The sequence below is a fragment of the Spinacia oleracea genome, chromosome 4 (assembly GCF_020520425.1).
Source record: "Spinacia oleracea cultivar Varoflay chromosome 4, BTI_SOV_V1, whole genome shotgun sequence".
Taxonomy (NCBI): domain Eukaryota; kingdom Viridiplantae; phylum Streptophyta; class Magnoliopsida; order Caryophyllales; family Amaranthaceae; genus Spinacia; species Spinacia oleracea.
Window position 1 is genome coordinate 162,270,443 of NC_079490.1, and position 60,948 is coordinate 162,331,390.

The 60,948-nt window shown below is 37.6% G+C and overlaps 4 protein-coding genes across 7 annotated transcripts; 1 reads left to right on the plus strand and 3 right to left on the minus strand.

The window, feature by feature from the left end:
• Positions 1 to 30,222: 30,222 nt before the first annotated feature.
• On the minus strand, positions 30,223 to 33,597 carry LOC110788715 (uncharacterized). 4 transcript variants are annotated; one of them, XR_008932075.1, is made up of 3 exons: positions 32,663 to 33,597; positions 30,975 to 31,114; positions 30,223 to 30,825 (listed from the first exon to the last, which is right to left on the minus strand). XR_008932075.1 is itself a non-coding variant. In XM_056841665.1 (3 exons), the coding sequence occupies exon 1, from the start codon at positions 32,141 to 32,143 to the stop codon at positions 31,352 to 31,354; it is 792 nt and encodes a 263-aa protein (XP_056697643.1). In that variant the 5' UTR covers positions 32,144 to 33,595; the 3' UTR covers positions 30,223 to 30,534; positions 30,687 to 30,825; positions 30,975 to 31,351. The 4 variants fall into 4 exon arrangements, 3 of the variants coding, with proteins under 3 accessions (XP_056697643.1, XP_056697642.1, XP_021849055.2); XM_056841665.1 differs by having other exon boundaries at positions 30,223 to 30,534; positions 30,687 to 30,825; positions 30,975 to 33,595; XM_056841664.1 differs by having other exon boundaries at positions 30,223 to 30,534; positions 30,673 to 30,825; positions 30,975 to 33,595.
• A 2,974-nt stretch (positions 33,598 to 36,571) lies between these two features.
• Positions 36,572 to 42,227, plus strand: LOC110788718 (adenylyltransferase and sulfurtransferase MOCS3). Its single transcript, XM_021993366.2, has 11 exons — positions 36,572 to 36,907; positions 37,401 to 37,493; positions 37,664 to 37,719; positions 37,844 to 37,908; positions 38,067 to 38,141; positions 38,237 to 38,315; positions 38,751 to 38,789; positions 38,916 to 39,024; positions 39,466 to 39,584; positions 40,154 to 40,270; positions 41,632 to 42,227. Exons 1-11 carry the CDS (start codon positions 36,652 to 36,654, stop codon positions 42,013 to 42,015), a joined length of 1,392 nt encoding a protein of 463 aa, XP_021849058.2. The 5' UTR covers positions 36,572 to 36,651; the 3' UTR covers positions 42,016 to 42,227.
• A 2,007-nt stretch (positions 42,228 to 44,234) lies between these two features.
• Positions 44,235 to 48,081, minus strand: LOC110788719 (aspartate carbamoyltransferase 1, chloroplastic). Its single transcript, XM_021993367.2, has 6 exons — positions 47,930 to 48,081; positions 46,938 to 47,538; positions 46,699 to 46,838; positions 45,422 to 45,595; positions 45,089 to 45,325; positions 44,235 to 44,553 (listed from the first exon to the last, which is right to left on the minus strand). Exons 2-6 carry the CDS (start codon positions 47,494 to 47,496, stop codon positions 44,446 to 44,448), a joined length of 1,218 nt encoding a protein of 405 aa, XP_021849059.2. The 5' UTR covers positions 47,497 to 47,538; positions 47,930 to 48,081; the 3' UTR covers positions 44,235 to 44,445.
• An 11,854-nt stretch (positions 48,082 to 59,935) lies between these two features.
• Positions 59,936 to 60,526, minus strand: LOC130472107 (stigma-specific STIG1-like protein 4). The gene has a single exon (XM_056842548.1). It carries the CDS (start codon positions 60,524 to 60,526, stop codon positions 59,936 to 59,938), a length of 591 nt encoding a protein of 196 aa, XP_056698526.1.
• Between the last annotated feature and the right edge of the window lie 422 nt (positions 60,527 to 60,948).

Consider the following 60,948-nt stretch of genomic DNA (forward strand, 5'->3'; position numbering starts at 1 on the left):
ACCCACATGACTTCAAGATTTGTATACTTCATTCATATAAAACTAGATTCTTTCTAAGCGTCTCCAAAATAACTCTCAAGTGTTTACCATGCTCTTTCTCATTCCTTGCTATACGGTGTTTCAGATATAGGTGTCGTTTCGGGATTTAACTCTATAGTGAACTCAAATGCTCTAGTTGGTGACATACTCGCAATTCCACTCGGAAACACATCAATGAATTCATTCACACTGGGAACATCCTCGATCTTCACTCCAACTTATTTACTCCCAACTAGCACACTACAGAGAAATAGCTCACACTCTCTTTTCATCCATTTCCTCACTCGCATTACAGAAATAACTAAAGGTTCTTGGACTTCTCAAAAGATCTACATGAGGTCAATTTCCCAACAAGGTTCCTTAAAATTACTCTCTAATTTTCACAGTCCATCTTAGCCTTGTAAAAACTTAGTCAATCCGTCTCTGGAATTACATCTAGGTCCCTAAAATTAAACTTTTTTCAAATCTGAAGGGAAAACGCAATCTTTTGTCTTCAAAGGCAAGTTCTTAAATAATCTTATACACCTTATGGTTACACCGGTGGGCATAATAACAGGTAAATGAAACATTCAAAATCTACTAATTTCAGACTTTTAATAACAAATGACAAAATGAAAGAATAAGTTGCTACCGAATCAAATAATGTTTAACTAGCACAAAATTAATTAAAAAAAAGTACCATGAACTACGTCTGCAGAACGTTCAGCTTCATTTCTACTCATCACGAATAGTTTTCCCGGAGCCTTATCCTGGTTGTTGTTATCATTTGCAGGCTTATTATAGTTCTCTTGAATGTTTTGTGCCCCTCCAGGCTTTGAATTTTGATCTCCAGACTGGTTAAACCTCTCTTGGTTCCCACCTCCATTACTATTTTGTTCCTTTCTGTGCTTAGTGAAGCACTCAAACTCTCTATGCCCCATTTTCTGACAATAGTGGCAATTCACCAATTTTCCTTTACAGTCCTTCCCAGGGTGGTTATTGTTGCACCTCTTGCAGTGATACACTCTCTCGGATTTACTCCTATTGTTGTGCCCCTGACTGTTTCCTCCTCAAAAATTTCCATTTCCATTTTCATTCCTATTCTCATTCATATTCCTCTTGAAATTCCCTTGGTTTTCCTGGACATTAAACTCTTTTCTTTTCTCCCCAACAACATTTTTCGCGTCCCTTATGGACTGCAAACCGTAAATATGAGCGGTTCTCTCATACACATTATCTAAAGAGGTAAAGGTTTCTCCACCTAATCCCAACTGAAACTCATCGGTCAACCCTTGCTCAAACCTCTGAGCCTTTATCTCTTCTGTGGCTACAACTTCAGGTGCGATCCTCGACATCGCTATAAATTTGCTATAATATTCAGCGATGGTCATACTCCCCATCCCAAGGTTTATGAATTCCTGCGCTTTTCGTTTTGTTATAAAAGGAGGATAAAACTTTTCCCTCAATGCAACAACAAATGAGTCCCAATTAAATCCTTCAACAACACTTAACTTAGTTCTATTTTCTTTCCACCATAGATCGGCCTCATCTTTTAGGTAAAGGACAACTTGGCCTACTTTCATATTTTCAGGACAATTTACCGCCCAAAATAGTTTTTCAAACTCCCTAATCCAGTTTTCTAGGAAGGTCGGGTCTGCTTGCCCCTTGAAGTATGGTGGCTTAACTTTCGCAAACCTTTCAAACATGTCCCCTGCAGAATCGGGGCGCTCAGTTCTTTCCTGGGCTAGTTTTTCCGCCAAGAGGCGAATAGCAGCAGCTAGGTCATTATTGTTGGCCATCCTAAAGCGCGACCTGTAAGTAATATATTCTATTTTACGTTCGAAACTTCACTTAACATTATCCTAGCAATGTAATATCACACCAGCATCCAGAATTCACATACATAAACAATCATTTATGAATGATATTCGCATACATGACATTCAACTAAGAAACAAGGAACAAATTCAATCATCACGAATAATAAGGCAGAATAAAAGAAGAAAACATTCTCTTTGCGTGCCCAAAATAAACTCTTGATCCTTTGGATAATCAATGATCTAACTCTATTCCTCAAAAGAATGTTAATAACAATCCTATATATCCACAACACACCTGTCCTCAAAATAAAATTAAAAGTTCTATGACATAAACATAAACTATTGTTGGCGAATTATGGAATTCTCACATTGCAAACGAATGCTTTAACTTTTATTGCTAATTCTATAAAGGTTTAATACATCCTTGAAAAGAATAAAGAATAACTCAAACTCTTATTGCTTTAACTTTAAACTGTTGTAGCTTTGCTACTTATTCTCCAAAACATTTAAGAACAAACTAACTATTACAACTTCAAATGTTTAAGGCATCTTGTCTATCTGTTCTTTCCTTGGAAATTTGTGAAGTGAAATCTAGATCCTCAGTATTCGTCGATCTTCTCAAAGGATCCTATGTTGGTGTACTTGGAAAGAAGCGTTTTATTCATGAAACAAACAACTTAAGATCTTACTAACGATTTCCCAACTTAAAAATAAATAAAAAATTGACTTTGTTAGCATTTGATTTATATAATAATAATAATAATAATAATAATAATAATAATAATAATAATAATAATAATAATAATAATAATAATAATAATAATAATAAATACTTCATAGTAAATACTAGGGGACACTAGTTAATATCTTTGAGTTAAACCATATAACATCAATCGATTTTGTTTTGTCTTAGTGGTAATTTGAATGGATGTCGGAGATAAGAGGGGACAATAGTAAAGTTTTATTGTTAATAAAAAAATGTGTACCCAACTTATATTATAACTAGATTAATAATTAAAAACCCAATTTCAAGAACTTATACAATACTTTTTTCATATTAGGAATCCTTAATTAGTCGCACTCTGCGGAGATGTTAGAGAAGAACAAATCAATATAATAATCAATATAATTTATCTCACGAGTCAAAATAGCACAAAATTTCATTAAATCACGGAGGATGGAGGCCAATACAATTTATCAATTAAAGACTTTACTTCAAGGTTTCTTGAATACATGGGGACATAGCCCAATACAATTTATCAATTAGAAAATTCACTTCAAGGTTTCTTGGTTATGAGCAGATTGATCTAATCCTTAGGCTTGGAAAGGAATATACACCCACAGTGTACTTGCATTTGTATGCAATGCAATTGCCGAACATATCCTTTTATACAAAAACTTCAAACGAGCCAAGTTGAATCGAGATGAACGCCATTGCAGTTATCCAACATTTGCTCATAAGATAATTTGTTATTATAAAAGCCGTCGTAAAACTGACTTACGTCCGGCTTTATCTTGAAGTTAGGGAAGCTTGTTGTTTGAGTTTATTTCCCTTCCTTTAGTGTTGAGTGGATCTGCTCATTTAAACGAAAAAAAACATGAAAGTAACTAGTCATCAGAGCTCAAACACATATAGGTATAAATTTTCCTCTTGACAAAACTAAACCAAAGTACGCAAAATGTTGTAATCTATAATTTTTGCGATCTTCACAAATGAAAATTCAGCGGAATTTTTAATTATTTTAAAGAATTGGATTATCCATTTAATATTTTTGAGAAAAATAAAGACAATACTTACATTTAGGTAATTTACTGATTTGATGTTGTCACTCCATGTAGCTTCATTTTTAGTTTTGGTTTTCTTCCCAAAAGTCGGCCTATGCTTGTATCGTTGTGCGAAGAAATGAACATTGTATTTTTACTCAGAGTTTATATGATAAAATCAACAACAAGATCAAAAAATGGATTTTTTTAATATCTGATAGGATCTAATGAAATTGAATTCAATATATCAAAAAAATGCTGACGAAAAGAAATAAAAACATATATGCAATTGGAAAAAAAAAGTAAACTATTGGCCAGGAGAGAGGGGAGGGGGGTGAGTGGTTTATTTTGTATTGATAGAGATATAAATTATGTCAATATTGTGTAGTATTTATAACGTTGTAATATGTTTTTCTAGATTGTTCAAAACCCTAGTTTTCAAAAGCAGTAATGCAATGCGCCGACATGTGATGACTCGATGCTGACCACAAAAACATATCTTATAGACAATTGTATAACGTATCCTCATTTTCTAAAAGACAATATCAAACACTTTAAGTTATAAATCAGACATTTTTTGGACACTCACAAATATTTATTTGTTACCTTTTCTGTAATTGTTCTTTAATTTTAGGTTATTCACTACTGATTTATATTTTTAGGGTGATACCAAGGGTTGTTAATGTAATTTTGGAGTCATTTTTCTTATAGAAAGTAATTATAAGTAAAGCATTTCTAAATTTATTTACTTTAGATTAAAATTTAAAATTAGTTGCATTTTTATTTTTATGGATAGATAGAGCGGGCACATTATTACGTTAAATCAATTTCCACCAAGAAAGTGATGTTTTGGGAAAATGAACCAATAAAAACGCACTCAAAGTTGTCACTAGCTAGAATCCTACCTTGCAACTAGGTGAGCTACTGTAAGCCCGTTTCACATGAAATATATTGAAAATTAAAATAAAAGATATTTATTCGAATATTAGATGGATAGGACTAAGCTCGCTATTACTACGCTTGGTAGCCTTGACCATATTTATTGCATCGCTCTCTACATACATATGATTGTAACGTAGCCTCCTTGCAAGTTGTAGACCAAATCGCACTGCCAAAGCGTCCTTAAGTAAGGGTATAACCGCCTTTAATTGCCAAAGCGTCCTTAAGTAAGGGTATAACCGCCTTTAAATGGCTAAGGGATAACATTCTGCCTACTGTCTATATTATATTCTTGCTCTATGAAGTGGCCTGTGCAATTTCTAGAGTTGTAGACTTGTTGTAGCGTTCATATTTTGCTCAGAGTTGCGGCCAAGAATTGTCCTCAACATTATTTCGTGTCACCACTCCAAGACTCGTCTTACAATTAATGCTCTATCACATGTGCATCTATATTTATCTTCACACAACCTTGCGAGGGCATGACCATGAGGCACTAGATGGAAGCCTCGTCCTACTAGAAGCCATATTAAGCAGTAGGAAGACTCTCTTGAAGTAGGAGTTGTACTCCTCGACCAAACGCTTATAACCTGCAATGACCACAACGAAAATGTGGCCTCTCAATCTCAATGAACATCAAATTCTAACATCTCTAAGACACCCACACGAGGGCTTCCATTCTACCTATTGTGAGGGGGTCGAAAAAGCACGAGGCTAATGCGTGACCTCGTCCCTCGTGGGCTTGACGTTTCTTTTTGTCAAATCAAGTGTAATTGGATTTCCTGTTAGTTTACACCCAATTGACTAGTAATATAGGAGTCGCCATTCAGTTTTTAACGACAATGAGAAAAACTGACAAAACCCGGTTATCGTGACATAAAGGGAGTGTAATTATGTTTGACCACGACGGCCATAGGTTCCCTTGTGATCCCTGGTGTGGGGATCTCTCAACGTACACCCGCGAGGTAGAGATTGAGGGTTTGGGGGACTATAACTACCGAGAGGAGTACTCGCTCTTCGATAACTCCAGAGGTAGGATATCCTTACTAGCTTAGCATAAATAATTGAAGGGACATGCGTTAACTATTAAACTAATCTGAATTGATTTTAACAATATGCAACACATAATACTAGATCGATCGTGATTGTCTTGTTTAGATTGATTTAAGGGACCTAGCATGATAGTTCAATTTCCCAAGATATTATCTTTATTAGGCGTGATAGAACAATCAGATTTAATAGTTTAACAGTTTTATAAAAGGGCGAGGAAAGCGATTAAATCATGCAAAGGGACACATTACGACGCACCCTTGAGAGGTGCGTCACGGTTCTCATAAAACTAACCACTTTGGCTTTGCTATTTCTCCTTTTATTTAACGAGTCTCAAGTTTCCGAGCTTAATTCTTCAGCTACAAGGGACAGGATACTTTCTGTTCGATTTTTGGATCGATTGCGACAGAACGCGGGATCAATTTCGCAGCGTGAGGCTTAGGCTTAGGGGTTGGAGTCAATACTCAGAATATGAATTGTGTGTTGTGTTCACGTCGAATTTGGGGCTGTATTTTATAGGGAAGAGTTCGTGGAAAGATAGAATTGTAGAGCTCTGATCCAAGAAGAATTAGGGGAGAACACTTACCCAGGTATTTTCAGCGCCCAGGGCTGGGCGCCGAAGATTTCGGCGCCCAGCTCTGGGCGTTGAAAATGGGATCCAGGCAATTCCAGTGCCCGGGGCTGGGCGTTGAAAATGATGTTTGGGCCGAGTTCTTTGTCAGATTTGGACTCTTAGAATCCGGAGTGTTTGAGACTTATCCGAGTCTTTTAGTGCGTATTAACTTTATGACGGAATGCGTCTGGGCCCTTTATAAACTCTAGGTTCGTTAGGATTTTAATCAATACGTAACTCTTATTTTCGAATTATACTAGGAATAGGATTCCTCTTGCAAATTCTATCTCTTTTAGGATTTATGTTGGAGTGCAACACCTAATTCTGGCAGGTTTCTATCCTTTATGACTTTCCACTTTTAACAATTACCTATTATGGCAGTTACTATTTTTAGTAGGTTTCTATAAATAGCAGTTTTGGTTGAAATGAAAAGGGTGATTGAGATTCGTTATTTTATAGGAGATGCGTTGCCAAGTGGAGATTTATGTTCTCATCATCGAACCTTCCCTTTCGGGAATGGGGACAAAAGTAGGTGTCTACAGTTAGCCCCCACTTTTACTGAGTCTCGGGATGAGACGATGGTCAAAGTACTAGACGGAGTACGTCACACAAGCCATAGTGTATGTGACTTGTTTTCCGAGGGTCTCACGAGCCCCCGAGTGATAACATTTGACTTAAGGGCCATCACTTGAAGTGTCGACATATCCCTCACGTCTTATTGGGATTTGTCAACTGGTAGTATAGAAACTCCCTAACTTTGTCATTGGAAGTATCTAAAGATGTGTAGAAACTCCCTCACTTTGTCATTGGAAGTATCTAAAGATGTTTTCGAAATCAAAGCTATAAAGTGTAACTAGGCCTGGCCAAGCCCAATCACGAGGTAAAATGTTTTTAAAGATTCTCATTTTCAGGGTTAGCTAAACGAGAAAACCCCCTTTGTTTTTATAAGACGTAAAACGAAGGAAAATTCAGCACATCGCTCTTTTTTGGAAAAAGGGAAAACCAATCCTTTATTTTTTGGAAAAAGGGAAAACCAGTCCTTTAATTTTTGGAAAAAGGGAAAACCAGAAAAATTTATCGCTGCAGCGACTAAGGACCTGCGCGGTTAGTGGCGCAGACCCCGCCGGCTAAAGATGGCGAGCCTGTCCGCTAAGGGTGGACACCCCGTCCGATAGGAGTGGACGAATCTGTTTTGAAGCTTGTTTGTTTTTTTTTGAAAATAAGGACCTACGCGGTTTGTGACGTAGACCCCGTCGGCTAAAGATGGCGAGCCTGTCCGCTAAGGGTGGACACCCCGTCCGATAGAAGTGGACAAATCCGTTTTGATGTTTTAAAAATAAGGACCTACGCGGTTTGTGACGTAGACCCCGCCGGCTGAAGATGGCGAGCCTGTTTTTGTTTTAAAGATTTTATTTCATTTTCGAAAACTGAGGACCTGCGCGGTTAGTGACGCAGACCCCGCCCGCTGAAGGTGGGCGAGCCCTGTCCGCTAAGGGTGGACGCCCCGCTCGCTGGAGGTGAGCGAACCTGAATTCATTTTTTCGATTTGGGACTCGCGGGGTAAATGCCGCCATCTTGCCCGATTGAGGTGGGCAAGTCCCTATTTCATTTGTTCTTGAGATTTCTTTTGAGAATTTCTTTTTGTTCATTCTTGTAAGAGCGAATTCTTTCGAGGGATGCTCGGATTTAGTTGCAACCTGAATGTGGGTTGACAACGTGCTTAGACGGACCATTGTCTTGTGGTCATCATCTTTCCATGGTTCTGAGCTAGTCTTTTCGGCTCAATTTTGCCACTACTTGGGTCCTTGATTAGGGGACTATGTATAAGTATCAACGGCGACCTTTGTCTTGAGGTTGTAATCTGGTTTTATCTTTTGAGATTATCCAAACACGGGACTTCGTACAGCGTAGTCTGGGAATATTGTTTTAACTTTGCATACTCTCTTTTGAAATATATATTTTCTTTCGAGCCCCCAAGCACTCGTGCTCGACGGTCATTTCTTGTCAAAGAGGTTCCTTGGGGATACGCATTTTGTAATGTCCTTGATCGTGTTTGGGATCGCGCTCGTAAGTGCGAGCGATCTTTGAAGTGGTGTTAATTTCTTTGAAGTGCCGTGAGGTGCGACTTTCAGTAAAGAAATCGGCAATTTTCGAGTCGAATGGATACGGCAGGGCCCTATAGAAGTTAGGGCCTTTTTTGAGCCTGGGTTAATTTTCGGCGCCCAGGCCTGGGCGTTGAAATAATTCATGCCCTAGATTGGGCGTTGAAAATGTTGTTTGGGCTGGTCATTTGATGACACAGTTGGCCTCTTTTTTACTTGGAAATTATACGTATTCTCTTCTCTTTTGTTTTTCTTTATTTCTGGAACGTAGAATTTTAGAGATCAGAATGAGTTGAGCTGATTTTCAGCGCCCAGGGCTGGGCGTCGGAATATCTGGCGCCTGGTCCTGGGCGTTGAAAGTGCGTCCCAGGCAGGACTTTCTCGTGATGATTTCTCGAGAAGCCGTAGCCGATTGGTGGACTACGGTGTTTGTCGCTTTGGGGCGATTGCTTAAAGGAATTTTCGTTCTTAAGGCGTACAGTTATTGCAATAGTCGGGCGAGTCTATATGGCCCGAGGAACATACCTTGAGGCGTAAGACTTTGATCGCTCTTGTTGTTATTTTGAACGTATATATATTTTTTCCTTTTGAACGTGTTCGTGAATGTTCGATACTTAGAATGTATGTGCGAACGAGCGTTCATAGAATGGCCGTTGCGTGCGGTCCATTAATCAGTTCGCTTGAATCATTTTTTTTTTAGCAATGACTGATGTTGAATAGTTTGCTTAGAAGCTTGATAGGGCTCGGGCCCATTCATGAAGTGAGATCAAATATCGTTCCCTTTTGATCGTTCAAACATTTATTTTGAGACTTTTTTTTTATTATGGTCGTTTCGTAGCTTGGAGCCCCCAAGTATACATGTTGGGATGCTTTCTTTTGGCGTACGATTTTTGTAGGTTCTTTCGAGAAAGATGCCTTGGGGTTCCGCTCGTGTAGGTGCGAGCTATCCTTTTCGTGGTAGGTAATATTTCGCTACCTTTAATCCTTAATGTAGAAGTCGTGTGGCTTGCATTTTGAATTTGGGAGATAAGTAGTCTTTGCCTCTTTTACACATGCTCTTGGTCGTGCCCGCATTAGTGCAATATGCCTTACTCTTTTTTTTTTAGACTTATACTGTGGGATGGTTGAACTTATGGTGCGACGTAGGCTTTGTGTGGCCTAACAGCGTGTCTTAGAACATTCCTTCAGGTGTTGGGATATCATTATTATTTTTTGCATTGGAGTACTTCATCATGCCTTGTTCAGGTGCTCGAACAAGTGTAGCACCTTCTGCGTGGGTGTGCACGGCTTATTACTTCGTTCGATGCGAGGATTCACAGATGTTTCTTTCTTGTTTTTATATCTGGGCGAAATTTGGCAAGCCGAGAGAATCAGCGCCCAGGCTGGGGCGTTAAAGATATCGGCCCCCAGCTCTGGGCGTTGAAAATGATTTCTGGGCAGAATTTGACAGTTTTTATCCTTGATTTTTCTTTCGCTTTTGCTTTGGAACGACGTAGACTGTGTAACGAGCGCTTGTAGGGCGAGCGTTATGTGCAGTAGTTTGATCGGAGTTTTGGTGACTCGCGATTTTTCAGTTACCCTTGTTAGTGGGGTGACTTTTTATATTCTAAGTAGCGCTTAGAATTTGGGAGGGGTTGTAGCCATTTTAAGGTTCGTTTTACACGATTAAAGCTTAGGATTGTGCCCCTATGACGTGTGTATAGCATTAGCGTCGAGAATTTGCGATAAAATCATCATTTCGAGCATTTTTAGAGTGTTTTTCTCAAGCCCCCAATTGTAGCTACGGGATTGGCTTGGTGCTTTAATGCTTGGCATACGTTTTTATGCATTCATGGTGACATGGATCATGAATAGTTTGAACCAGACTCGTTTAGTGCGAGGTACGTTCGAGTAGTGATTTGCTACTTCTCTTGTAAATGTCGTATTGTGCGGCATTGCCATGGTCAAGGTAGTCACATGTTGAAGTGTGCCTTGGCCAAAATCTAGGTGCCTTTCTTTACCCATAATCATATTTAGAAATCTTTTTGACTCACTCGCAACATTGATATAAACGCATACTTAGCTTAAACCAACGACACTTTATTATGTTCAAAGAAGTCTTTGAAAATTATTTGAAGTCCGAGTCCTACTGTGTACAATCCGAGGTGTCCTAAGTAAGTTGACTTATAGAAGGGTTCGTACAGGATTACATGAGTGAATCAAAATACTGTTACGATTTTTGGAATGTTGTCTAAGGATTTGCTGGAAGCCAAGGTGCAGGCGTCAAGGTATTACTTGTGCCCGTGTGGCACGTGCTTTGGGCTTTTAGGGGCCATCTTTTCCAGAATTGCGGGAATATAAACCGTTTTCAAATTGACTTAGATTTACTTGGTGTATGTCTGCAAAAAAGGTCAAAGTATACATAGTTCTTTCCCTAGCTCTTTCATTTCAATTTTTAGCCCCCAGTTGCTATTATGTCTTCCCATTAATGATGCTTTTAGATTTCCATTTTAGATGCCCGTGTCATATGTCTGAGTAGGGTGAGCCTTGGTTAAGTGCCAAGTCCTATTGACAATGTCTGTTTTTTTTCAAAGGGGATTCGCAAACATTTAAATTACCATGAACGTGTGCCCTGAGTTCGAAGGAACGATGGGGCGACGCCGTAGAACAATCCTCTTTATTGCAAGCTTACTGCCTTTACTACTTGTTGGCGATTATGACTGTGTCTAGTGGTGAAAGAAGGTCTTTAAGCGAACGACTATGTCTAGTGGTGAAAGAAGGTCTTTAAGTGAGTTAGTTCGCTTTAGGGAGGGTCAAGTCGAGTACTTTAGAGGTCATGGACGCTTGCGCTAGCCCCCATTCAATTGAGGCAAAGCGATCTTTTGAGTCTTGGCTAAGTGCCTAGGAGTGTGAGTGCTCCTTCTGGCAAGGGTACGTGCCCTTATTATTTTTCGATGTGTGCTCGTTTTGGCATCTTGATGACTTGGATTCTTCTTTTGACTGAAATTTTTCTTTCGACTTGGGTTGTAAGTAATTAAATTTCAATAAGGGACTCTATTTCTTATTCTTGTTATTCTATAGGCTTTAACATTTTTGCAAATTGGTTGGACCGAATCATGGATTTCCTACGTATCCGCCTTAAATAGATTTAATTTGGAATCAGGTCTTGCGTAGTTCTTAGCCTAGAAAATGGTTTCTTAGAATGCCGATTTTAAACAAGTACGTTCAAGTGGAATCGAAATGTTTGAAATAGGGTGAAATTTATTTTAATCTGCTGCTTTGCCGTAAGCCGTAAATTTGTTTTATATATTTTTTGAGTACATAATTTTTTGAGTACATGTATTTTTTGGTACGTATATCTGAATACGTGTTGTACCCCTCCAAGTGTTCGTTATTTTTCCGTGTATGTGCGGATAAAATGACGAGCACTTCTGAACAAAATTTTGGCAGGCAGAGAGTGTCAACGCCCAGGCTGGGGCGTCAAAGATTTCGGCGCCCAGATGTGGGCGATGAAAATGTTTTCTGGGCGGATCTTTTTTTTGGTGCGCTAAATGCTTCTTTTTCTTTTTAGACGAACTTTTAAAGGCGCTTTGCAAAGTTTGCTTTTTTTATTATTTATTATTTTTTTGTACTTTTCATTTGTCTTTTTTTATTTTATTTATTCGTGACTCAAGACGGTTTGAAAGATGGGTTGAATGAGATAGGATAATTTGTATAGGTATTGGTCAAGCATGAGGATTATATCTGCTAGGACTCACAATTTGCAGCCTCAAGCTAGTGTCATGAGTTTACATCAACCAAGGCCAATGAGTAGCATGGGGACGGCTCAAGGGTATATCAACAGGATGTATCCAAACAAGTTATATGGTCATCATGCTAATGGTGGTGTAAGAGCAGGTTTGGGCTTTGGAAATAATGGGTATGACGCACGTGTCAATGGCCGTACGTGGTTTGTAGTTGACGACAAGTTCAGGAACAAGAGTCGAGGTGATGGTTTCTTGGGTTATGGCAATGAGAACATGGATGGGTTAAATGAGCTGAACAGGGGCCCCAGAGCGAAGGCGTCTAAGAACATAAGGATTGGAAAGGGTAGACATCGCAGAACATTATGTAGTTTTTGCGGCATGATTTGGATTGGTTGACTCAATTCTTTTCCTTCGTTTACTTGGGTAAATTTCGCACTTTGGGAGGTACGGGCTAAGTATTCCATGGCTCGCTCTTTTCGCTCTCCCTTTTCTCTTTCTATTTTCTCTTTTTGCTTGGGATTTCTCCCCAAAATAAATCCTTCAAAAAAATTTATTTGGGCTAAAAGGTAGATGGTTGTTGTCTTTGAGTCACGAGGCGAGACTGAGTGAGCCTCGTTTGGTAGGCCTATAGTGGACCTTTAACTTTAGTAGGCCTAGGGTGGACCTTTAGCTTTAGTAGGCCTAGGGTGGACCTTTAAATTGTCTTACTTTGCAAGCGTATTTAGTCGTTTAAAATGTGCAAATAGCGTAGATTCGAAATGTTGTTTTTACTTTATTGAAATTTAACGAAAGAATTACATCGAAAATAATTTTTTTTGCTTCTTTTCAGATTCCAGTTTCTGGGATTTAATTGGAAATTGTGATTTAGACTCGAACTTTCATTAATCTTTCTGATTATAACCCGTGTATGAACACAAGGAGGTGGCCTAGACTCAAAATAATGACGTGGCGTAAGCCTATAATACTTGACCAAGAGACTTTCAAACTTAGGCTAATTGGACCATAACTTTCGTTGGTTGACACTTTAGATTTTAATTCTTGGGTGTTCATTGGTCATGCGCCATTTTGCTTAATGTTGGCAAGGTAGTTAGTCGGGGAGATCGAATTTTCATTTTTGCAAGACTAGAATCATTAGTGCGGCTTCCCTCTTAGTGTGTATTGCTTTACCCCGATGGTAGCCTTATGGCATGCCGATTTGGGTATTTTCATGGTTCGTCATGTTGCATTCATGGAAAATCTTTTAGTCCGTACTTAGGAGTATTTCAAGGAGCGAGTGGCTCGAGAGAACTATGATAGTCGTGACCCAATGTGATCATAAGCCTTGAGGCCATAAAAATTTTTGTTTGCCAATGGTATTGACACCTTAGGCTCACTTTGGGGGTTGTGCGACTATGGAGGAATGATTTTCAGAATGTGACTGTTTCCATTTTGCAAATACTATAATATATTCTTTTTATTGGTTAGAGAGAGTATTGAGGCCGTAGATTCTTAGCAAGGGATGACAATTACATATGGGTGCTTATTGATTTAAATGTTAGGAAGGGAGACTCAATATGGTTTAACCTTTTAACTTGTAGAACGCGCGACACCAAGCATTAGGACCGATTCTATGGATAAGACAACTAAGACTTAGGATTTGGATTGTACTTTGGCATAGCCTAGTCTAGACTCGGATTTATTTATTTTTATTCGAACATTATTTTTCCTTGAAGACTCTATTTGAACATTATTTTTTGAATACTTTGCCCATGTGACATTCAAGGTCATTTAATTAGCATGCTCGGTTTTGGTGTCGAACATTGTCGCCATAGGAGGCCTAATGACGACACAAAGAGTTGTTTATTTTATAAGTCGTTCTTAGAATTGAGTGCCTTTTTGTACGCCCTTGCAGCAATTTTTACGAATTTTCTTTTACTGCTACGTATTTTTTTTATGCGCGGGCACCGAGGCTGCTGTGCCTGACCAAAAGGCCAGGCAGCAACTTCAGCGCCCAGCGGTGGGCGTTAGAATATTTGGCGCCCAGCCAGGGGCGCTGAAAATGCGCCCCTGACCGGTACTCGTGTTCTGTTTGCGTATATTTTTTGTGTATGCGACTTAATTTTGCGTGCTTGCCTAATAACGTCCTTTACGCGTTGTGCAGCGTTGTGGGATTCGTTACGGGCCCTCCTGAGCGTCGCTTATTTTTGTGGCGATCGTTCGGGGTTGCGGAACACGTATCTTGGTATAACTCTTTGGCCAATTGGTTTATGAATGTTTGGGCAATTTTTAAGGTCGCTGGTTTTCTAGCATTATTTGTCACACACAATCACATAATTCGCTACACATAACTAACATAACATCATGAGGCAAAATAATAATATGTCATGTAGTTTATGATAGGCTTCTATGGGTAGTATTTGCGCCGGCTTGGTACCGCTTCTATCGCAGATCCAACACATGCCCCGGTCGAGGTAGTGCCTTCAACAGATGAATTTCGCCCAAGAGGCCAATCACGATGTAAGCCAAGGGGGCATGCACCAATGAGAGGGACCTAATGGGCGAGCGATTGGGTTTGGGACGGGTGTACTACTAGCGAAAAGTGCCGAGTGGACAACATTCAAAGCGTATGCACCCCCCGGTTGGCGATGGGTATCCTTAGTCCCAACTCCCGAGATGAAACATCCAAGGGAGCCAAGATTCGTTATGCGGTTCTGTCCGTTCACATTAATATGCTGATTTTCAGGTCGTCCCAACTTGATGGGGAAATAAACGCGGGGTAGGATCGTTTCACCCTTCGGCTATTTTGATTACCTACGAGCACGAGTATTTCCTTCACTATCCCCAGTGGAGACGCCACTGTGAGGGGGTCGAAAAAGCACGAGGCTAATGCGTGACCTCGTCCCTCATGGGCGTGACGTTTCTTTTTGTCAAATCAAGTGTAATTGGATTTCCTGTTAGTTTACACCCAATTGACTAGTAATATAGGAGTCGCCATTCAGTTTTTAACGACAATGAGAAAAACTGACAAAACCCGGTTATCGTGACATAAAGGGAGTGCAATTATGTTTGACCACGACGGCCATAGGTTCCCTTGTGATCCTTGGTGTGGGGATCTCTCAACGTACACCCGCAAGGTAGAGATTGAGGGTTCGGGGGACTATAACTACCGAGAGGAGTACTCGCTCTTCGATAACTCCAGAGGCAGGATATCCTTACTAGCTCAGCATAAATAATTGAAGGGACATGCGTTAACTATTAAACTAATCTGAATTGATTTTAACAATTTGCAACACATAATACTAGATCGATCGTGATTATCTTGTTTAGATTGATTTAAGGGACCTAGCATGATAGTTCAATTTCCCAAGATATTATCTTTATTAGGCGTGATAGAACAATCAGATTTAATAGTTTAACAGTTTTATAAAAGGGCAAGGAAAGCGATTAAATCATGCAAAGGGACACATTACGACGCACCCTTGAGAGGTGCGTCACGGTTCTCAGAAAACTAACCACTTTGGCTTTGCTATTTCTCCTTTGATTTAACGAATCTCAAGTATTCGGGCTTAATTCTTCAGCTACAAGGGACATGATACGTTCTGTTCGATTTTTGGATCGATTGCGACAGAACGCGGGATCAATTTAGCAGCGTGAGGCTTAGGCTTAGGGGTTGGAGTCAATACTCAGAATATGAATTGTGTGTTGTGTTCACGTCGAATTTGGGGCTGTATTTTATAGGGAAGAGTTCGTGGAAAGATAGAATTGTAGAGCTCTAATCCAAGAAGAATTAGGGGGGAACACGTACCCAGGTATTTTCAGCGCCCAGGGCTGGGCGCCGAAGATTTCGGCGCCCAGCTCTGGCGTTGAAAATGGGATCCAGGCAATTCCAGCGCCCGGGGCTGGGCGTTGAAAATGATGTTTGGGCCGAGTTCTTTGTCAAATTTGGACTCTTAGAATCCGGAGTGTTTGAGACTTATCCGAGTCTTTTAGTGCGTATTAACTTTATGACGGAATGCGTCTGGGCCCGTTACAAACTCTAGGTTCGTTAGGATTTTAATCAATACGTAACTCTTATTTTTGAATTATACTAGGTATAGGATTCCTCTTGCAAATTCTATCTCTTTTAGGATTTATGTTGGAGTGCAACACCTAATTCTGACAGGTTTCTATCCTTTATGACTTGCCACTTTTAACAATTACCTATTATGGCAGTTACTATTTTTAGCAGGTTTCTATAAATAGCAGTTTTGGTTGAAATGAAAAGGGTGATTGAGATTCGTTATTTTATAGGAGATGCGTTGCCAAGTGGAGATTTATGTTCTCATCATCGGACCTTCCCTTTCGGGAATGGGGACAAAAGTAGGTGTCTACACCTATGTCGTTAACATTACACTTGCGAGAGAGCCGTAACCATTGATTTGCAAAAGTGAAGAGGAACACCTACTAACATGGGTGTTTAAGCATAGTGTATCCATATTTCCTTCGTTTCTCGCACTCAAACAAAGAGTGAATGGTAGTTTCGTTAGGTGCATTATATATAGGACACATAACATCATGAACGATATGTCATTACATAAGACAATCTCACCTCCATATTACTTTACATGCATTCCATAGAAAATGTCATAACTTAGCTGGCCCCTCAATACCCCACGCCTCCTTCCATACCACCTCGTCGACAATCGCATCACTCGCATTAAGTGCATCCATTTTAGCCAAGTAATACCCCGACTTAACGGAATATACGCCATTTTTTTTCTTCTTCAAATACGTAGAGTCTATAGGTCGCCGATGTAAAATGGGTAGTGCTCGAATAGTGTGCAAATGTCTGCAAGAAATAAGGACTCAAGCACAAACCCCATCCCACTCACTGACAGGCTAAATCGCACTCCTATCAAAGATAAACCTAGCTTTCACCAACTAAAGATATAGCAAGGGAAGTAGGGATCGTATCCACTGGGAAACAACGTTATTTCTACTACCAAAACAAGGTCTAGACTATTGGAAACAGGAAAATGGTTTGGTTTGTGAATTATAACTACGATAGTAATAAATCGGGAAAATATCAATATTAAAGGAATCTAGGCCAACGGTTCACCACAAATGCAGACCAGGATTGGACAACGGACAATAACAATCAATCAATAACCATAACTAGGAAAACATGCATTTCTCGAATCTTATGAATTTCTTAGAAGAATATAACTAGCAGGCTCTCGCTATGTAAAGCATATCTAATAGCCACATATCATTTACATCAGACTTATACCTCTCGGCGCATAATCTGAGATTCATCAAACTCAATCAAAATAGCCCGGCCGAACAGAATGGATGAACAATTAAAAACAAGCTACAGAAATTACGATCAACAATCAATAATCAAAGTCAATCCAATCCCAATCATTCATTCATGGATCCCCTAAACCTTAGAAATTAAACTACTCACGCATATTGAAATTAAACAAAATAAACTTGATAAATGAAAGCATGATTAAAATAGAATAATAAAATAAAGAACAAATTGAAATTAATAATAAAGACAAAGAATGCATTAATACCTAGTTGAAGAACGAGGAAATAATCGAAAGATTGAAACTTGAATTGAAATCAAAACAAGTGTTTGACAAAGTTTCGAGAATAACTAAGTAAAAGTTCTAATACTAGGAAACAAGATGCCTAAAACAAATAACTAAGGGCTATATTTATAGTCTTGCAAAAAAAAAACAGAATTAAACTAAGTAAAACGCGCCCATAGGTTGTCGTCGCACGATCCGGCGAACAGCTCGCAACCCGCCCGATCGGGCGGAATTTAAGTCTTCCTTGTTTGCAGCGTGACAGGCGTCCGATGGGCACCGGGCGACGGGCGCCCGATCGGGAACGTGCTGAAAGGGAAATTCTCCTCCTAGCTCGCCCTGTTGGTCTCCCTTCGCCCACCAGTCTTAGGGCAACTGGCTCGACGCGCTCTTCTTCATCAACATCACTGAGTCTAACTCTTGGGGCGCAAACGTGAACATCCTAGGCTCTCAAGAGTTGACAATGATCTTCCCAAACCTACTCGGGATCGTGTAGTGGCCCGTAATATCACGAAACGAGCCTAAAAAGGCCAATTTCTCTTTGAACGACCTAAAATCTCAAGACACACTACACAACACATATTAGTACTCAAAATGGCTCTTAAGAGCTCATTTAACACGGGAAAGTACTAAGGGACGGGGGTAAAAACACTATAAATAATGCATATATCTCTCGGCCCTCAAATCATCAAGCAACCGTAACACGCGACTCCGGGTGATGCACCACCAGACTACCAGAGGAATCGGGTAAATAACCTTCCCGTCTTTGAGTAACCACGAGTAGGACTGTACGTTGATACTAGTACCATTCACAAGTCGCCCTGTTAGGTTATGATACATATGACAATTCATAAATCATGCGGAAAAACCATTTAGCCAGGAATACATATTATTTACACATAATCATATAGCATAGTTTAGATGCATACTCTTTGTTGCGTGCCTTCCCTAGCTGCGCCCGAACCGAACAAGAACAAGTCTTTAGGACTCCAAGTGTCGTCCCTCCGTAGATAGTCCACAGCACGTCCGGATCCGCCTTAAGATTGACCAACTAGAATCGCCCTTAAGGTACTAAAGATTTTCGGCACTCTTAGGTAAGAAATGTGTCTGAATTTTCTCTCAAAAACTCACTTTGAATACTTGAATAATCTATGAAAATATGTGACCCTAGGCACGTATTTATAGAGTTATGGAAAGGGTTTTAGAATCCTATTAGGATACTAATTTATTTAATTTTAACCCTACTAGGACTCTAATTAAATAATCATTATCTAATAGTTTTAGGATTTAATCACACTTCGAATTCTGATTGCTTCAGGATTCCCGCACATGCAATGCACGAGCACCGTACACCCGCGCAAGCCTTGCGGCCCACGCTAGGCGCACAGCGCTCGGCCCGTTGCTGCGCTCCGTGCGCGCGCGCCCAAGGCCTTGGCTGGGCCTGGCCTTGCGCTGGGCCTGGTCGAGGCTTGGCGTGCGCTGGTGTGCATTGGCTCGCTGGGCGACGGCCTGGCTTCGTGCTGGGCCTTCGTCTAGCGGGCCTCGTCCGATGCTAATTCGTACGATACGCTTCCGATTAAATTCCCGATTCCGGAATTCATTTCCGATACGAACAATATTTAATATTTCCGATTCCGGAATAAATTTCCGTTTCGAACAAATATTTAATATTTCCATTTCCGGAATTATTTTCCGATTCCGATAATATTTCCGATTCTGACAATATTTCCGTTTCCGGCAATATTTCCGATTCTGGCAATATTTCTATTTCCGATAATATTTTCCGATACGTACCATGTTTCTGTTTCCGGCAACATCTACGACTTGGATAATATTTATATTTCCGATACGATCCATATTTCCGTTTCCGGCAATATCATCGTTTCCGGAGTATTCATTTCTTGCCTGTGACGATCTCAGCTCCCACTGAAACCAAGATCCGTCGATTCCGAATATCCATAGATGGAGTATCTAATGCCATTAAATACTTGATCCGTTTACGTACTATTTGTGTGACCCTACGGGTTCAGTCAAGAGTAAGCTGTGGATTAATATCATTAATTCCACTTGAACTGAAGCGGCCTCTAGCTAGGCATTCAGCTCACTTGATCTCACTGAATTATTAACTTGTTAATTAATACTGAACCGCATTTATTAGACTTAACATAGAATGCATACTTGGACCAAGGGCATTATTTCCTTCAGTCTCCCACTTGTCCTTAGGGACAAGTGTGCATTTCCTAATTCCTTTGTCGCTCGATGCTTGCTCTTGAACATAAGGTAAGAGTTGTCATCCTTATTATGTCCAAAGGTGTTCCTCGGTTTCAGAGTTCAACTGATCAAATAAACAGATAATCATAGCCTATGATTCATCCGAGCACGGCCATGCATTTCACAGTTTCTAGCTCTCCGAGTGGCCTTGTACAACTTTTAAGCATCTCATCCCGATTTATGGGAGGACAATCCCAATCTTGCGATCTTGAGATTAGACTTCGTTTGATAGGTGATTACCTGGGCGTTGCCTTTATAGCCTCCTTTTACGGTGCGACGGTTGGTCAACGTCAAAGCAACCAGTTCTCAAACAAGTAATCTCAAACCACTCAGGTATTGAGGATTTAGTGTCTAATAATTTTAATGAAATTTACTTATGACAGATTTTCATCTCTTACAGTAAAGTTTCATAGGTCTTGTCCGATACTAGTCTTCCCAAAGTAAGTATCTATGCAAATGATTATGACATTGCCATGTCCACATAGTTCAAGAAACAGAACTACTAGTCATCTTGCATTCTAATCGTCTAACGTTTTCTATGCGTCCAATTTTATAGAAAACTCCGACCAGGGACCATTTTCAACCTTTGACATTCAAGTTCACTTGATAGACATTTCTTAGTCACAGGACTGGCCCTGACAGTCTATCTTGAATATATCGTCAAATTGAAGGGACTCATCATTTAATAAACCACAAATTAAATGGAAAAAAGAATTCTTTTCATTTATTGTGAATGATTAACCAATAATGTTTTACAAAGATTTAAACTCTAAAACTTTAAAACATTAAACAGAGACATCAAAGCCATTCTCCAATATGCTTGATTCCCATAGCTGCAGTGTGCGAGTTGTGCTTCGCCTGCGGCAGAGGTTTAGTTAATGGATCTGATATGTTGTCATCAGTTCCAATTTTGCTTATCTCGACTTCTTTTCTTTCAACGAACTCTCGTAGAAGGTGAAATCTACGAAGTACATGCTTGACTCTCTGGTGGTGTCTAGGCTCCTTTGCCTGTGCAATAGCTCCGTTATTGTCACAATACAGGGCTATTGGTCCTTTAATGGAGGGGACTACACCAAGTTCACCTATGAACTTCCTTAGCCATATAGCTTCCTTTGCTGCTTCATGTGCAACAATGTACTCCGCTTCAGTTGTAGAATCTGCAATGGTGCTTTGCTTAGCACTTTTCCAGCTTACTGCTCCTCCGTTGAGGCAGAAGACAAACCCAGACTGTGATCTGAAATCATCTTTGTCGGTTTGGAAACTTGCGTCCGTATAGCCTTTAACAATTAATTCATCATCTCCACCATAGACCAGGAAGTCATCTTTGTGCCTTTTCAGGTACTTCAGAATATTCTTGGCAGCAGTCCAATGCGCCTCTCCTGGGTCTGACTGGTATCTGCTCGTAGCACTGAGTGCGTACGCAACATCCGGGCGTGTACATATCATAGCATACATTATTGAACCAATCAATGATGCATATGGAATCCCATTCATTCGTCTACGCTCATCAAGTGTTTTTGGGCACTGAGTCTTGCTTAGAGTCATTCCATGAGACATGGGTAGGTAGCCTCGCTTGGAGTCCGCCATCTTGAACCTATCAAGCACCTTACTGATATAAGTGCTTTGACTAAGTCCAATCATCCTTTTAGATCTATCTCTGTAAATCTTGATGCCCAATATGTACTGTGCTTCTCCTAGATCCTTCATCGAAAAACATTTCCCAAGCCAAATCTTGACAGAGTTCAACATAGGAATGTCATTTCCGATAAGTAATATGTCGTCGACATATAATACTAGGAAAGCAATTTTGCTCCCACTGACCTTCTTGTATACACAAGATTCGTCTGCGTTCTTGATGAAACCAAAGTCACTGACTGCTTCATCAAAAAGTATATTCCAGCTCCTGGATGCCTGCTTCAATCCGTAGATTGACTTCTTTAGCTTGCATACCTTTTTAGCATTTGGATCCTCAAAACCTTCAGGCTGTGTCATAAACACAATTTCTGTTAAAACGCCGTTTAAGAAAGCAGTTTTGACATCCATCTGCCATATTTCGTAATCGTAATATGCAGCGATTGCTAACATTATCCGAATAGACTTTAGCATTGCAACTGGTGAAAAGGTTTCATCGTAATCCACACCGTGGACTTGCCTGTAACCTTTTGCAACCAATCTAGCTTTGAAAACTTCAAGTTTCCCATCCTTGTCCTTTTTCAGTTTGAAACCCCATTTGCTTCCAATGGCTTGGTAGCCATCTGGCAAATCGACCAAATCCCATACTTGGTTTTCAGACATGGAGTCTAATTCAGATTGCATGGCTTCTTGCCATTGCTTGGAGCTAGGGCTCGTCATAGCTTGTTTGTAAGTCGTAGGTTCATCACTTTCAAGTAATAGAACGTCATAGCTCTCGTTCGTCAAAATACCTAAGTACCTTTCCGGTTGAGATCTATATCTTTGCGATCTACGCGGGGCAACATTTCTAGTTTGACCATGATTCTCACCAGATTCTTCTAAAGATCTCTGAGTTTCATCATGAATGTCATCTTGAGCATTCTCTAGAGTTTGTTGTTCGACTCGAATTTCTTCGAGGTCTACTTTTCTCCCACTTGTCATTTTGGAAATGTGATCTTTCTCCAAAAAGACACCATCTCGAGCAACAAACACCTTGTTCTCAGATGTATTGTAGAAGTAATACCCCTTTGTTTCCTTTGGATAGCCCACAAGGATACATTTGTCAGATTTTGGATGAAGTTTGTCTGAAATTAATCGTTTGACGTATACTTCACATCCCCAAATCTTAAGAAAAGACACATTTGGAGGCTTTCCAAACCATAATTCGTATGGAGTCTTTTCGACAGCTTTAGACGGAGCTCTATTTATAGTGAGTGCAGCTGTATTTAGTGCATGTCCCCAAAATTCTAATGGAAGTTCGGCCTGACCCATCATTGACCTGACCATGTCTAGCAAGGTTCTGTTCCTCCGTTCCGACACACCGTTCCATTGTGGTGTTCCAGGAGGAGTCAATTCTGATAGAATTCCACATTCTTTCAGATGGTCATCAAATTCATAGCTCAGATATTCACCGCCTCTATCAGACCGCAGTGCCTTAATCTTCTTGCCTAATTGATTCTCTACTTCACTCTGAAATTCCTTGAATTTGTCAAAGGATTCAGACTTATGCTTCATTAGGTAGACATAACCATACCTACTGAAGTCATCAGTGAAAGTGATAAAGTAGCTGAAACCACCTCTAGCATTTGTATTCATTGGTCCACATACATCTGTATGGATTAAACCCAATAGTTCATTTGCTCTTTCTCCAACTTTAGAGAAAGGTTGCTTTGTCATTTTGCCAAGTAAACATGATTCGCATTTACCATAATCCTCTAAGTCAAATGGTTCTAGAATTCCTTCCTTTTGAAGTCTTTCTAAGCGTTTCAAGTTTATATGGCCTAATCGACAATGCCACAGATAGGTGAGATCTGAATCATCCTTTTTGGCCTTTTTGGTATTTATGTTATATACTTGTTTGTCGTGATCTAACAAATAAAGTCCATTGACTAATCTAGCAGATCCATAAAACATCTCTTTAAAATAAAACGAACAACTATTGTTTTTTATTAAAAAGGAAAATCCCTTAGCATCTAAGCAAGAAACTGAAATGATGTTTTTAGTAAGACTTGGAACATGGAAACATTCTTCCAGTTCCAAAACTAGCCCGGAGGGCAACGACAAATAGTAAGTTCCTACAGCTAATGCAGCAATCCGTGCTCCATTTCCCACTCGTAGGTCGACTTCACCCTTGCTTAACTTTCTACTTCTTCTTAGTCCCTGTGGATTGGAACTTAAGTGTGAGCCACAACCTGTATCTAATACCCAAGAAGTTGAATTAGCAAGTATACAGTCTATAACGAAAATACCTGAAGATGGAACGACTGTTCCGTTCTTCTGATCTTCCTTTAGCTTCAAGCAATCTCCCTTCCAATGCCCCTTCTTCTTGCAGTAGAAGCATTCGGATTCAGAAGTGGGTTGACTGACCTTCCTCTTTACAGATTTGGCGCCAGTTTGCTTAGTTGGGCTGGCCTTGTCGCCACCTTTCTTAGCATTCCTCTTCTTTCCAGATTTCTTGAACTTGCCCCCACGCACCATAAGCACATCCTGCTTATCACTTTTGAGCGTCTTTTCAGCGGTCTTCAGCATACCGTGAAGCTCAGTGAGCGTTTTGTCCAGACTATTCATACTGTAGTTCAGTTTGAACTGATCATACCCGCTATGAAGAGAATGGAGGATGGTGTCTATAGCCATTTCCTGAGAAAATTGCTGATCCAGCCGACTCATATTCTCAATGAGTCCAATCATTTTGAGAACATGTGGACTTACGGGCTCGCCTTTCTTAAGCTTGGTCTCAAGAATTTGCCTATGAGTCTCGAATCTTTCGACTCGAGCCAGATCTTGGAACATGTTCTTCAACTCACTGATGATTGTGAAAGCATCTGAGTTGATGAACGTTTTCTGCAGATCCGCACTCATGGTGGCGAGCATTAGACATTTCACATCCTTGTTGGCATCAATCCAACGATTGAGGGCTGCCTGAGTGACCCCGTCGCCTGAGGCTTCGGGCATCGCCTCATCTAGGACATACTCCTTTTTTTCCTGCATAAGAACTATTTGCAAGTTCCTTTGCCAGTCAAGGAAGTTTTTCCCGTTCAACTTCTCCTTTTCGAGAATTGATCGAATGTTGAATGAATTGTTGTTTGCCATATTAAAAACTACAATTGAAAAGAATAAACAAATAAATAACCATTCACAGTTTCTCTTAATAAACTTAAATTCTAGCATACATGCATAATTCAATGTTTATTAAGCATTTTATTCAAGTTATGTGTTCCGGCAGGTGTGAATAAAATGATTCCAAGATCCTAAAATCATTGAAGAACTAAGCATAGTTTGTCGACTTAATCCTAGAACATCTTAGGTAAGCAAAAGCCTTTTGCTAATAGTCTAGAAACTATTCTTGGTTGATAGGTACATCTAAGAACTTATTAGGTAAACCTATCGATTTTGCCACGACATAAAAGGACTCCTTACTTATATCGTTGAGTTTCACCAAAACTAACATGTACTCACAATTATTTGTGTACCTTGCCCCTTTAGGACCAATAAGTAACACCTCGCTGAGCGAAAACTATTACTAGATTGATGTACATGATATCCAAGCAAGTGTATATTTTGGCATGGCACCTTTTAACTCAATTTTTAAGTTTGGAACTTAAGGCTCTTACTATGTTGGTTAGATTTTAAGTGAACTAAAATCCTTAATCATGCAACATAATCAAGCCACAATCTTATGCATAATTAAGACATATTTAAAGCAATAAATAACTTAAAGCATGCACAAGATAAATGTGATCTAGTATGGCCCGACTTCATCTTGAAGCTTTGACTTCAAAGTCCGTCTTGAAAATCTCCGTGGGAGGCACCATTTTCTTCAAATAGGATAAGCTATAACTAATTACAACTATTTGATGGTACGCAGACCATATTTGAATTGAAAAACAGCTTTGGTACTTTAGACCAATTACATTCAAATTAATGGTACGCAGACCATATTTTCTATCCTATTTGGGCCATACTAGTCACTTATAACCTGCAAAACAGTACATATACAATATATACCATTCACCCATTCATTATCATGAATGGCCCACATAGCTGGTTAGTAAAACACATTATGCATCACGTAAACATTTGCAGCAATTAATCAAGGGCACCAATAATCTACCAATTATTCAGTCCTTATTAATTCTAACCAAGTTGTTTTAACCTTAAGGATTTGTAGACCTAATCAAGAGTTTATGACTAAAAGGGCTCCCACTTAAACCAATAAATTCATATGCTTTACTAATTTTAAACATAAAAATGTATTTCAAGTCTAACCGGAAACATACAAATTTAATTAAAATTTAAAGCTCATATAAATTTATAATTGAATCCAAAAAGTTTAATTTAATTTCAGTCGTATTTAAATTAATTCATGATTTTAATTTTAGTAAAATAATTAGAATAAATAAAATTTATTATAATTACAATATTCAAAATTAAAATCCAAGAAAATAATTTAAATTATTAATTTTAAAAATTAATTAAAATTACGTAAACTGAAAAATTTCAAATTAAACATTCAAAACGATCTAATCGCAACGCAAACACCCTACGCATCGCACGCCCATGGGCCACACGCACACAGCCATCGCTGGCCATGTGCGCGCAGCCCATGCGCTCGTCGCATAGCTGCTGCATCTTCCATCGCAAGCCATCGCACGCTGTGGTGCTCGCTGCGCGCGCTCCAGCGCTCGATGCACGTGAGCCATCGCTCGCTGTGCGCGCTCGCCAGTGCTCGCTGCGCGCTCGCCAGCGCTTGCTGTGCGCGAGCCATCGCTCGCTGTGCGCGAGCCATTGCTCGCTGGGCGCAGCACTCGTGGCACGCGAGCTTGCGCTCGCTGCGCGCGAGGCTGCGCGCGCTTGCGCGAGGCAGTGCGCGTTGTGGCTCAGCTCGCTTGCTGCCCACAAGCGACTGCCGTGCCTTGCCTTCGCCCATGCCCATTCATTCATAGCTCGTGGCCCACGACACAAGGCAGGGCTGCTGCCTTGTGCTCGTGCACCATGCCCTTGCTCATTGCATTCGTGCCGCATGGGCGACGAGCTCCCTTGCTCGTCGTCGCATGCCCGCACTATACAACACCCCTTAAGGGTAACACGAAGCGTCCATTGCTTTGTGGGTGCAAGTTATATGAACGAATCGCATAAAATTTTAAAATTTATATTTAAAATTAATGACAAATTAATAAATAATATTAATTTCATAATTTTAGGGCGAAAAATCGAAAATTTATTATTCAATTGATTTCCGATTATCATGGATTCAAGTCTAGGTCATAAAAATTTAAAATTTATCATAAATTTACAATTTTTATGGTGGTTTTTAATCATAGGTTTCTAATTAAATTATAATTAATTATGAAAATCAAATTAATTCTAAATTATTCTAATTTTCAACAAATTAATCATAATTACAAATTAGATTGCATAATTAACAAGGCTAGGCATTCAAACTTGTTAAACATATACAGTAGGTCAATCAAAAATTCAAGATTTATCAACAAGAATCGCAAATATTTAATTTAACATCTTAAATTTACGAAATTTTGCATTCGAAAAACTAAAACCTTCGAAAAGTCATAGTTAGGCTTCGAATTTGAGAATTCTGGGTTCGGCAGAAAAATACTAATTTTGTCAAAATTTTAGAATGCCTTTTACATGCGGAATTGACACAAAAATCACTCGATTTGGATGGTAACGAAGAAACTGCCGAAAAACTGCGTACGTATAATTAAATAAACGCAATTTGCAATTAATTAACAATTACGAAAATTAATCACCCCTTTTAATTCATGCAAATTTGTAATTTTTAACCATGTTCATGCAATTTAGATTATGAAAATAATAAGGGGCTCGTGATACCACTGTTAGGTTATGATACATATGACAATTCATAAATCATGCGGAAAAACCATTTAGCCAGGAATACATATTATTTACACATAATCATATAGCATAGTTTAGATGCATACTCTTTGTTGCGTGCCTTCCCTAGCTGCGCCCGAACCGAACAAGAACAAGTCTTTAGGACTCCAAGTGTCGTCCCTCCGTAGATAGTCCACAACACGTCCGGATCCGCCTTAAGATTGACCAACTAGAATCGCCCTTAAGGTACTAAAGATTTTCGGCACTCTTAGGTAAGAAATGTGTCTGAATTTTCTCTCAAAAACTCACTTTGAATACTTGAATAATCTATGAAAATATGTGACCCTAGGCACGTATTTATAGAGTTATGGAAAGGGTTTTGGAATCCTATTAGGATACTAATTTATTTAATTATAACCCTACTAGGACTCTAATTAAATAATCATTATCTAATAGTTTTAGGATTTAATCACACTTCGAATTCTGATTGCTTCAGGATTCCCGCACATGCAATGCACGAGCACCGTACACCCGCGCAAGCCTTGCGGCCCACGCTAGGCGCACAGCGCTCGGCCCGTTGCTGCGCTCCGTGCGCGCGCGCCCAAGGCCTTAGCTGGGCCTGGCCTTGCGCTGGGCCTGGTCGAGGCTTGGCGTGCGCTGGTGTGCGTTGGCTCGCTGGGCGACGGCCTGGCTTCGTGCTGGGCCTTCGTCTAGCGGGCCTCGTCCGATGCTAATTCGTACGATACGCTTCCGATTAAATTCCCGATTCCGGAATTCATTTCCGATACGAACAATATTTAATATTTCCGATTCCGGAATAAATTTCCGTTTCGAACAAATATTTAATATTTCCATTTCCGGAATTATTTTCCGATTCCGATAATATTTCCGATTCTGACAATATTTCCGTTTCCGGCAATATTTCCGATTCTGGCAATATTTCCATTTCCGATAATATTTTCCGATACGTACCATGTTTCTGTTTCCGGCAACATCTACGACTTGGATAATATTTATATTTCCGATACGATCCATATTTCCGTTTCCGGCAATATCATCGTTTCCGGAGTATTCATTTCTTGCCTGTGACGATCTCAGCTCCCACTGAAACCAAGATCCGTCGATTCCGAATATCCATAGATGGAGTATCTAATGCCATTAAATACTTGATCCGTTTACGTACTATTTGTGTGACCCTACGGGTTCAGTCAAGAGTAAGCTGTGGATTAATATCATTAATTCCACTTGAACTGAAGCGGCCTCTAGCTAGGCATTCAGCTCACTTGATCTCACTGAATTATTAACTTGTTAATTAATACTGAACCGCATTTATTAAACTTAACATAGAATGCATACTTGGACCAAGGGCATTATTTCCTTCACGCCCACCATTCCATCTCTCACAAGTGCTTTAGACCCCACATACTCCTCCAAGAAAAACTAGGATCATAGCCACGTTTAATATCTATAACATTCAAGTGTTTTTGTAATATCGTCCTTTCATAACACAATGCAACAATGACCCTGTATTATATTGTTGACGCCATATTTGCTTTGCAAGGAGAGCTTGGTTGAAGCATTTGAGGTCCCTAAATCCCATACCACCCTTCGTCTTTTGCAGGCACAATTTCTCCCAACATTGCAAATGAATTTTCTGATCATACTCCCTTGACCCCCACCAAAATTGGCTTTCAGATAATAGATTTCGTCGATAAGCTCTCCAGAATTCCTAACATTAAAGTGGGAAGTCCAGTCAAATTATTTCATTGAAGTTTTATGGATTCTTTTTGTAGCCATGAAACCCAAACCACATTCAAGTTGAGAGCCCAAGGGTTTAAGAGCCCATTAACTAATCATGAAACCCAAATTTCATTAAACCTCTTGACAAGTTATTAAGCCTTAATTTTTGTTTTCTCCCTCCTCTTTTCTCCCTCACATTCACGGCTCTCTCGCTTTCTCGCCTTTTCCTCCTCTCGTTGTTTCTCTCCCCAGTCCCCACTTCCTTATGTTCTCCTCTTTGCCGCAAGCATCCACCGCCTCGCCACCAATGATGACGCAACAACATCCGTAATCTGCTTTCATTTTTTAATCGAAACATTAATAAAAATTGTTTCCTCTTTCTCTTACATATTTTCTCTCATATAAATAGTAATCCATTGCTACTTTTAGTGGGTCTAAACTGGGAGTTTCTAGGTGCACAAATTCTTATTTACAAGGGTTGTACAATAATTATTGTACACCGGAGTAAAAGTTAACTCAAAATGCTTAAAAGTTATGCTTATATATGTAAAAGTTATCTATTTTTTAGTGATAAATTTTTTCATTTTAATCAAACTTATTTCGTCAAAATCACTAATAATGTATAAAATTAATCATTTAATCATTTAAAATGTTTATCTATCAACTTTTTTTTACTAATATAAAAGTTAATCAAAACTAGGTTAAAGTTACAAAAAAATGGGTTAAAGTTATCTTGGTGTACAATAAATTTATTGTACACCTTGTGCGCGCAAGACCTTTTGTTCTAGGTGTAAGTTGTTGGACTCACGGTACTCAATCTTCTTTCTTTGAGCTGAATACAAAATTCTAGGTAGCAAAGCTATACTACAACATATTTCCCTCAAACCTTTTGGGGGTTAGGCCATGTTCATTAGAAGGTCCGCCACTGGCGTTGACCATTTGACTAAGTGTTAAGCTTGTTCCAACTCTGTAACTCCCTTGGTTAGCTTATCCCAACTTGGAAACTCAAAATCTATACTTCACAAACAATCAATAAACTCAGGAGTTTGTTTGCCGTCAACCAAAACTACAAGGGTCAATAATATTTCCTCTTTTCAGTGATGACAATACGAGCAAATTTTTCACTTAAAATAGACTCGGAGTTTAATTGTAACAAAGCACACAATTCAGATCGAGTAAGATAGAAATGGATATAAAGAATGCAGACACAAACCACAAAAATAAAAACAGTAAACTGATCTTATAGAGAGAGAAGACTAAGTTTTTGTGAGACATCAACAGTAAAGGCAGGATCTGTGGTGGTGGCTTCTGGTTCAGAGACTTTCTTCAATGCGCATGAGGATTGCAGTGTGACTCTCATAAATCTGGCTCTTGTGAGATTGTGGAGTTCCCCTTGCATTTCCTTCACAAATGCTCTTCCTTACAACATTACAACATTAGTCCAGGAATAAGTAAAACTAACTAGCATGGTTACCCTAAGCATTTAAATTTTGAAGATCCTAATCTAATGCTTTGCACGAACGACATCTGAATTAAGAATATAACTTATCCACCTACATATTAAAACATACAAGTTGTCAACATGATCCAAGAAAGTAGCTAGGCAATCTCTGCATTGGAGAAAATCATATAAACACGTTCAATGCTCATCTTCTCGATTTCTATGTCATTTGCTGCTCCCTGTAAGTCCATCATGATCCTAAGCAACAGCTGCACACGAGTGGAAATGACACCAGCATTTATCAGTAAGCTAGCTAACAAATCAATTAAAGATCTGACACTTGCATTTTAAATAACTTTTAAACAACAAATTAAGAACGTGTGTACATGCATGATCCGTATATAATGTAGGTGAGTACCTGATTATAGGAGACAATAAATTACCATCCATGCCCTTACAACCATATTTCTGAAGCTCCTGCAGACAACTGGAATCTTACAGCTAGTTCACGAGCCAATTCAATCCATACTTCACATGGAGTCATTCTGATAAGTCAACCTTCATCGAGAAAACAGAGTTCTTCTTAAAACAAATTTACTGTTTTTTGTAACTTACTCAAGTTAATCCATATATCTCAACATCTCATACTGTAAAAATATCGAGACTGTAATAAGGCATGATAGGAAGTATTGATTTATTGAAGAACACAAACAAAATTCGAGAAAATTGTGCTAGTATATTCATATGTATATTCAAGTATCAAAAATTTTGTACAGGAAAGAATTTCTGTTCTAGCTAATTACTAAGGACATTGAGAAGAGTTGCTCTTGTTTTAACCAGATGCCTAAACAAGCTTTCCAACACTTCATCAATTTCTTGGATTTCGGATTCCAATTTGACCAATTGTGACATGTCAACATTAACTTTGTTTTTCTGGCTAAGAGTAGCATCAACAGCTTCAAATTCACTGATGGATGCTGCTGCTTCCTTTTCAGATCCTTGGCGAACAAGTTTTGAGAAAGACCAGCTACTTTTCTGTGATCCACCGATGTAGGATAACAACGACTTGAAGACATCAACTGTCAATGTTTGCACATCTTTAAGCATGCTCTCGATGGCAATAGACTCGTTAGTTTTGTCAACTGCATTGATATCTTTCAAACACTTCTTGATAATCTTCTTGGATGCTTTACGTGATTTTAGGTACTCAGAGACTTCATTAGTAATGTCAATTTCACCACTACACCTTCTTCTAAGCACTGATTGTATGTCTTGGAGTCTTTCCTTTGAAAGTGCCAAGACATCTCGAGATGTTGAAACGATGTCAAGTAGTCTAAGAGATCCATCCAACACTTGCTCAACTACATTTTCACCTTGAGACTGAGATACAGTTTTCTGATTTTGGGGTAGTTGAAGAAACTCTTCAACACACTTGTATAAATCATTTAGGCCGCTAAGTTTGCTGGTGAGGGATGAAGTTGAAGCAGCTTGAGATGATCTCAATCTGCTCAATTGTGCATCCAACTGATCAGCAACTGGGTGAGAGTTTGAGGGGAAACTGAAAGATCGAGTGTGGTAAGAAGCCATTTTTAGTTATGTTCTTTTAAGTTTGTTTTAAGGCTAAGAATTGTAAGATAGAAGTTTTGATTTGATGAGTTATTCATCTTCTTTGCCTCTATGTATACCAAAGTAACAGAAGACACAAGGAATCTTATAATTAATTGAGACTCTGAGAGATAACATGGTCATCCTCGGGCTTAGTTTCACATTGTCTCTTCTAAGCAAACTTGCCAACTAATGAATTGATCAATGATAAAATTATTCGTTAATATTAATATATCGTTCATGTTGAAGATTTGAAAGATCATCAGTTATACAACAACGAATACAATATCTACAAGATGATGTCTTAATTTAATCAAACTCCTGTCAAGTGTTCGTTCTGTGTTTTTTAACACCCAACTTAACAGCTAATGTGTTTTCTAGTGAAAATCATTTGTGATAAACATAGTTTCAGACTTTCAGTATATAATAGAGACATTCTGCAACAAAACTTTGTATCATGATCCTAAAAACGCGCTAAACAAGAGTGGAAAGGATTAGTACTTATCTCTTGTATTATATGCTGCAGAGAGTACTCAAACACTTGCCAATTGCTGCCACCCTCACGCTCATTCGCTGCAAACTCGATCCGTAACCATCGTCTGTGTTCTGTATAATAATAGTCTTCTTGCCCCTTGTGCCAAGCACATCATACGCTTTACCCGCGAATTGACCCATTTTTACCATACATTTCATTGATATGAATCACTACATAACACACTACTATAAGTCTATAACCTTCATATATATCCAACTTATCCTCCTATAGCAATAGGTCTCTTCAGGTCGTTATTATATCCTCTTCAAACTGTTGGAAATTCACAACACAAACTTCAAAGCTCCTAACCAGAGGAGGCTGACAGAGCACAAAGCACAAAGCATGGCAGCCTCTGTTCCCTCCACCCCCATCCTACGCATACTATGAATAACTCCAAAGCTTCATTTAGAATCATATGTCAATTCACATATCAAAGCATTCCAAACAATATGCAATATCTCTATTAGGCATTTCATCAAACACCTTACAGGCACCCCAAAACTCGCAAACTTGACATCTCAGGGCTACAGTCATTGGAAAAAGCACATCAAGCTTAAACCCTGATCATCAAATGACCCGCAAGTCTCATACTTCGCAAACCCACATGCGTGTCTTGAGGAAAAAGAGACTTAAGAACTGAGGCTTTTGGTTAAGCAAATTGGGAATTTTGGTGTGATCGTGGACTGACTCTAATTGCGTGTTTCGGATTGTGGACTGCAGAGTCGATGAAGATGGCGGCGGTAGACTTGGCGTTGACGCGGTGGATTTTGGGATGGCTTTAATGGGTTAATTGATGAGGGGAGGCAGGCTGGGGTGGAACCGTAGAGTGGCGGAGGACCGGGGAAGTGGATATGACGAAGCAAATTAAAAAAAATTGGTCCGCCAAACGGTTTTTTTTTTTGTTTGTTTTTGGGTGTAAATGAGCCACAAGGGCGGGGTTGAGAATCGATCCCAGGATCATCTGGAATCAGGATGAAAGCTCTAACCAACTGAGCTATCCATCACTCTCGCCAAACGTTTTTAAATGAATTGATGATCCCTGTAAAATAGAAGAAACAAAAAAAAACCATGTGAATAACAACTGCTTCGTACTCTCTCTGTTCTTTTTTGTTCTTTACGTTTGGTATTAAAGGTAAATGTCTTTACTTTTATCAAAAATATGGCTGGAAAAATGTGAAAGATTTAGTGTCCTAATTGAGTGTGGGAGATAAATGCCCAAATGAATCTAATTGGTTAAAATAACCCTTGGACATAAATTTTGATAGAATATTAACACACTTATGTGATAATATAAAATTAAGGAAATGTAAAGAACAAAATGAGACACCCAGAATGGAATACGTAAAAAACAAAAAGGGACGAATGGAGTAATTATTATATTTTTTAATGAAATTGTGTTAGCATTTTATTCACAAATTAATATTCTATATTATATTAATACTAATTTTGCAAATACAACATGTAAAGGTTATAGCTCATTTAGATAACACTCTAGTGTTGAAACTGGAGGTCTTAGGTTCTAATCTTATGTAAAACATATTTCACATTTTATAAATGAAAGTGGATTGATAGGATGGATTGAGGGAGCATCACGTGACATATAGGTATTTGTTGAAACGACTATTAATATATAATATAGATGATAATCGCAATATTGGGAAATCCGGAAAAGTATGATTTGGGTATGGACCAAGACGGGAAGAGTCGAATACACCCACGTGAACGAGTTATGTGCTTCAATGAGGCAGGCATCAAACAATCAAGTAACAGTCGTGTAGCGTTGGACTTGTGTCGATTCAATTATCAATAGAACTCACAGAAGGAGCCATATTTGCATTGTCTGCCACAGGTGTCGGATAGTTGGGGTTGTCTTGAGCTTGTCAAAATCTGTAACCGACCATGACCCAAAATTACAACCTTTATACTGTTTTTTCAAAACTACCAATTTATATACTGTTTTTTCAAAATTACCTGTTAACAGAAATGTTAAGTTTTTCGTTAACAGGGTGATTTCAAAACGTTTGTAAAATCAAGGTGGTAATTTTCAATAAATAAATAAATATGTGATAATTTCAAAAGTTGGAACTTTTTAAGGTGGTAATTGCCAAAAATCCTATGAAAACAATATATCAATCTTCTCTTTACTAGCTCGCTCCATGTTGAAACACTAAAGTACTGGCCCTATAACCAAACATACTGATGTTTTTAGCTATAGCATAGTCAAGACAAGCTCTCTTTCTAAGTCCAAATGACCAATGCTAGTACAAAGATTCCCCTTCCTTAATTCCCCTCGAATATGCTCCAGAGAAAATAGCTAGGCTTCATCCATGTGTTTGTCCTTATGTATAGTCCATAGATTAATCGCTAACATGATTCCGCAGAGAACATGACAACCTCAAACAATTCAGTTTAAACCCACAAATTAAAAAACCTTCAACTAATGAAAACCCTAACTAATTTCAGAATTCGTGATTATTGCTTGAATGATCTACCCATGATGCAAATTTAGGGAAATTGACGAATTTTATTTACTTAAATCAATTTACTTGAAAAAATTGAAGAAGAAAAAAGTTTTTGAAGTGGACCCATGAGCGAAAAAATGACATATTACGTAAATAGGTAGTAATTTTAAAAACATTTATAAATGTGGTAATCATAAAGGATAATTTTCTTTTACCACTTAAAAAAAAAGTAAAAATTTATTTTTGAACACCTAAAAAATTAAAAATTGTATTTTACCACCTAAAAATAAATAAATTAAAACTTGTGTTTTTACTAGCTGAAAACGGTAAAATAGATGAAATTGTTATGTGAGGCCCACTAATCGAATTTCCCTCCAATTTTCACCCTATACGATTTTCTTTAACTCTTTCACCCTCCTCTCTTTAATACCATTAAACTTTGTCAATTTTATGAATTAATGGAAGGGAAAATTATGTGAATTCACGAAAGAGAAGGAAGCGAGGGAAGAGAAGGAAGTTAAATACTCACTCTGTTCTTAAATATTAGTCATGTTTTGACTTTTTCATCCGTTTCAACTCCATATTTAAACGTATATATACGTACGTAAGATATAAAAATTTGATATTGTTAAACTACATATTCAGATGAACAAAACAAGAACAAAAATGATGGTGCTGCACCAAACGTTGGTCTAGCCATCAAAGGGTCTCACGCGTTGTAATATTTTGAAATACGTACGGAGTATTGGAAATAAATTAAGATTCTCTTTAATTGTAGATAGTGACAAGATTCCAATAGAGACTAATAATCGAGAACGGATGGGAGTACATGAAATCGTGGAAGAAGAGAAAATATAAGAGATATTACCGCTATTGTGGCTCCCCGCATTGATTTCATCTATCTTCATTTTCAGGTGGTAAAAATACAAGTTTTATATTATTTTTAGGTGATAAAAGTAATTTTTCGATTTTTTTTAGGTGGTGTAAAATATTTTTGATTTTTTTATGTGGTACAAATAATTTTTCGATTTTTTTTAGGTGGTAAAAACAATTTGTTCAATTAAAAAAGTTGAAATTTTATAAGGGGTAATTTTTTCAAAAAAATCAAATACACACATTCTTTATAATGGGTGTACAATAAATATTGTACACCGGAATAAAAGTTGACTCAAAATACTTAAAAGTTACATTTATATATGTAAAAGTTTAATGATAAATTTTTTCATTTGAATAAAAATTATTTCTTCAAATCACTAATAATGTATAAATTAATCATTTAACCCTTTAAAATGTTTATCTATTAACTTTTTAATTTTATAATATAAAAATTACAAAAAAATAGGTTAAAGTTACAAAAAAAACTGCATACATAATAAATTGCAAGACCTTTTGAATCAAATAAACTTTAAAGCAAAAAAGTCAAAATCGTAGGGTTTTATCACCTGCGTTTTTCATCACTCTCTTTCTCTCTGCTACCTTCACGACGAACAACAATGGAATCACAGAGAGAAGAACCCAATCGTAAAATACTAGATGAAATCGACGCATTGAAAGCTCAAAAAAGCGACATTGAAGCTCGAATTTCTTCCCTAGAATCTCAACTTCGAGATTCTTCCCTCGCCAAACAATGTAACGGTGCTTTCCCTTCAATCTCCACTGTCGCTTCCAACCACAGCCGCCATGGATTACCTTCCGATGCTATATACCGTTACAGTCGTCATCTTTTGCTCCCCTCTTTCGGCGTTCAAGGTTTTCCCTTTTCATTTAAATTTCCAATTCATTTTTCTTCTATTTTTGATGATATTTGTTTTGTTTAGTTTAGTTTAATTAGTATTTATTTTCGATTGTTAGTTTCAAGTTAATTTAGATTTTTTTTGGTTAACTCAATATATTTACCTGAATTATGATTTGTATTTAAACTTATTAATTCCTCCAATTTGGATTGGGTTTATAATTTATACGCCTTACAGAACACTGTTACAATTTTGGATTAGTTCCTTTGTTGAATTTCAATGCTTGAGTTGATGCAGTTTTTGGCTCAAAATTGAGGGAAAGGAATCTAATTTTGGCTTAATCAAAACATTAAAGTCAGTAATCAGCCTTAGTACATATTATTTGTTAACCAGGGTGAGCTTGGCGAGAGTTTTTGTGTGCTTAGCGACCCCAGTGTAGAAGTTCTAATAACACCGTATTATAGCCAAATTGGCGTGCTAATACTTGTTTTACTGCCTGTTTGTTATAGGGCAGTCAAATCTGTTGAAATCTTCAGTGCTGGTTGTTGGAGCTGGAGGCTTGGGATCACCGGCTCTGTTGTATCTTGCAGCATGTGGAGTCGGTAAGACATAATTTCTTGATTTTGCCTTGAAATTGAACCTAGAAGGCAGTTATTGGCACCTGGCACTTTATCCTACTAGAAGATATTTTCTCCATTTGTGTGATACGATATAACTTATTGAAAGAAATTAACTTTATCGAAACCAACATAGTTTTCGGGTTGTCTTTCAGGTCGAATAGGTATTGTTGATCATGATGTAGTGGAGCTTAATAATATGCACAGGCAGGTTTGCTTCTTCATATCATTTCTAGTGATTTCTGGAGTTCTTATTGTATTTTTAATTGCTAGCTGTAGTATCATAAATTTGGAAGATAATGTATTTCCATCTTTTGATCTGGTCTGGTCATCAGGTTATCCACACTGAAGCATACATTGGCAAGTCCAAAGTAGAGTCTGCTGCTGCTGCCTGTCGCTCGTGCGTAATTCTCCACTCGCATCCTTATTTTGATTAATAATTGGACATGCGTGATTACCATAACTTTGTGCTTCCATTTGTCTTTCCTGTCAATAGATCTTGCTTCATTCCAAGGATAAAACACTTTTTGTTGGGTCTGATGTTGATGTTTGTTTCAGGATCAACTCCACAATTGAGATTGTTGAATATAGAGAAGCATTACGAACATCAAATGCTTTGGAGATATTTAGCAAGTATTTTTCCCAAATTAATTTACTTTTTCTTTTCCAACTTTAACTGCCAATTTGATAGAGACATGAAAATTCTCCTGACTGATTGTGTTTTCCAGGTTTGATTTAATAATTGATGCCACAGACAACGCCCCAAGTCGCTACATGATCAATGACTGCTGTGTTGTTTTAAAAAAGGTAATGAGCTCTGTTATCACTTGGAATTACTTAATACTCATAGAAGATTAGATTTATCTGATGTGTATTGGCTAAAACCATTATCTGAGTAGAAGTATAATAGGCAAAGTATAAATATTTTGTTTCTAGATGATATAAGTATATTGATTATGTTCCATGAAGCAAAACTCACTTATCAGTTTGACAACTTGGGGACTATCAGCCTATGAGTTGTTGTGACAGTGTGAAGGCTGAAGGAATATGATTAAAGAGATCAATAGAATGTTATGGTAGGCACAACTATTCGTATGTGTTGTGTAAGGGAAGTAGGAAAATGTGATCTTTGAGTCTTGCCATAGAATCACATGTTATATACAAGTCGTCTTGCCGCAATGGGAATGCAATCTTAGACTCTGACAACTTCTCTCACATCTTCATCTTTTTTTTATTCTGCAGCCACTTGTATCAGGTGCTGCTGTAGGATTGGAAGGGCAGGTATGTCCTACTTGATAACCTTTTTTTCCTTTTTTTATGCATAGTTTTAGCTTAAGTTATCATGTGCTATGAGACTTCAGCTGGCTGCCTGGCTACACTTATGAACTGACCAGAAATTGTTCACAGCTTACCATTTACAACTACCAAGGTGGTCCATGCTATCGATGCCTATTTCCAACTCCACCACCTGTGACAGCATGTCAAAGATGTTCTGACAGTGGCGTCCTTGGAGTAGGTGAGTTGCGGAATATTCTCATACTCTTGTATTCCCTGAATATCATGTTTTGTCTCAACTGGTTTGATTGTGTATGGTGCTATTGTAAAGTATGGTCTTTTGGATTCATTTACAGTAATGTGGCTTCTAGAGCGTTGAAACAACACATAGAACTTGAATTAAAAGGCAATGGTCATGGCATCATCTAGAATTCTAGACACTTAGATATGTCATTCTAGTCTACCAGAGTTTCTGTCTGCGTAATCAAGATTGGGGTAGGGGCTGTCCATTTTTCAAGTTGCTAGTTTTGATGTTCTAGTTTACAACATCTTCAATTCTATATGCCAGTATCTGATATTCTGATGTGAACTACTTTTGGGTTTTTTTTTTTTGTTTCTTCATATTCAGCCTTCTGCTGAGTAAAGTGCGGATACTTATTGATCTCTAATTTATGCTTTGCAGTGCCTGGAGTCATTGGGATTTTACAGGCTCTAGAGGCTATAAAAATTGCTAGTAATGTTGGTGAGCCACTTTCAGGACGGATGCTTTTATTTGATGCATTGTCTGGAAGGATTCGTGTGGTATGGTTCTTTTAAATTGATTACTCATTTCTGATGTTGAAACTTATCAATAACTGCCTTTCGAATCTCCTAGGAAAAATGTGCATCTTTCCATTTGTAATAGTTTGAATAGTCAACCATTGATATGTGTATTTTGTTGGATGTGTTATATGCTGTTGAACGGGCAAAAATAACTCTATAAGTTTGCTCCTTTTACCCACAAAAATTTTCCTTTACATTAAAGCTCTTTGTTAAATTATGTGATGATCAATGAAAGAGATTGGGAGTTTGCCGGCTTGTGCAACTACAGTAGTTTTTAGTGCTGAATGGAGAATTAATAGAACGGCAGTGTTGGGCCAACTTGGGAGTTGCTGATATTTGTTTGTGGAGAATATTAGTTGGCATTCTTAGAAGTTGTATCAAGATCAACCTGAGATGAATCTGTTGAAGTATTGAACTAAGAAAAGTATTTGTATAGTTTTACTGATCTGATTTTCTACTCTTTTCTCTAATATTTAATTATTTATCGGTATAACTGTCTGCTGATTTGTGCTTGTGGGTTGCTATTGGTGTTATTTCTTATTGTTAAGGTCAAAATACGGGGACAATCACCACAATGTGAAGCCTGTGGAGAAAAGTCTACATTCAACCCTGAACAATTTAGAGAATTTGACTACGAGAAGTTCACCCAAACTCCCCTGTCAACTGTAAGACTTTCTATTCTGTTGATGTGTTTCTGAGCTTGAAGTTCTCTAATATTATTACATTAATAGTTTATTTTGAAGTGCTGGTATGGTTGGGATCAACATTTTTCCTATATAGCGTATGCTATTGGGTTTGCTGCCCACTATAGGTGTATACTCTTGAAGTCGAATTTTATTGGATGAATCGGGTGTTCAAGTGTTTAGGTCTCAGATGTCTCCTATTGTTTACTATTGAATACCACTCTATATGAAATGATTATTGTCTTATCATCAACATTCTTTGTTGAGTTTTTAAGAAAGATACCTATGCTTTGGTACAACCTGGATTCACGTGCAGGTCTCTATTTACTCCCTCCGTCCCATAATTATCTTCCTGTTTGACTAAAAACACGGATTTTAAGAAAAGTGGAATATAGTACATGAAAAAGTAGAATAAAGTACAAATGATGATTGAGTTGTATGGAAAAGTGGAATAAAGTACATGTGAAAGAGAATATAGTACATGGGAAAAGTGGAATATAGTACATGGGTGGAGTTTTCAATTCAATTTTAATTAATATAGTACATGAAAAAGTGGGGACCTTAGTAGCCAAAATTAGAAACAGGAAGATAATTTTGGGACGGAGGGAGTAGGTTAATATGCTTTTACTTCAGATGAGTAGTTCGATGATGTAATCCTGTTACTTTACTTCAAAATCCTGTGAATCATCATTTTTATCTTTTGTGTCAAACTGACCACATAAGGCATCATAAAAATACATGCATTTGGTTTACGAAGATATAATTGTTACTTATGCTCTGCTAGTCTGCTTCACTCTACTCTTGTGTTCAAAGTTTAGTAGACCGCCTTCTGTAACTTGGGAACTTCTTTTAGAGGAGGCTTTAACTATTGGTTGTACCTTTTGCAACTATTGCAACCAAGTGATGTAAACAATATTTCAGCCTCTGCTTAATTTAAGTCGGTTAATTACCACACACAACAAACAATAAGAGATGAAATGTTGCAATACTCTTAGCAAGCTGACATCATGCTTGCAACTTACATAATCTTCACTCGTGGCCATTAAATATCGTAAATTAGAATCTTAAATAGAATCTTACTATGAATTATGATGATAGGAAAGAATAGTAAGAACGATCTATATAGGCCAGGTCGACTTACCCTTTCTTAAACCAAAAACTATTTTGCAGTTGAACTCCATGCTGTCACGACAGCTGAGGAATCATCTTTATGATTGTTGCATGAGGCTTAACTAGGAAGTCTTTATGTTTTCCATCGTCATTTATTTGTGTTCCTGTAACAATCAACAAAATGCTTGAAATTTGTAACAATTGTCTGTTTTTGCTATCTTATCTGGGTGCAGGCTCCACCCAAGTTGAATCTCATACCTGTGGAATCAAGGATAAGCTGCAAGGAATACAATGAGAAGGTTGTCAATGGAGAAGCACATATTTTGGTTGATGTTCGACCTGCTCATCATTTTGACATAATCTCACTTCCCAATTCACTAAATATCCCACTCTCAAGTTTGGAGGCCCGATTATCAGAAATCTCTGCTGCTTTAAAGGAAGAGGAAACGCGTAAAAGTGTTTCAGGCGCTCGTCTATATACAGTTTGCAGAAGAGGCAATGATTCGCAGAGAGCAGTCCAATTACTGCATAAGCTTGGCTTCACCTCAGCTAAGGACATTGTCGGGGGACTGACATCTTGGCAAACAGAAGTTGATCCTGACTTTCCCGCTTACTAATGGTATTCACACATATTTGAGTACAACCTGATTCTCATTGTAGACTAAACCCTTTTTGGCTTGGTTTGGACCTTTGAAGACTTTATTATTCTACTAGATTAGATTGTGCACTGATATTCAGAAAAAAAAACATTATTTTACCCTTTTTTTCTTTGTACAATATTTGAGTAACAAAATTATATTAAAAATAAAGTAGTACGAAGTTCAAACGATCTTGTAGGTTTTAAAAAGATTACACTTGGGATATATTTTAGGATTTTACAAATATTATTTTTGAGAAATAAAATTAATTACAGTTGAAAAAATATATATTGAAGATCAAATAAATAGGGAATGATAAAATTTTAATCAAAATATTGAATCTTTTCCATAAAAGTTAACTGAAATAAATAAGTGAATTAAAAAGAAGAAATTTTTGGCGGGAAATTTTTTCATCAGGGGATGACACGTGTTTTGGTATAATGTAATATAGAGTATATGAAGATGATCACCTGTTTTTAAATATAAACTTTTAGGAAAGACGGTCTAACGGTTAGACCACCTTTGGTACTAACTAAACTAGTGTAAAACATAACTATAAGTAGTAAAATCATAACTACTTGAATAACAAAATAATTAAAGTATAAAGATAAATAGTTAAATTTATGAGTCGAATAGTTATTATTTTCCAACAATTTATTAGTAAATAAAACTCATAAAATCTTAACTAATTGATCTCATTGCTTAACTAATCAGTATCATTGTTTAACTAATTGGTTAAGTGCTTAACTAATAGGTTCGGTTGCATAACTAATTGGTTTCGTTGCTTAACTAATTGAATTTCAAACTTAACTAATTGGGTTCCGCGGGTAGTGTAGCAAAGCTAGCGTGGGAGATCAATACACTACAGGTTCAGACTGAATCTATTGAACCCATGAACTTTGGTACTTGGGTTCAAACATATATCCTGCTTTTTCATAGCAAGGATGGCTCTAATAGCAAGGAATTGGAAGCTTTTGTGTGCATGCTTTGGGGACTCTGTACAACTAGGAATGCTAGAGTTTTTAGAGCAATGGGGGACATGCAAGAATGCTGCTCCTTAAAGCTAACGAAGGGATGAATCAGCTGCAGGTGTATCAACAAATGCCAAACTCTAACGTAGGGAATCAAAATAGAAGGAGTAGTGAGTCTAGTGACCCTCAGACCCCCCGGGGATCCATCTAGTACAATTGGGGAAAATACAAAATGTTTTTACTAACTGTGTCTTGCAGGTGGACGGTTCATGGGAGAAGAAAACAAAGGAAGCAGGATGGGGTGGGCGCTAAAACAAGAAGACCAAAACCACTATCAGGATGGAGGGGGGGGGGGGCTATGGTAAAACAATTTCAGCCATACAAGCGGAAGCCCGTGCTTGTCTTTATGGTCTTCAATGGGCCAAAGCCCACCAGATTCCGGACATCATGATTTTCACCGACTCGATGAACTTGGTAACGGCGCTGAAAGGGGGACCGATATAGAGGAAATTAAGTCAATTGCCTCTACTTTCAACATTTACACGATCATTAAAACAGACAGGAACAAGGGGGGGAGAGCCCACATCATCGCCAACAGATGCAGAAAGGAGGGGATTTCGTTTCTTAATAGTCTTTAGTTCTTTTGTTTTAAGCTTTGCCGGTGTCTAAAAAAAAATAAAAAAAAGTAGTGTAACCGTTAGACAGTCTTACACAAAAGCTTTTGTTTTTTAAATTACAAATTAATAAGTTTGATCCTATATCTCTTATTGTTATAATTGCATAGTCCCTCGGAAGATAGACATGCATGTAAAAAGAACTATGAAACTCTTACGGAGTATTTTGATCTCCTACAATTGTAAATCAAAAGGTCTTGTGCGCACAAGGTGTACAATAAATTTATTGTACACCAAGATAACTTTAACCATTTTTTTTGTAACTTTAACCTAGTTTTGATTAACTTTATATTAGTAAAAAAAATTAATAAATAAATATTTTAAAGGGTTAAATGATTAATTTTATACATTATTAGTTAGTTTGAAGAAATAAATTTTACTAAAATGAAAAAATTTATCACTGAAAAATAGAAAACTTTTACATATATATGCTTAACTTTTAAGCATTTTGAGTTAACTTTTACTCCGGTGTACAATATTTATTGTACACTCGTTGTAAATACGAATTTGTGGTTGTAAATTGGTCAAGATACCAAGGAACTTGCAAGATAAATTATCTCAAAACTCTGATATAGCTCGTATCTGGTAATGTACAGACTGATTGAATTACTCAATTGCATCATCTGCAAGAAATTACCAAAACTTTCTTTAAACTTGAAACACATTCTCCAAAAAACACAACAATTTATTGTCTACAGTAGCCATCTTGCTCCTACTTAACAAGACTTTAGGTCACTAATCTCACAATATACCTAATCTACCGATTACCATCCAAGAAGTAAAAGCTTCAACAAAGCCATTCGGATATAAAGACCATTCTTTGCTTGTCTGAAGTAGGCCGCCCTTGGATCTTGATCCACGTCTACAGTTATCTGTACATAACCAAAATAAACGGTCAGACGAGAGGCAATTACATGCCAATAAGTTTCTTCTCCATATGGCAAAAACGGAAAAAAAGCGTAAGAAGAAGAATCATCTAGTTTGGAGGGAAAATACACATTTTCCCCATCACTTTCACTAAGGTTCCGTATGGTAGAGTGTAAAACGTTTTCATTGAAAAAAAAATCCCCCTTTTCAATCATTTTACGTTGTTCGGTTTGGCAAGGGATGAAAACAATTTTCCATAACTACCTCAAAGGTGGAAAAACATTTTCCATTTGAAAGGAAGGAAACCACTTTCCTATCTTTCCTCCTTTCCTCCATCTTCCTTCTTCCCATATTGTCACTCATCTTCTCCCATTTTCCGTTTTCTATTAATTTTCTTGTAATGAGTCAAACAAAGAAAAACTAGTTTGGAATTGTGTTTTTCCTTGAAAAAACTTTTCCATGGAAAATCATTCTTCATTGAAAATGTTTTACGCCAAACCAAACGGAGCCTAAATCACTAGTATGGGTACAGAAAATTACCTCATCAAGACGTGGAAGAGGGTGCATGACTACAGCATGCTTCTGCATCACATTCAGCACATTTCGATTTACTATGTATTTCCCTCTTGCTTCTTCGTAAAGATCAATCCTTTCCCCGAAACGCTCTCGTTGAATTCGAGTCTGATAAACTACATCACATTTAGAAGCTACTTCCATCAAGTCAGCACTTTCTTCCCATTGAATGTTCTTCGAGGTCAAATACTCCTTAATGTCATCCTACATATGTAACACAATACGAATTAACATTCTAGAATCCGCATTGAATTGTTTTCCTGCAAATGGCCTTGCATCAAATATTCACTAAAGACATACCTTCATTCTCACCACATCTGGTGCAACAAAGTATATTTTGACATCATTATACTTGGCAAGCAAATATGCCAGTGAACGAACAGTCCTTCCATAAGCAAGATCACCAACCAATGCAACACTAATGCCATCTAGTTTTCCGACCTCTCTTTCAATCGTGTATACATCTAAAAGAGCCTGTGTCATATAAAAGAACAGGTTAGGGCCCAAATTAATACTTCGCAACATATAGCACCAGAATCAAGATAAGCCACACCTTTGCAATGCAACATATAGCACCAGAATCAAGATAAGACACATCTTTGTAATCTTCTTAACTCTAATCATCATAGAGTTTTGCTTATTCTGTTAGTAAGGTAACATATATCATCCTCTCTTCTTCCACTGTCTGTGAAAGCATTATAAAGTTACCAACAGCAGAAGACGGCGATCAGAGAGCTTCATTTCCTCTTTCTAACCATTTTCTCTAACAAGCAAGTGGCTAGCACGGATAAAGTCACTTGGTCAAAAGTATCATCAAAGACCAGAGTATGACTTGAAATGTACTTCATCTGTTCTTTAATTATCGCAATAATTGCAAATGGATGGCTTGGCACAATATTAAAGAAGTAGAATTTTGGATTTTGGACCAAAATACCCATGTGACCAGCAAAATAAGACAAAGAAATTAATATAGAAAAGTGGGGTGGGTATGGGGAAAGTTGTAACTTATGGAGTGAAGACAACTCAAAGTAGAAGTGTTGCAATAATTGTTAAACTTCCCAAAATAGAAGTGTTGCCATAATAAAATAACAGAGGAAGTACAAAACGCGAAGTACTTATTATTCACTCCTCGATGAAGAAGGTAGAAATGAAAAGGTGAACTCCTATAGTCAAAGTGTCATACACTGGTAGAGTGGTACAGCAATAAGCTCTCATTACTAAACCACCAAGCCTTAAGTAACAAAAAAAAGTGCTGGCTACTTGGCTATGTATTTCTAGCTCACATTAAGAATCCAGGGTAAACGAAAGCATGCATTTCCTTAAATTATGACCTAAGAACAACCTCTAATAGATAAGAATCTGATGTTACCGTTTAATTAGCACCACGCTAAGGTAACAGGTAAGGTCCAAAATAAACAAGATAGGAAAATTCCAGCCAGTATGAGTGATATCATTAGCCTATAAACCAAGTTATAAAATGAGCAGCAACATTCAGGTCCACAAGAACTTTTTTCCATTTACATATCCAAATTAATGCCATTTTTAAAGTTTACACTCAAGCTGAAATAAGACCTCACCTGAGTTGGATGCTGCCCTGGACCATCTCCTGCATTTATGACGGGAATTCCAGCAGTTTCAGCAGCCCTTCTAGCAGCACCACTTTCAAAGTGCCTCATTACAATAATGTCCGCGTACCCTTCAACTGTTCTAATAGTATCTGCATACGAATGCAACACATTACAAAATCTAAACACAACAGAGAGTACTTGGGTAGAGAACTGCCAACAACAATTATACAGAAACTAGTGAGACCCACCCTCAAGTGTCTCTCCTTTTGCTGCTGATGAGAACTCCCTTGCATTCTCAGTAGTCAAAACTTCTCCACCTAACCGTTTCATAGCAGATTCAAACGAAAGCCTGGTTCTGGTAGAAGGCTCATAAAACAAAGTGGCCATTAAGTATCCCTTCAAAATCTGGCTCCCAACAGAGTTTTTCTCAACCCTCTCCATTTCCCGCGCCACCTCAAATATTGCACTAAGAGTCTCTCTATCAAACTGCTGAGCTTCAAGCACATCATCCAGTTGAAATTTCTGACCTACTGAGAAGAAATTTGTATTCTTAACACCAACTACATGGCAAGGAACTCCAAACTTCACCGGAACCTCCCCGTTCGATTCCCATTTTAAAGGTTTTGCCCCGAAAGAACACCTTAACCGGGTGAAGTCGGCGGATGAGCAAATTGGCATGGAATTAACCAACTTTTTCCCAAATAAACCCGGGCAGCCGCTCATTAAAACCTTTTGAGATTTGCTCACATTACAAGCACCCACCGCCCCGCTCGATGCACACATGTTCAATGAGGATGGAGCGGCCATTGCAGTTATGAAAACTACCTACTCTATAGTATGCTAAAACACCTGAAAGAGGTCAAAAAAAGTTGCCATATCATGAAATGCACAACTTCACGAGCATGTAAAGTTTGAATCTTGCAACAATTACCAACTAAATAAATTGTATCAAGCATATTTAACACGGAGTAAATGAATTCTCAACTAAGAATTCAATACAACAAAGTGACAGAAATCCCATTAAACCCCAAAATTGCATAGATAATACTTCAATAAATCTTACACGAATTGCAATGAAAAAACGAAAATTGACAAAGCGGGCATCTATTAATTTGACATTCCAGCAAAACCCAGAAACTTTCTTCAAAAATAAACCCAGAAAAACTTACAGGATAGCAAATATTAAGAGAAGAGTTCTTTAGCAAAAGAAAGAAGAAATAAACAGAGAGCATCGCAATACCTAGAATACCGAACAAAACGGCGTCGCTTTGCTGGTTGAACACTGAGAATACAGAGGAAGGGGAAAAAGAGGAGGACGAGGGTATCGGTGTTGAGTGAACGGTGAGGAGGGATTTTGGGTGTCCTTTTTTGGGTTTAGTTTTTGTACTCCCTCCGTCCCGGAATACTTGATCTATTTTTCTTATCGGGTCGTCCCTTAATACTTGACATGTTTCTAAAAATGGAAATATTCTAAAAATATTATCACAATTTCTTATTTATAAGGGTTGTATAATAAGTATTGTACACCATAGTAAATGTTAATCAAAATGTTTAAAAGTTAAGCTTATATATGTAAAAGTTATCCATTTTTTAGTGATAACTTTTTTCATTTTAATAAAACTTATTTCTTCAAAATCACTAATAATGTATAAAATTAATCATTTAACTCTTTAAAATGTTTATCTATCAATGTTTTTTACTAATATAAAAGTTAATCAAAATTAGGTTAAAGTTACAAAAAAATGGGTAAAAGTTATCCTGGTGTACAATAAATTTATTGTGCACCTAGTGCGCGCAAGACCTTTTGCAATATTATATTATTTCTCACTCCACCCCTCACTACAAGAAAACGGGAAATTACCGACCGCTTTAAACAGTCTGTAAATTGAAGAAATCAGTAGGTAAAGTAATTACCGACGGCCCAGCCGTCGAAGATATTCCGTTGGTATACCCTTCGTCGGTAATTGGTCTTTACCTACAGCCTAGCCGTCGGTGAAATTTACCTACCTATTTTTATTTTTTACAGACTGCTTTTGGGTAGGCGATTACCAACGGTTGTTTAGTAGGTGATTACCTACGGCTAACCAATAGGTGATCACCAATGGCTAAGCAATAGGTGATTACCAACGGCTAAGCCGTAGTAAATCACCGACTGCTTTGTCCATAGGTGATTACCTATGGTAATATTCATAGGTAATTACCTACAGTGATATCCATAGGTAGTTTAGCTACGGTTAAATCTATAGGTGATTATCGACGGCTAAATCCATAGGTGCTGATGAAATTCACATTTTGAAAATGCGTACGTAATTTACGTACTGATGAAATTCACATTTTGAAAAATAAATCTCCTAATAAATATTATCGTTCTTATGGAATGTACCTGCTGGAAGTGACTTCCCACAAGCTTATCGTTCTTATGGAATGTACCTGCTGGAAGTGACTTCCCACAAGCTTAAAAACTAAGTTACAGAGTACATCAAAATGCCATATCAAATTAATATTCCCTTCTTTTTTGGTGAGTAAATTTCATTAACCAAAAAAAGAAGTCAAGTTACAAAATAAGAGAGGCATCCCTCCCTGTACAACTCATATCCCAGCACCACAACAAATCAATATGTTGATCAGAAGAAGAGACCAGAAGCAAAGCTCTTCGCAATAGCATGATCAGTAGAACATAAGCAAAAATATATGCAGTAGCATGGTCAGCACAACAGCAACAAGCAGCATCAAGAAACCATTAGTCTAGGCTCCCATACAGACATTTTTCTCAAAATACAAAACACCTAGGGTAAGTAGATTAAGGGGATAACTAACAGTCTAGCAATAGGAGTTCTTTGCAAAATACTCCATACAAAATAAGTTACTACTAAAGTTAGTAACAATTACCTACTTACATATGGTCTAACCAGCACACGGTCCTGGAGTTCCTCCACCAGACGGGTCTCGTGGGTCATGGGGTTGAGAGAAAGGGAACGAACCTCCACATTGAGAAAACATCTGAGAATAATCTTGCATTGCCTTGCGCATCTCAACAAGGTATTCATTGAACTTTCTCGATTCCTCTTGTCTCACTTTTTCCACCTCAAAGCGTTCTTTCTCCCACTCACTTCTCTGCCTCTCTAATTCTACTCGTTGCTCTACCAGTAGTTGTTGAGATTGCTCCATCCGTGTTGAAAGTTGTGAAAGAAGTGAAGGTGTGTAGACACTAGAAGACTTGTCAGCACGACTTGATGGTTTTTTGTAGAATATATCACCACCAGTACCCAAACCAGGAATTAATCCCTTCTTCCTCCCGCCAACTCTGTCTTTAGGTAGCACCCATCAGCTCTATCATACATCCAAGCACGCTCCTTTCTTTTCATTCTAAAAAATTCAACAATCTCACATAAAAATATTATGAACCATTTACTACAAACACTTAAAACTGCGTCCACTCATTAACAAATAATTTTGCTAAGGTAACTACTCAAGCATCTGGGCTCTTGGTTTACTGTGAGCACTCTCAGGTCTCTTCAACTATTTTTGCTTTGGCCTTTTGATATGTATACTTGTAATATTGCATTGTATATATATATTTCTAATAGCATACAACTGATGCAAGACACTTACAGACTTACAGTGTATCTAATTTAACATATGGAGATTGCCCTTAGTTGGGACCATACTCCCCTTTTCATGTTGGAGTACATTTTAACATTACCCCAAATCATAGTATAAACTAGCATAGACATTAATTAATCTCTGTTTCCATGGAATCAAGAGCATCAAGAAGGAGAAAGCAGAAGGAAAAGGGTTCATGAGATAAGGGAAAACCCGAAAAAGTAAAACGAATTACCAGAGATTTTAATCTTCAATTAATGAAGAAGGAGAAAGCACATCTCTAACATTGTAACTGATAAATTGACCATTTTTCCAACTCGTTTCATCTTATTATAAAAAGAAAAATAATAACTATGGAGTCAATTGAATCAATGATGTAGATTTAATAACGAAGAATGCACGGTCCTGATTAAAAGACTATGGTGGCTATATAATTAGTGTAGCTATTGAAAAATTATCCTATACTTAAAAATATCAATTTTCACTTCTTAAAATAAACTAGGCTAATTACCCATTTCTTCATGCTATGGCCCTTGAATTGCATCTTACTAAGATGGTACTCACTAACACGCAGAGAATAGGAGAATCTCCCAATGGAAAATGGAACACCTCAACCAAAACATAACAAACAACACTCGGTACACTAATTGCAGAACTGTTAAGATAGAATTAGAGTAGTTAGTGTTGTACTATTCATCCCTTAGATAAAACTATGATAAAACTATGAAATCAAAAAATATGTGTATTCAAGTCTTATAGATAAAACTTATAGATAAAACTTCAGGAGATATGATCATCTGTCAAAACTCAAAAGTTAAAAGTAAAATAAAGAAAGGAAGATTGTTGAGTGTGACTAGAAGGTTAGTCTCATTTATTGCAAATATATATAAGAGCTGAATGATTGGTATGAAATTTATAGATGACAATAATGATTGACTGGAGCTTTTTCTTTCCCCAGGTTTGTCTTTGAGATAATAGCTTCAATAGAAAAGTATTCAACAATTAGAAGCTCATGGGCACCTACGGATAAAACATCACCCTCTTTAACAAATGGGAGTGGACTGTTATCAGTTACAATGTTAAAGACAACAATAATCTTGGATTCTAGGTAAAGGGGCAGTTCTATTCAAGCACCAAAAATCACAGCTTTCTCAGTGACTTCAGAGGTTTTTTTTGTCTTCTTCCAGTGACGAACACTACATTTTTAGACTTTCAGGTGTCTATATTAAGGTTGGGGAGGATTAAACAACCTTAGAAAATCTTGGTGCACATTGGAGCATGGTCGATAGTTTCACATAGTATAAGCTAATAAGCAGAGGCTCCACTCTCCAGTTCAAATGGATGATCTTGTATATATGCTGTATTGACCTTAATTTTGAGGGAGAGAATTTTGAAATCAAAAAAGATGTGTATTCAAGTCTTATAGATAAAACTTATTGGAAAATTGCCTATTCATCCCTTAGAAAACAGAAGCCAAGACCTGCATAACAATCATATTTAGAACCCAGGAAATGCTTCTATACTACTAATATTAATATCCTATTTTAAGTAGAATTAGAGTTAGATAAGAGTTAGGAGAATATGTAATATATAAACTGATGTATATCAATGAGAAGGGGTTTTGCAACAACTACGCAATTAACAATGAGTCACAATTAACAAGACAACCTAATTAAACAGCAAGCACTAAAAATCAATGTAAATCAAAAGTCTTTTAGACAAATAATAACACCAAACAGTAAGAATAACCCAATTAAAAAACAAGCACTAAAAATCAATGTAAATCAAAAGTCTTTTAGACAAATAATTCAACTCAAATCGCAAAATGCAGACATTGATTAGAAATAATTACTCAAATTTTTTAGGATGACAACCAAGATCAGAGTATAATACTTACCCCTATCACTTTTGAAATGCCAGGAGGGTCGATGGTGTTGTGATGTGGGAGCTTCAAGCTCTCCAATAATGGAAGTCAGAATTCCAGAAAGAGATAAGAAGAAGAAGAAGAAGAAGAAGAATAGAAACTTGAGGGAGAAGTCAGAAGAATTGTAGGAGAGAGAAAGGAATATTTTGTATTCGATTAATTGATGATCAAATACAATGCATTAGTTGCTTAATATAGCTGAGTGCCAGCACAACTAATAACTGATTCCACTAACAAACAAAAGTTGTTATAACAACTTTTCCCGCCAAAAACAGAAATTACATTTATTGATTAAAATTGCTTAAAATGGAATCATAGAATAGAATCCCATATCATAACTTCCCCCCAAAAAAGACTTGTCCTCAAGTCTGTATGACAAAATTTGGAAAACGAGCTTCAAAATCCAGTGCCACTTCCCATGTAGCTTCATGATCCCCAAACCCAACCCAACTGACTAGGTACTGCACTTGAGGGCTATTCTGAAACTTAACTACCCCCTTCTGAAGGATAGCAGCTGGTTGAATTGGATTTTCCTCTGGTGATGACCCTTGAAACCATGGTGGAATGTGAGCAGCAATGGGTAAAGTTCCATGAAAGGGCTTCAACTGAGATACATGAAAAGTGTCATGTATTTTAGCATCACAAGGGAGCTGTAATTTGTAAGCAACTGGACCAATCTTAGCAACAATCTGAAAGGGACCATAAAACTGCAAAGCTAGCTTCTGGTTGGATCTTTTGTGCACAGATTGTTGTCTATAAGCTTGTAGCTTTAACCAGACCCATTCCCCCACTGCAAATTCTCTCTCAGATCTGTGTTTATCAGCTTGCACTTTCATTCTTTCTTGAGCTTTAGAGAGGTGGAGCTTGAGTGACTGAATCATTGCCTCCCTTCTAAGCAAGCTCCTATCAATCTCTGCATTGTTAGATTCAGTAGGTAGATAAGGCAAATGGAGAGGGGGTGGTTGATTATAGACCACTTCATATGGAGTGAGTTGAGTTGCAGTGTGGAAATGTGTGTTGTACCACCATTCAGCCAATGGTAACCACATGTTCCAATTGCTAGGGTGTTCTCCTGTCATACACCTTAAATATGTTTCCAAACACCTATTAACCACCTCTGTCTGGCCATCTGTTTGAGGATGATAGGCTGAAGAAAGCAAGAACTGAGTACCTTGCAGAGAGAATAAACCTTGCCAAAAATTGCTGAGAAAGATAGAATCTCTATCACTGAAAATTGACCTAGGCCAACCATGGTGTTTAAACACATTGTCTAGATAACGCTGAGCTACTTGAATTGCTGTGTAAGGATGAGACATGGCCATAAAGTGAGCATACTTACTTAGTCTGTCAACCACTACAAATATGACATCTTTTCCACCAGACTTGGGTAATCCAGAAATGAAATCCATTGAAATATCCACCCATACTTCATCAGGAATAGGGAGGGGTTGTAGCAAGCCAGGATATGCAGAGTTGTCATGTTTAGATGCTTGACAGGTCACACAATTTCTTACAAATTGTCTTACATCATGTGACAATCCCTTCCATATAAATAGAGCTTTAATTCTTCTCAAAGTGAGTTCTCTGCCACTATGACCACCTTCAGGAGAGGAGTGTTGCCAAGTGATGATTTTCTGCCTAAGCTCTTGATCTGGCCCTATCACCATCTTGTTTCTCTTCCTCAAAATACCATGCTGCAACTGATAACCATCTACCAACAATTGTTGCTCCAAAGATTCCACAATAGTTTTCAGTTTATCATCTAACTGGTAGCTGACTGTAATCAGTGTGGCTAAATTAGAATCAAGTACAGATATAGCCATGCATAGAACTTCTGATCCTTGTACCCTAGAGAGTGCATCAGCTGCCAAATTTTCCTTCCCACTTTTATACTGAATTTCATAATCAAAGCCCATCAGCTTTGATAACCAGAACTGTTGAAATGGTGTAGATATTTTCTGTTGTAACAGCCACTTTAAGCTTTTCTGATCAGTTTTAATAAGGAAATGATTTCCCATTAGGTATTGTTCCCATTTCTGCACAGCAAATACAATGGCCAATAGTTCCTTCTCATACACTGAGAGTTTTTGCCACTTGGGTCCCAAAGCCCTGCTGATAAATGCCAATGGATGCCCTTCCTGCATCAATACAGCACCAATACCAGTTCTGGAAGCATCTGTTTCCACAATAAACTTCTTGTCAAAGTTAGGAACAGCTAAGACAGGAGCTGTGATCAAAGCTATTTTGAGTGCCTCAAAAGCACTTTGAGCTTGTTCATTCCACAAGAAGTTGTTCTTCTTAAGCTGCTCAGTTAGAGGTTTACTGATGACAGCATAGCCTTTGACAAACTTTCTGTAGTACCCAGTTAAGCCTAGAAATCCTCTAAGTTCTTTCACTGTAGATGGTACTGGCCAACTACTAACTGCAGAAATCTTCTGGGGATCTGTCTCCACTCCATTCTCAGATATGAAATGCCCCAAATACTCTACTTTCCTGGTAGCAAAAATACACTTACTTGCCTTGGCATACATCTGGTTAGCCTTCATCAGATCAAATACCATGGTCAGATGCACCCAATGGTCTTCTAATGTTCTACTGTATACCAAGATGTCATCAAAGAACACCAAAACACATTTCTTGAGAAGGGGTTTAAAAACTTGATTCATCCAATTTTGAAATGAAGCAGGTGCATTGGTCAAGCCAAAAGGCATGACTAGAAATTCATAGTGTCCTGTGTGTGTTTTAAAAGCTGTTTTATACACATCATCATCCTTGACTCTCATCTGATGATAACCAGCTCTAAGATCAAGCTTACTGAACACCACTGCCCCTGATAATTCATCTATCAACTCATCTATTACTGGAATTGGAAACTTGTTTTTGATTGTTTTACTATTCAGTTCTCTGTAATCCACACAAAGTCTCCATGTGCCATCCTTCTTTCCCACTAACACCACTGGTGATGCAAAAGGACTAGCACTTGGTTGAATGATCCCCCTATCCAGCATTTCCTGTACTAGTTGCTCAATAACATCCCTTTGTTTAAGGGGATACCTATAAGGCCTGATGTTCACAGGGTTTGCTCCAGGGTCAAGTGGAATAGAGTGGTCAAACACCCCTCTGATAGGTGGCAACACAGTTGGTTCCTCAAAGACCATACTGTAAGTCACCTTGAGTTCCCTTAATTCCTCACACTCTTGTTCTACCTGATGCACTTCTGTGGTTAGACAAGTTTGGTCTACCACCTGCATCAAACACAGTTGTGCAGCTGTACTGAAAAGTTTAGCTGATGGCTCTCCTTCCACTACCTTCAGTTTTCTAGTTGGCACCCCCTTCAGCATAATCTGTGTTCCATCTAAGCAAAACTCCATTCTTAACTTATTAAAATCCCAACTAATAGGACCAAGTAAGCTAAGCCATTGTATTCCCAGCATCATGTCACAACTCCCTAAGGGAATCAGTAGCACATCTGTCACAAAACTGACCCCCTGTATTTCCCAAGTAAACCTTTGGCAACTATGTTGGCAAGCAAGGTGGTTTCCATCAGCCACAGTAATGGCTTGAGCTGGTATGTTATCTAGTTTGCAACCCAATTTTCTAGCAAAATCCAGATCCACAAAGTTGTGGGTGCTACCTGAGTCTATCAGTATCTGAAGTGGTTTTCCTTTCACTAGTCCCCTAACTCTCATGGTGCTGAACCCTTGGCTTCCTGCTAATGCACTCACTGATATTTGGGGCTCACTTATTTCTTTTTCAGTCACTTCTTGTTCATCAGAATCACTGAGTTCCTCAATCTGATCACCTGGAATCTCTACAGTGAACAATTGTGGTTCCCTAAATGGACATTTGTGGTTTCTGTCATAAGGGGAATCACAGTAGTAACACAGACCCTTAGCAATTTTTTCTTGCCTTACATCAGCTGGAATGTATTTGAAATTTCTGGTTCTTTGTTGTGGATATTTTGTGAGGGCTAGGCTTGTGTTTGGCTTATTTGTGGGTGTGGGTAACAATGGTGGTTTAGGGTTTGGTAAAAGGGGAACAGATTGCAATGGTTTAGGATTGTACATTGGTGTTTTGTAAGGTTTGTAAGACACAGCTTCTAGATTTTCTTCCTGAAGTCTAGCCAAATCAATGGCTTCAGCAATGGTAGCTGGTTTGAAGGCCTTTACAAATGGCTTAACAGCAGGTTTTAAACCCCCAATGAAGCTTTCCAACATGTATGCATCAGGAAGGACATGGTTATTCATCAACATAATAGATCTTAGGTTTTCAAATTCATCTATGTATTCCTCCAGAGTACTAACTTGATGCAGTTTATTGAAAGTTTCAACTACATTTAAGGCTGAATTATCCCTAAATCTAGCATAGAGATCAACTACAAAATCATTCCATTCTACCATCATATGCTTCCTAACAGACAAGTAGTTCATAACCCAACCTTCAGCTTTTTCAATCATGTTCAATGAAGCCAAATCTACCCTCTGATCCTCACCAATTTTACACAGATCAAAGTATTTACAGCATTTTTTGACCCAAATTCTAGGATTGCTTCCATCAAATTTAGGAAATGACAGCTTAGGATTCATACCTAGAGTTCTGTGGTTTGCATTTCTTTCATTGTGACTGCCAGATGAGTGTGATTCATTTGCATCCTTGAATGATTGCATTACCTTCAAAAGTTCTTCAAACTTTTGATCCATCCTCTTGTTTTGATCCTCTAGTTTTTCATTTTGCTCCTCGATTTTTTTCTCCAAATTCCTGAGCTGATCCTCCATAGCTTTCCTCCTGGTTGTAGCAGGAGCCAGAATGGATGCTGAAGAAGATGAAGCTACTGCAGAATGTCAGAGAGCAGCAGTTGGCTCTGATACCAATGATGTGGGAGCTTCAAGCTCTCCAATAATGGAAGTCAGAATTCCAGAAAGAGATAAGAAGAAGAAGAAGAAGAAGAAGAAGAAGAATAGAAACTTGAGGGAGAAGTCAGAAGAATTGTAGGAGAGAGAAAGGAATATTTTGTATTCGATTAATTGATGATCAAATACAATGCATTAGTTGCTTAATATAGTTGAGTGCCAGCACAACTAATAACTGATTCCACTAACAAACAAAAGTTGTTATAACAACTTTTCCCGCCAAAAACAGAAATTACATTTATTGATTAAAATTTCTTAAAATGGAATCCTAGAATAGAATCCCATATCATGTTGGAATTTTGATGAAATCCTTGAATTCATGTAGAAAAGAAAGGGGTAAGGGTTTGAAAATTATTCAAATACAAGAATACAGAGGAATTAATGGAGAGAGAATTTGTATACCCTTGTTCAGCAGTGGCTATGGACAGGAGATCCGACGTCGACGGTGACGACGGCGGTAGACTGTACTTGCGTCGTTCTAACTCGATGCTCTTCTCCTTATTTTTCTTGTGTTTTTCTTTTAGTCATAGGATTTCAAATGGTCAGTCATAACCTAAGTATTACCAACGCCCAAAACAGTCGTTAATAGGGATAAAATCGGTAGGGAATCTTTCATAGAGATAATGACAAAACGTGTACTTGACTTGTAGTAGGTAATATAGAAATTACAGTCGGTAATCAGCGTCTATATGTTTACACGTCGTTAAATTTTGTGCGCCATCGGTAATCACCGACTACTTATAACTCAGTCGGTGAATTAAAATTTACCTACCGCTTATTTGACCGTCGGTAATTTTCTGTAGGTAATCTCCCGTTTTCTTGTAGTGCCTATTAACCCACCAACCCCCTACTCCATACAAAAAATAATTAAAAATTCAACCCCTACTCTCCCCCAACCCCACCCCTTTACACATTTTCCACTCACTACATTAAGGCTGTGTTCTATTCACCTGATTTTCACTTATTTTTTCTGAACTTATCTTATCTGAACTTAACTGAACTTAACTGAACTTATCTGAACTTATTAGAACTTATCAAAACTTATTTTAGTTATAAATTGTACTTGGCTAACCCTTATTTTTCCTGAACTTATCTTATCTGAACTTATCCGAACTTATTTTTTCTAAAATAAGTGGAAATAAGGTGAATAGAACAAGGCCTAAAATAATACCCCACTCTCAACTACTACCTATTAAATTAAATAAGTTAATTCAAGTCCCTTAAACTCTGTTCCGGTCAAACCGGGTTGAGTATTCCGGGACGGAGGGAGTATTTTTTTACTCCGTACTTTATGATTTTTTTTTTTACTCAAAAGCCAAAGCCTTTTTAGTAAAAAAAAAAATCATAAAGTAAAAAAATCAAAAGGTCTTGCGCGTACAAGGTGTACAATAAATTTAATGTACACTAAGATAACTTTTACCCATTTTTTTTGGAACTTTAACCTAGTTTTGATTAACTTTTATATTAGTAAAAAAATAGTTGATAGAAAACATATTAAAGGTTTAAATGATTAATTTTATACATTATTAGTGATTTTGAAGAAATGAGTTTTACTAAAATGAAAAAACTTATCACTTAAAATTAAATAACTTTTACCTATATAAGCTTAACTTTTAAGCATTTTGTGTTAACTTTTATTTAGATGTACAATAAATTATTGTACACCCTTTGTAAATAAGAATTTGTGAAAAAAAACTGCTTGGCACAATATTTCAATTATTTTTTAGCATCCCTTGTTTTGTTGGGATGAAAAAAGCAAGGTGGTAACTAATATTTCAATTCTTAGAGGTACGTAGTAACAATTTTGCAAATTTGGGAATGAGGAAGTGTAGTTCGTTCTCTTTAACTTATTTAAATATGAGTAAGTTTCAATAAAATAAGTTTATTTAGCTGAATTTTAATTGAGCAGAAATAAGTTTAGTTAAACAAAAGTTCAACAAAAATGTAAGTTAAGTACAATGGTACGTAAAAGATTAATTTAAGCGAAAAAAAGTTCAGAAAAATTGTATGGTAGTTTAGAGCTTGAATTTTTTTGGGAAGCAATTTCTGTCACAACAAAAACAACAACAACAATCAAAGAATTTTTTTTTCTTCTTCTGCTTGAAAGGGAGAGTACACAACTCAAAACCATCAAAACTTCAAAGAGAGCACACAATACATCACTAATCCATCAAAGCTTTGATAAGTTCTATTTCGGACCGGGTAGATTCAATTTCATAAGTTTGAGGAAATTACTTATCAATTTAGTTTTATTTTTGACATATGCTTAATTAAAGACTATCAAAACTTCCAAGTGTGTAAAGAATTGTGTTTGATTGATTGAATCTTATAAAGCAATAATGATATTTTATATATATAAAAATAACATAGAATTAAAGATGATACTGTATAAAGCAAGACAAGCAGAAAACGAATATGTTGTGACCTAATTATCGTATTTGTTTGATAGTTTATGCAGAGAATAAATTTGAAGATAGGTTGAGTTAAAGATAGATGAATTTTTAAGAAGTGATTAACATAATCAACATTTAGTTGTATAGAATAGTTGAAAGGTAAGATGATTACTATTTTAATTTGATCATCCAAAACCTTGTGAATTGATCCAACTCCTAGGTCTACTAACTATAAAGTCTTAAATATGAGCACACAATAATAAGTAGATCCGACTATTACATTACATAATAACTGTGACCATAAAACAAATCCAAATAACATAATAACGTTACGAAACATGACTATAAAACAAAAACAATTTAGGGATGAAAATTTGAAGGTACATGCAAATAGGTGGAGCATGTGATAATAGCCGTCATTCTTTGTTGATAATTTGTTGACTAGTTTGACCAGTAGGAGATCCAGGAGGCAACGGGAAAGGGAAAGGCGGACCTGGCAATGTCGGAGGCAAAGGGAAAGGGAAAGGGAAAGGTGGGCCGGGCAACGTCGGAGGGAAAGGAAAGGGAGGGAAGGGTTGAGCATAGCCACACAACCCATACACACATGGTCTTCCCACTCCACACCTTTTATAACATCCACCACAATGGTAAGGATTAATGTTGACATTAATGCACATTCCATTACAACATTGCCACGTGAATGGGCATCTTACGCCACAAAAACCACAGTTTAGAGGATCGAACATGATATCAATGCAACGATTCATGCAACATAATCTTCGCGGAGGGAATTGACCTCCTGAGCAAATCCACGGCCTATTCCAACACCCTTGTGCTTGAGCTCGAGCTCGTGGGTTTATGATTCTTTTAAGCCACGGCGAAGTGGTGTTAGCATTATTGGTGACATTTAATCGCGCCTCTTCAATCTTATTGTGTTTAGCACCACCGGCTTCTATCGTTTGAGATACTAGTAGAATAAGGTAAATAGTATACTCTAAATGTTTCATTTTTAGTTGCATAATTAGTTATTATACAACACTAGCTTAAGGGAGAAACTTTGTCATCACGTATATATACCAATGATAAGTAACAAATTTACAAGTGTTCATGCTTTTCTTACATGATTAGATATCGGTTCTCGTGAATCACAATATGCCTAATATAACTAACTTAATCATATGATTTAGTTGAGAAGATCGTGATTACCTTGTATTATTTGCTAGTTAAGGGCCTTAAGGCATCAAGTTGCTAGACTTTAGCTTTTCAAACCAAAATTCACGGATTAGGGCACATGTAATGGCATGAAGGAACTCTTTTCCTTGCTCCCTTAAACAATTTTGTTAGGGTCTAAACATGGAAAGGCTTTTGGTCGCCAATTTCATGAAAACAAATACTTCTCAACAATCACATATATACTTGTTTAACCATT

What these genes read in the sequence shown, in the direction of transcription:
- LOC110788715 (XM_056841665.1), bottom strand. Translation starts at nt 32,143, where the DNA reads ATGGCTTCTTACCACACTCGATCTTTCAGTTTCCCCTCAAACTCTCAC.
- LOC110788718 (XM_021993366.2), top strand. Translation starts at nt 36,652, where the DNA reads ATGGAATCACAGAGAGAAGAACCCAATCGTAAAATACTAGATGAAATC. An exon ending in GCTGTGTTGTTTTAAAAAAG is followed by an intron (nt 38,316 to 38,750) that starts GTAATGAGCTCT and finishes TTTATTCTGCAG; the next exon opens with CCACTTGTATCAGGTGCTGC. An exon ending in TGTCTGGAAGGATTCGTGTG is followed by an intron (nt 39,585 to 40,153) that starts GTATGGTTCTTT and finishes CTTATTGTTAAG; the next exon opens with GTCAAAATACGGGGACAATC.
- LOC110788719 (XM_021993367.2), bottom strand. Translation starts at nt 47,496, where the DNA reads ATGGCCGCTCCATCCTCATTGAACATGTGTGCATCGAGCGGGGCGGTG. An exon ending in AAAAGGAGAGACACTTGAGG is followed by an intron (nt 46,839 to 46,937) that starts GTGGGTCTCACT and finishes ATTCGTATGCAG; the next exon opens with ATACTATTAGAACAGTTGAA. An exon ending in CAGGGCAGCATCCAACTCAG is followed by an intron (nt 45,596 to 46,698) that starts GTGAGGTCTTAT and finishes TATATGACACAG; the next exon opens with GCTCTTTTAGATGTATACAC.
- LOC130472107 (XM_056842548.1), bottom strand. Translation starts at nt 60,526, where the DNA reads ATGAAACATTTAGAGTATACTATTTACCTTATTCTACTAGTATCTCAA.